The sequence below is a fragment of the Gorilla gorilla genome, chromosome 16, assembly GCF_029281585.2.
Source record: "Gorilla gorilla gorilla isolate KB3781 chromosome 16, NHGRI_mGorGor1-v2.1_pri, whole genome shotgun sequence".
Classification (NCBI taxonomy): Eukaryota; Metazoa; Chordata; class Mammalia; order Primates; family Hominidae; genus Gorilla; species Gorilla gorilla.
The window spans coordinates 5,285,733-5,357,821 of record NC_073240.2 but is presented as its reverse complement, the minus strand read 5'-3'; positions in this window follow the sequence as shown (position 1 = coordinate 5,357,821).

The window sequence follows — 72,089 nt, the reverse complement described above, 5'->3', positions numbered from 1 at the left end:
CCACTGGTCACCCAGGAGACAGGCTCTTGTCTGTGATCTGCCTAAGGCGGCAGTGTGATATCATAATGCCACACTGGTCACCCAGGTGACAGGCCCTTGTCTGTGATCTGCCTAATGGGCATTGTGACTTCATAACTCTGCACTGGTCACCCACGTGACAGGCCATTGTTTGTAATCTGCCTAATGAGGCATTGTGACATCATAATTCTGCACTGGTCACCCAGGTGACAGACCCTTTTCTGTGATCTGCCTAATGGGGCAATGTGACACCATAAATCTGTACTTGTCACCGTGGTGACAGATACTTGTCTTTGATCTGCCTAAGGGGGCATCGTGATATCATAACTCTGCACTGGGCACCGACGTGACAGGACCTTGTCTGTGATCTGCAGAAAGGGGGCATTGTGTCATCATACCTCTGCACGGGTCACCCTTGTGACAGGTCCTTGTCTGTTATCTGCCTAAGGGGGCATTGTGACATCATAACTCTGCACGGTCACCCAGGCAACAGACCCTTGTCTCTGATCTGCCTATGGGGGCATTGTGATATAATAACTATGTAATGGTCACCCAGGTGACAGACCCTTGTCTTTGATCTGCCTAAGTGGCCATTTTGACATCATAAGTCTCTACTGGTCACCCAGGTGACAGACCCTTGTCTGTGATCTGCCTACGGGAGCATTGTGACATTATAGCTCTGCTCTGGCACCCAGGTGACATGCCCTTGTCTGTGATCTGCCTAAGGAGGCATTGTGACATCATAACTCTCCACTGGGAACCGACGTGACAGGACCTTGTCTGTGATCTGCCTAAGGGGGCATTGTGACATCATAACTCTGCACGGGTCAACCAGGTGACAGGCCCTTGTCTGTGATCAGCCTAAGGGGGCATTGTGACATCATAACTGTGCACTGATCACCCAGATGGCAGACTCTTGTCTGTGATCTGCCTAAGGGGGCACTGTGACATCATAACTCTGCACGGTCACCCATGTGAAAGAGCCTTGTCTGTGATCTGCCTAAGGGGCCAATGTGACATCATAACTTTGCACTGGTCACCCAGGTGACAGACCCGTGTTTGTGATCTGCTTCATGGGGAATTGTGACATCATAATTCTGCACTGGTCACCCAGGTGACAGACCCTTGTTTGTGATCTGTCTAAGGGGGCATTGTGACATTATAGCTCTGCTCTGGTCACCCAGGTGACATGGCCTTGTCTGTGATCTGCCTAAGGAGGCATTGTGACAACATAACTCTGCACTGGGTATGCAGGTGACAGGACTTTGTCTGTGATCTGCCTAAGGGGACATTGTGACATCATAACTCTGCCCGGGTCACCCAGGTGACAGGCCCTTGTCTGTGATCTGCCTAACGAGATATTGTGACATCATAACACTGCATGGGTAAAGCAGGAGACAGACCCTTGCCTGTGATCTGCCTAAGGGGGCATTGTGACATCATAACTCTGCATGGGTCACCTAGGTGACACACCCTTGTCTGTGATCTGCCTAAGTGGGCACTGTGATAACATAACTCTGCACTGGACACCCAGGTGACAAACACTTGCCTTTATCTGCCTAAAGGGGCATTGTGACATCATAACTCTGCACGGGTCACCCAGGTGACAGACCCTTGTCTGTGATCTGACTAAGGGGCAATTGTGACATCATACCTCTGCACTGGTCACCATGGTGGCAGAACTTTGTCTGTGATCTGCCTAAAGGCCATTGTGACATCATAACTCTGCACTGGTAACACAGGTGACAGACCCTTATATGTGATCACCATAAGGGGGCATTGTGACATCATTATTCTGCACTTCTCACCAAGGTGACGGAACCTTGCCTTTGATCTGCCAAATCGGCATTGTGACATCATAACTCTGCACTGGTCACCCACGTGACAGACCCTTGCCTGTGATCTGCCTAAGGGGGCATTGTGACATCATAACTCTGCACGGTTCACACAGGTGACAGGCATGTGTCTGTGATCTGCCTACGGGGGCATTGTGACATCATAAGTCAGCATGGGTCACCCAGGTGACAGGCCCTTGTCCGTGATCTGCCTAAGGGGGCACTGTGACATCATAACACTGCAAGGGTATCCCAGGTGACAGACCCTTGTCTGAGATCTGGCTAAGGGGTCATTGTGACGTCATAACTCTGCCCTGGGCACCCAGGTGACAGGCCCTTGTCTGATCTGACTAACGGGGCATTGTGACATGATAACTCTGCACTGGGCACCCATGTGACAGGCCCTTTTCTGTGATCTCCTTAAGGGGTGATTGTGACGTCATTACTCTGCCCGGAGCACCCAGGTGACAGGCCCTTGTCTGTCATGTGCCGAAGGGAGCACTCTGACATTATAACTCTGCAGTGGGCACCCAGGTGACATGCCCTTGTCTGTCATCTGCCTAAGGAGGGATTGTGACATCATAACTCTGCACTGGACACCCAGGTGACAGGACCTTATCTGTGATCCACCCAAGGGGGCATTCTGACATCATAACGCTGCGTGTGTCACACAGGTGACAGGCCGTTGTCTGTGATGTGCCTAAGGGGGCATTGTGACATCATAACTCTGCACGGGTCACCCAGGTGACAGGCCCTTGTCTCTGATCTAGCTAAGGGGACATCGTGACATCATAACACTGCACTGGTAAACCAGGGGACATACCCTTGTCTGTGATCTGCCTAAGGGGTCATTGTGACATCATAACTCTGCATGGGACACCCAGGTGACACACCCTTGCCTGTGATCTGCCTAAGTGGGCATTGTGACATCATATCACTGCACTGGTCACACAGGAGACAGACCCTTTTCTTTGATCTGCCTAAGGGGGCATTGTGACATCATAACTCTGCACGGGTCACCCAGGTGACAGAGCCTTGTGTGTGATCTCCCTAAGGGGGCCATGTGACATCATAACTCTGCACTGGTCACGGTGGTGACAGACACTTGTCTGTGATCTGCCTAAGGGGCCATTGTGACATCATAGCTCTGCACATGTCACCCTATTTACAGACCCTTGTTTGTGATCTGTCTAAGGAGACATTGTGACACCATAAGTCTGCACTGGTCACCGTGGTGACAGACCCTTGTCTCTGATCTGCCTAAGGGTACATTGTGACATCATAAGTCTGCACGGGTCACCCAGGTGACAAACCCTTGTCTGTGATCTGACTAAGGGTGCATTGTGACATCATAACTCTGCACGGGTCACACAGGTGACAGGCATGTGTCTGTGATCTGCCTAAGGGGGCATTGTGACATCATAACTCAGCATGGGTCACCCAGGTGACAGGCCCTTGTCCGTGATCTGCCTAATGGGGCACTGTGACATCATAACACTGCAAGGGTAACCCAGGTGACAGACCCTTGTCTGAGATCTGGCAAAGGGGTCATTGTGACATCATAACTCTGCCCTGGGCACCCAGGTGACAGGCCCTTGTCTGATCTGACTAACGGGGCATTGTGACATGATAACTCTGCACTGGGCACCCATGTGACAGGCCCTTTTCTGTGATCTCCTTAAGGGGTGATTGTGATGTCATAACTCTGCCCGGAGCACCCAGGTGACAGGCCCTTGTCTGTCATGTGCCGAAGGGAGCACTCTGACATTATAACTCTGCAGTGGGCACCCAGGTGACATGCCCTTGTCTGTCATCTGCCTAAGGAGGGATTGTGACATCATAACTCTGCACTGGAAACCCAGGTGACAGGACCTTGTCTGTGATCCGCCCAAGGGGGCATTCTGACATCATAACGCTGCGTGTGTCACACAGGTGACAGGCCATTGTCTGTGATGTGCCTAAGGGGGCATTGTGACATCATAACTCTGCACGGGTCACCCAGGTGACAGGCCCTTGTCTCTGATCTAGCTAAGGGGACATCGTGACATCATAACACTGCACGGGTAAACCAGGGGACATACCCTTGTCTGTGATCTGCCTAAGGGGTCATTGTGACATCATAACTCTGCATGGGACACCCAGGTGACACACCCTTGTCTGTGATCTGCCTAAGTGGGCATTGTGACATCATAACACTGCACTGGTCACACAGGAGACAGACCCTTTTCTTTGATCTGCCTAAGGGGGCATTGTGACATCATAACTCTGCACGGGTCACCCAGGTGACAGAGCCTTGTGTGTGATCTCCCTAAGGGGGCCATGTGACATCATAACTCTGCACTGGTCACGGTGGTGACAGACACTTGTCTGTGATCTGCCTAAGGGGCCATTGTGACATCATAGCTCTGCACATGTCACCCTATTTACAGACCGTTGCTTGTGATCTGTCTAAGGAGACATTGTGACACCATAAGTCTGCACTGGTCACCGTGGTGACAGACCCTTGTCTCTGATCTGCCTTAGGGTACATTGTGACATCATAAGTCTGCACGGGTCACCCAGGTGACAAACCCTTGTCTGTGATCTGACTAAGGGTGCATTGTGACATCATAACTCTGCACGGATCACCCTGGTGACAGACTCTTGTATTTGATCTGCTTAAGTGGGCGTTGGGAAATCATAAATCTACACTGGGCACCCAGGTGACAGACCCTTGTCTGTGATCTCCCTAAGGGGGTATTGTGACATCATAACTCTGCACTGGTCACACAGTAGACAGACCCTTGTCTGTGATCTACCTAAGGGGCTTTGAATCATCATAACTGTGCGCTGGCCCCACAGGTGACGGACCACTGTCTGTGATCTGCTAAGGGGCCATTGTGACATCAGAACTCTGCTCTGGTCACCCAGGTGAAAGACCCTTGTCTGTGATCTGCCTAAGTGGAAATTGTGACATTATAACTCTGCACTGGTCACCCAGGTGGCAGAACCTTGTCTCTGATCTGCCTAAGGGGGCACTGTGACATCATAACTCTGCACTGGTCACCCAGGAGACAGACTCTTGTCTGTGATTTGCCTAAGGGGGCATTGTGACATCATAACTCTGCACCGGTCAACCAGTTGACAGGCCCTTGTCTGTGATATGCCTAAGGGCGCATTGTGATATCATAACTCTGCACGGGTCACCCAGATGACAGGCACCTGTCTGTTATCTAGATAAGGGGGCATTGTGACATCATAACACTGCATGGGTAACCCAGGTGACAGACCCTTGTCTGTGATCTGCCTAACGGGCATTGTGACATCATAACTCTGCATGGGACACCCAGGTGACACACCCTTGTCTGTGATCTGCCTAAGTGGGCATTCTGATATCATAACTCTGCACTGGTCACACAGGTGACAGACTCTTGTCTTTGATCTGCCTAAGGGGGCATTGTGACATCATAACTCTGAAAAGGTCACCCAGGTGACAGGCCCTTGTCTGTGATCTGGCTAAGGGGCATTTTGACATCATAACTCTGAACTGGTCACCCAGGTGTCAGGCCCTTGTCTGTGATGTGCCTATGGGGGCAATGTGACCTCATAACTCTGCACTGGTCACCCAGGTGACAGGCCCTTGTCTGTGATCGGCCTAAGGGCACATTGTGACATCATAACACTGCACGGGTCACCCAGATGAAAGGTCCTTGTCTGTGATCTAGATAAGGGGACATTGTGACATCATAACACTGCGCGGGTAACCCCGGTGACAGACCCTTGTCTGTGATCTGCCTAAGGGGCAGTCTGACATCATAACTCTGCACTGGTCAGACAGGTGACATACCCTTGTCTTTGATATGCCTAAGTGGGCATTGTGACATCATAACTGTGCACTGATCACCCAGGTGACAGTCACTTGCCTTTGATCTGCCTAAGGGGGCATTGTGACATCATAACTTTACGCGGCTCACCCAGGTGACAGACCCTTGTCTGTGATCTGCCTAAGGGGCCATTGTGACATCATAACTCTGCACTGGTCGCTCTGGTGACAGACCCTTGTGTGTGACCCGCCTAAGGGGCCATTGTGCCATCATAACTGTGCACTGGGCACCCAGGTGACAGACCCTTGTCTGTGATCTGCCTAAGGGGGCATTGTGACATCATAACTCTGCACTGGTCACCCAGGAGACAGACTCTTGTCTGTGATTTGTCTAAGGGAGCATTGTGACATCATAACTCTGCACCGGTCAGCCAGGTGACAGGCCCTTGTCTGTGATATGCCTAAGGGCGCTTTGTGACATCATAACTCTGCATGGGTCACCCAGATGACAGGCACTTGTCTGTTATCTAGATAAGGGGGCATTGTGACATCACAACACTGCACAGGTAACCCAGGTGACATACCCTTGTCTGTGATCTGCCTAACGGGTATTGTGACATCATAACTCTGCATGGGACACCCAGGTGACACACCCTTGTCTGTGATCTGCCTAAGTGGGCATTCTGATATCATAACTCCGCACTGGTCACACAGGTGACAGACTCTTGTCTTTGATCTGCCTAAGGGGGCATTGTGGCATCATAACTCTGCATGGGTCACCCAGGTGAAAGGCTCTTCTCTGTGATGTGCCTAAGGGGGCATTGTGACATTATAACTCTGCACTGGTCACAATGCCCCGTTAGGCAGTTCACAGACTAGGCTCTGTCACCTGGGTGAGCAGTGCAGAGTTATAATGTCACAATGCCCCCTTATGCACATCAGAGACTAGGGACTGTCACCTCAGTGCCCAGTGCAGAGTTATGATGTCACAATGCCCCCTTACGCGGATCACAGTGAAGGGTCTGTCACCTGGGAGACAAGTGCAGTGTTATGAGGTCTAAATGCCCCCTTAGGCAGATCACACACAATGGTCATTCACATGGGTGGCCAGTTCATAGTTATGATGTCACAGTGCCGCCCTAGGCAGATCACAGACCAGGGTCTCTCACCTGGGTGACGAGTGCAGAGTTATGATGACACAATGCTCAATTAGGCAGATCCCAGAGAAGGGCCTGTCACCTGGGTGCCCAGTGCAGAGTTATAATGTCACAATGCCCCCTTATGCACATCAAAGACTAGGGACTGTCACCTCCGTGCCCAGTGCAGAGTTGTGATGTCACAATGCCCCCTTAGGTGGATCACAGAGAAGGGTCTGTCACCTGGGTGACCAGTGCAGTGTTATGAGGTCTAAATGCCCCCTTAGGCAGATCACACAAAATGGTCGTTCACTTGGGTGCCCAGTGCATTGTTATGATGTTACAATGCCACCCTAGGCAGATCACAGACCAGGGACTCTCACCTGGGTGACGAGTGCAGAGTTATGATGACACAATTCTCCCTTATGGAGATGAAACACAAGGGTCTGTCACCTGGGTGAACAGCGCAGAGTTATGATGTCACAATGCCCCCTTAGGCAGATCTCAGACAAGGGCCTGTCACCTGGCTGCCCAGTGTAGGTTTATGATGTCACAATGCCCTGTTAGGCAGATCACAGGTCAGGGTCTGTTACCTGTGTGACCAGTGCAGAGTTATAATGTCACAATGCCCCCTTAGGCAGATCAGAGATAAGGGTCTGTAACCACAGTGACCAGTGCAGAGTTATGGTGTCACAATGCCCCGTTAGGCAGATCACAGACAAGGTTATATCTCCTGGGTGACTAGTGCAGAGTTATGATGTCACAATGCCACCTCAGGCAGATCACAGACAAGGGACTGTCACCTGGGAGAGCAGTGCAGAGCTATGATGCCAAAATGCCCCCTTAGGAAGATCACAGACAACCGCCTGTCACCTGGGTAACCACGGCAGAGTTATGATGTCTCAATGCCCCCTTAGGCAGACCGCAGACAAGGGTCCTTCACCCGGGTGACCAGTGTAGAGTTATGATGTCACAATGCCCCTTTAGGCAGGTTACAGACAATGGTCTCTCACCTGGGTGTCCATTGCAGGGTTATGATATCAGAATGCCCCCTTAGGCAGATCACAGACAGTGGCCTGTCACCTGGGTGACCAGTGCAGAGTTATGATGTGACAATGCCCCCTTAGGCAAATCACAGTGAAGGGTATGTCACCTGGGATACCAGTGCTCAGTTATGATGTCACAATGCCCTCTTAGGCAGATCACAGACAAGGGTCAGTCACCACGGTGACTAGTGAAGAGTTATGATGCAACCATGCCCTCTTAGGCAGATCACAGAAATGGGTCTGTCACCTGGGTGACCAGTGCAGAGTTATGATGTCACAATGCCCCCTTAGGCAGATCACAGGCAAGGGTCGGTCGCCTGGGTGACGAGTGGCGACATATGAGGTCACAATGCCCCCTTAGACAGGTCACAGACAAGGGTCTGTCACCTGGGTAACCAGTGCAGAGTTATGATGTCAAAATGCACCCTTAGGCAGATAGCGGACAAAGGTCTGTCACCAGGGTGACCAGTGCAGAGTTATGATGTCACAATACCCCATTAGGCAGATCACAGGAACGGTCCTGTCACATGGGTGACCCGAGCAGAGTTATGATGTCACAATGCCCCCTTAGGCAGATCACAGACAAGAGCCGGTCACCTGGGTACCCAGTGCAGACCTATGATGTCACAATGCTCCCTTAGGCAGATAGCGAATGGTCTGTCACGAGGGTGACCAGTGCAGAGTTATGATGTCACAATGCCCCTTAGGCAGATCACAGACAAGGGTCTGTCTCCTGGGTGACCCGTGCAGAGTTATGATGTCACAATGCCCCCTTAGGCAGTTCAGAGACAAGGGTCTGTCACCTCGGTGAAAAGTGCAGAGATATAATGTCACAATGCCCCCTAAGGCAGTTCACAGACAAGGTTCTGCCACCTGGGTGACCAGTGCAGAGTTACGATGTCACAATGACCACTTAAGAAGATCAAAGACAAGGGTCTGTCACCAGGGTGACCCGTGCAGGGTTAGGATGTCACAACGCACCCTTAGGCAGATCACAGACAAGGGTCTTTCACCTGGGTGAACAGTGCAGAGTTATGATGTCCCAATGCCCCCTTAGGCGGATCAAAGACAAGGGTAGGTCACCATGATTACTAGTGCACAGGTAAAATGTCACAATGCCCTCTTAGGCAGAACAGAGACAAGGGTGTGTCTCAACAGTGACTAGCGAAGAGGTATGATGCAACAATACCCCCTTAGGCAAATCAAACTCAAGGGTCTGTCACCTGGGTGACCAGTGCAGAGTTAAGATGTCTCAATGCCCCCTAAGCAGATCACAGACAATGGTCTGTAACCTGGGTTACCAGCGCAGAATTATGATGTCACAATTCCCCCTCAGGGAGATCACAGACATGGGCCTGACACCTGGGAGACGCATGCAGAATTTTGATGTCACAATGCCCACTTAGGCAGATCACAGACAATTGCCTGTCACCTGGGTGACCCGTGCAGAGTAATGATGTCACAATGCCCCCTTAGGCAGATCACAGATAAGGGCCGGTCACCTGGGTGACCAGTGGAGAGTTGTGATGTCACAATGCCCCGTTAGGCAGATCACAGACAAGGGTCTGTCAGCTGGGTGACCAGTGCATAGTTATGATGTCACAAAGCCCCCTTAGGCAGATCACAGACAAGCGCCTGTCACCTGGGTGACCAGTGCAGGGTTATGATGACACAACGCCCCCTGAGGCAGATCACAGTCAAGCGTCTGACTACAGGGTGACCTGTGCGGAGTTATGATGTCACAATGCCCCCTTAGGCAGATCACAGACAGCGGTCTGCCACCTTTGTGCCTCGTGCAGAGTTATGATGTCACAATGCCCCCTTAGGGAGATCAAAGACAAGGGTCTGTCACCTGGGTGACCAGTGCAGAGTTATGATGCCACAATGCCCCCTTAGGCAGTTCAGAGACAAGGGTATGTCACCTCGGTGACAAGTGCAGTGATATGAAGTCACAATGCCCCATTAGGCAGTTCACAGACAACGGTCTGTCACCTGGGTGACCAGTGTGGAGTTATGATGTCACAATGACCACTTAAGAACTTCAAAGACAAGGATCTGTCACCAGGGTGACTCGTGCAGAGTTAGGACGTCACAATGCACCCTTAGGCAGATCACAGACAAGGGTCTGTCACCTGGGTGACCCGTGCATAGTTATGATGTCACAATAACCCCATATGCAGATCACAGACAAGGGTCTGTCACCTGTGTGACCAGTGCAGAATTATGATGTTGCAATACTCCATTAGGCAGATCACAGAAATGGGTCTGTCACCTGGGTGACCAGTGCAGGGTTATGATGTCACAATGTCCCCTTAGGCAGATCACAGACAAGGGTCTGACACCACGGTGACCTGTGCAGAGATATGATGTCACAATGCCCTCTTAGGCAGATCACAGACAAGGGTCTGTGACCTGGGTGGCCAGTGCAGAGTTATGATGTCACATTGCCCCCTTAGGCAGATCACAGACAAGGTTCTGTCACCTGGGTGACCAGTGCAGAGTTATGATGTCACAATGCCCCTGTCGGCATATAACGGACAATGGTCTGTCACCAGGGTGACCAGTGCAGAGTTATGATGTCACAAAGCTCCCTTTGTCAGATCACAGACAAGGGCCTGTCACCTGGGTGACCAGTGCAGAGTTATGATGTCACAATGCCCCCTTAGGTAGATCACAGGCAAGGGCCTGTCACTGTGGTGACCATTGCAGAGTTGTGATGTCACAATGCCCACTTAGGCAGATCACACACAAGGGTCTGTCACCTCGGTGACCAGTGCAGAGTTATGATGTCACAATGCCCCCTCAAGCAGAACAAACACAGGGGACTGTCATCTGGGTGAGCAGAGCAGACTTAGGATGTCACAATGCCCCTTAGGCAGATAGCAGACAATGTACTGTCACCTGGGTGACCGTGCAGTGTTATGATACCAGTATGCCCCATTACGCAGATCACAGTCAAGGGTCTGTCACCTGGGTGACGCGTGCAGAGTTATGATGTCACAATGCCCCCTTAGGCAGAACACAGACAAGGGTCCGTCACCATGATGACCAGTGCAGAGTTATGATGTCACAATGCTCCCGTAGGATGATCAAAGACAAGGGTCTGTCACCTGGGTGACCAGTGCGGAGTTATGATGTCACAATGACCACTTAAGAACTTCAAAGACAAGGGTCTGTCACCAGGGTGACTCGTGCAGAGTTAGGATGTCACAATACACCCTTAGGCAGATCACAGACAAGGGTCTGTCACTTGGGTGACCCGTGCATAGTTATGATGTCACAATAACCCCAAATGCAGATCAAAGACAAGGGTCTGTCACCTGTGTGACCAGTGCACAGTTATGATGTCTCAATGCACCTTTAGGCAGACCACATTCAAGGTCTTGTCACATGGGTGACCCATGCAGACTTTTGATGTCACAATGCCTCCTTAGGCAGAGCACAGACAAGGTTCTGTCACCACGAAAACCAGTGCAGAGTTATGATGTCACAATGTCTCCTTATATAGATCAGAGACAAGGTTCTGTCACCTCGGTGACCAGTGCCGAGTTATGATGTCACAACGCCCCCTTAGGCAGATCACAGACTAGGGTCTGCCGCCTGGGTGACGAGTGACGAGTTATGATGTCACAATGCCTCCTTAGGCAGATCACAGACAAGGGTTTGCCACCTGGGTGCCTCGTGCAGAGTTATGATGTCACAATGCCCCCTTAGGCAGAACAAAGACAAGGGTCTGTCACCTGGGTGACCAGTGCAGAGTTATGATGTCACTATGCCCGCTTAGGCAGTTCACAGATAAGGGTCTGTCACCTGGGTGACCAGTGCAGAGTTATGATGTCACAGTGCCCCCTTAGGCAGATCACAGACAAGTGTCGGTCACCTGCGTGACTAGAGCAGAGTTATGATGTCACAATTCCCCCTTATGCAGTTTACAGACAAGGGTTTCTCACCTGGGTGAGCAGTGCAGATTTATGATATAACAATGCCCCCTTAGGCAGATCACAGACAAGGGTCTGCCGCCTGGGTTACGAGTGGCTAGTTATGAGGTCACAATGCCCCCTTAGGCAGATCAAAGACAAGGGTCTGTCACCTGGGTAACCAGTGCAGAGTTATGAAGTCACAATGAACCCTTAGGCAGATAACGAACAAGGACGTGTCACCAGGGTGACTGGTGCAGAGTTATGATGTCGCAATACCCCATTAGGCAGATCACAGAAATGGGTATGTCACCTGGGTGACCAGTGCAGGGCTATGATGTCACAATGTCCCCTTAGGCAGACCACGGACAAGGGTCTGTCACCACGGTGACCTGTGCAGAGATATGATGTCACAATGCCCTCTTAGGCAGATCACAGACAAGGGTCTGTGACCTGGGTGGCCAGTGCAGAGTTATGATGTCACATTGCCCCCTTAGGCAGATCACAGACAAGGGTCTGTAACCTGGGTGACCAGTGCAGAGTTATGATGTCACAATGCCCCCGTCGGCATATAACGGACAATGGTCTGTCACCAGGGTGACCAGTGCAGAGTTATGATGTCACAATGCCCCCTTAGGTAGATCACAGGCAAGGGCCTGTCACCTGGGTGACCATTGCAGAATTATGATGTCACAATGCCCACTTAGGCAGATCACACACAAGGGTCTGTCACCTCGGTGACCAGTGCAGAGTTATGATGTCACAATGCCCCCTCAAGCAGAACAAACACACGGGACTGTCACCTGGGTGAGCAGTGCAGACTTATGATGTCACAATGCCCCTAAGGCAGATAGCAGACAATGTACTGTCACCTGGGTGACCGTGCAGTGTTATGATACCAGTATGCCCCATTACGCATATCACAGTCAAGGTTCTGTCACCTGGGTGACGCGTGCAGAGTTATGATGTCACAATGCCCCCTTAGGCAGATCACAGACAAGGATCCGTCACCACGATGACCAGTGCAGAGTTATGATGTCACAATGCCCCCTTAGGCAGAACACAGACAAGGGTCCATCACCATGATGACCAGTGCAGAGTTATGATGTCACAATGCTCCCGTAGGCAGATCAAAGACAAGGGTCTGTCACCTGGGTGACCAGTGCGGAGTTATGATGTCACAATGACCACTTAAGAACTTCAAAGACAAGGGTCTGTCACCAGGGTGACTCGTGCAGAGTTAGGATGTCACAATACACCCTTAGGCAGATCACAGACAAGGGTCTGTCACTTGGGTGACCCGTGCATAGTTATGATGTCACAATAACCCCATATGCAGATCACAGACAAGGGTCTGTCACCTGTGTGACCAGTGCACAGTTATGATGTCTCAATGCACCTTTAGGCAGACCACATTCAAGGTCTTGTCACATGGGTGACCCATGCAGAGTTTTGATGTCACAATGCCTCCTTAGGCAGAGCACAGGCAAGGTTCTGTCACCACGAAAACCAGTGCAGAGTTATGATGTCACAATGTCTCCTTATATAGATCAGAGACAAGGTTCTGTCACCTCGGTGACCAGTGCCGAGTTATGATGTCACAACGCCCCCTTAGGCAGATCACAGACTAGGGTCTGCCGCCTGGGTGACGAGTGACGAGTTATGATGTCACAATGCCTCCTTAGGCAGATCACAGACAAGGGTTTGCCACCTGGGTGCCTCGTGCAGAGTTATGATGTCACAATGCCCCCTTAGGCAGAACAAAGACAAGGGTCTGTCACCTGGGTGACCAGTGCAGAGTTATGATGTCACTATGCCCGCTTAGGCAGTTCACAGATAAGGGTCTGTCACCTGGGTGACCAGTGCAGAGTTATGATGTCACAGTGCCCCCTTAGGCAGATCACAGACAAGTGTCGGTCACCTGCGTGACTAGAGCAGAGTTATGATGTCACAATTCCCCCTTATGCAGTTTACAGACAAGGGTTTCTCACCTGGGTGAACAGTGCAGATTTATGATATAACAATGCCCCCTTAGGCAGATCACAGACAAGGGTCTGCCGCCTGGGTGACGAGTGGCTAGTTATGAGGTCACAATGCCCCCTCAGGCAGATCAAAGACAAGGGTCTGTCACCTGGGTAACCAGTGCAGAGTTATGAAGTCACAATGAACCCTTAGGCAGATAACGAACAAGGACGTGTCACCAGGGTGACTGGTGCAGAGTTATGATGTCGCAATAACCCATTAGGCAGATCACAGAAATGGGTCTGTCACCTGGGTGACCAGTGCAGGGTTATGATGTCACAAAGCTCCCTTTGTCATATCACAGACAGGGGCCTGTCACCTGGGTGACCAGTGCAGAGTTATGATGTCACAATGCCCCCTTAGGTAGATCACAGGCAAGGGCCTGTCACCTGGGTGACCATTGCAGAATTATGATGTCACAATGCCCACTTAGGCAGATCACACACAAAGGTCTGTTACCTCGGTGACCAGTGCAGAGTTATGATGTCACAATGCCCCCTCAAGCAGAACAAACACAGGGGACTGTCACCTGGATGAGCAGTGCAGACTTATTATGTGTCAATGCCCCTTAGGCAGATAGCAGACAATGTACTGTCACCTGGGTGACCGTGCAGTGTTATGATACCAGTATGCCCCCTTACGCATATCACAGTCAAGGGTCTGTCACCTGGGTGACGCGTGCAGAGTTATGATGTCACAATGCCCCCTTAGGCAGATCACAGACAAGGATCCATCACCACGATGACCAGTGCAGAGTTATGATGTCACAATGCTCCCGTAAACAGATCAAAGACAAGGGTCTGTCACCTTGGTGACCAGTGCGGAGTTATGATGTCACAATGACCACTTAAGAATTTCAAAGACAAGGGTCTGTCACCAGGGTGACTCGTGCAGAGTTAGGATGTCACAATACACCCTTAGGCAGATCACAGACAAGGGTCTGTCACTTGGGTGACCCGTGCATAGTTATGATGTCACAATAACCCCACATGCAGATCACAGACAAGGGTCTGTCACCTGTGTGACCAGTGCACAGTTATGATGTCTCAATGCCCCTTTAGGCAGACCACATTCAAGGTCTTGTCACATGGGTGACCCATGCAGAGTTTTGATGTCACAATGCCTCCCTAGGCAGAGCACAGACAAGGGTCTGTCACCACGGAAACCGGTGCAGAGTTATGATGTCACAATGTCTCCTTATATAGATCAGAGACAAGGTTCTGTCACCTGAGTGACCAGTGCAGGGTTATGATGTCAAAATGTCCCCTTAGGCAGATCACAGACAAGGGTCTGTCACCACAGTGACCAGTGCAGAGTTATGATGTCACAATGCCCCCGTCGGAATATAACAGACAACGGTCTGTCACCGGGGTGACCAGTGCTGAGTTATGATCTCAGAATGACCCCTTAACCAGATCAGAGACCAGGGGCTGTCACTTTGGTGACCAGTGCAGGGTTATGATGTCACAATGCCCACTTAGGCAGATCATAGACAAGGGTCTCTCACCTAGATGACCAGAGCAGAGCTATGATGTCACAATAGCCACTTAAGCAGATCAAACACAAGGGTCTGTCAGCATGGTGACCATGCAGAGTTATGATGTCACAATGCCCCTTAGGCAGATCACAGACAAGGGTCTGTCACCTGGTTGACCAGTGCAGAATTATGATGTCACAACGCCCTGTTAATCAGATCACAGACAAGGGTCTGTCACCTGGGTGACTCGTGCAGTGTTATGGTGTCACAATGCCCCCTTTGGCAGATCACAGACATGGGACTGTCACCTTGGTTACCCGTGCAGTGTTCTGATGTCACAATGCCCCCTAAGAGGATCACAGACAAGGGCCTGTCACCTGGGTGCCAAGAACACAGTTATAATGTCACAATGCCCCCTTAGGCAGACGACAGACAACGGCATGTCACCTGGGTGCCCAGTGCAGATTCATAATGTCACAATGCCCCCTAATGCACATCAGAGACAAGGGCCTGTCACCTGGGTACCCAGTGATAAGTTATGATGTCACAATGCCCCTTAGGCAGATCACAGACAAGGGTCTGTCACCTGGGTGCCCAGTACAGAGTTATGATGTCACGATGCCCCCTTAGGCAGATCACAGACAATGGCATGTCACCTGGGTGCCCAGTGCAGATTCGTAATGTCACAATGCCCCCTTATGCAAAATAGAGACAAGGGCCTGTCACCTGGGTACCAAGTGCAGAGTTATGATGTAACAATGCGCCTTAGGCAGATAACAGAAAAGAGTCTGTCACCTGGATGCCCAGTGCAGACTTATGATGTCACAATGACCCCTTCGACAGATCACATTCAAGGGCCTGTCACATGGATAACCAGAGCAGAATTATGATGTCAAAATGCTCCCTTAGGCAGATCACAGACAATGGCCTCTCTCCTGGGTGCCCAGTGTAGATGTTTGATGTCACAATGCCCCGTTAGGCAGATCACAGACAAGGGTGGGTCACCTGGGTGACCAGTGCAGAGTTATGATGTCACAATGCCCTCTTAGGCACATCACAGACAAGTGTCTGTCACCTGGGAGACCAGTGCAGAGTTTAGATGTCACAATTACCCCTTAGGCAGATCAGAGACAAGAGTCTGTCACTTGGGTGACTAGTGAAGAGTTATGACTTCACAATTCCCCTTAGGCAGATGACAGAAAAGGATCTGTCACCAGGGTGACCAGTGCAGAGTTATGATGACACAATGCCCCATTAGGCAGATCACAGACAAGGTTCTGTCACCTGGGTGACCAGTGCAGTGTTATGATGTCACAATGACCCCTTAGGCAGATCACAGACAAGGGTCTTTCACCTGGGTGACCAGTGGAGAGTTATGATATCACAATGTCCCCTTAGGCAGATTACAGACAAGGGTCTGTCACCTGGGTGACCAGTGCAGAGTTATGATGTCACAATGCCACCTTAAGCAGTTCATAGACAACGGTCTGTCACCTGGGTGACAAGTGCAGAGTTATGATGCCACAATGAACCCTTAGGCAGATCAAAGACAAGGGTCTGTCACCTGGGGGCCAGTGAAGAGTTATGATACCACAATGACCCATTAGGCAGATCACAGTAAAGGCTCTGCCACCTGGGTGACCATTGCAGAGTTATGATGTCACAATGACCCCTTAAGCAGATCACAGAAAAGGGTCTGTCACCTGGGTTACCAGTGCAGAGTTATGATGTCACAATGACCCTTTAGGCAGATCATAGACAAATGGTCTATCACCTGGCAGACCAGTGCAGAGTTATGAGGTCACAATGACCCTTTAGGCATATCAAAGACAAGGGTCTGTCACCTGGGTAACCAGTGTAGAGTTATGATGTCACAATGCCCACTTAGGCAGATCACAGGAAAGGGTCTGTCACCTGGGTGACCAGTGCAGAGTTATGATGTCACAATGCCCCCTTAGGCAGATCACAGACGAGGGTCTGTCACCAGGGTGACCAGTGCAGAGTTATGATGCCACAATGCCCCCTTTGTCAGATCACAGACAAGGGTCTGTCACCTGGGTTACCAGTGCAGAAGTAAGATGCAACAATGCCCCCACAGACAGATCACAGACAAGGGTCTGTCACCTGGGTGACCAATGCAGAGTTATGATGTCACAATGCCCCCTTAGGCCGATCACAGACAAGGGTCTGTCAGCTGGGTGACCAGTGCAGAGTTTAGATGTCACAATGACCCCTTAGGCAGATCACAGACGAGGGCCTGTCACCTGGGTGACCAGTTGAAACTTATGATGTCACAATGTCCCCTAAGGCAGATCACAGACAAGGGTCTGTCACCTCGGTGCCCAGTGCAGACTTATGATGTCACAATGACCCCTTAGGCAGATCACATTCAAGGGCCTGTCACATGGGTGACCCGAGCAGAGTTATGATGTCATAATGACCCCTTACGCAGATCACAGACAAGGGCCTCTTTCCTGGGTGTCCAGTGTAGACGTTTGATGTCACAAGGCCCCCTTAAGCAGATCACAGACCAGGGTGTTTCACCTGTGTGACCACTGCAGAGTTATGATGTCACTATGCCAACTAGGCAGATCACAGACAACTGTCTGTCACCTGCGTGACCAGTACAGAATTTAGATGTCACAATTACCCCTTAGGGAGATCAGAGAAATCAGTCTGTCACCTGGGTAACCAGTGTAGGGTTATGATTTCACAATTCCCGTTTAGGCAGATGACAGAAAAGGGTCTGTCACCAGGGTGACAAGTGCAGAGTTATGATGTCACAGTGCCCCTTAAGGCATATCACAGAAAAGGGTCTGTCACATGGGTGACCAGGGCAGAGTTATGAGGTCACCATGACACCTTAGGCAGATCACAGACAAGGGTCTGTCAACTGGGTGACCAGTGGAGAGTTATGATGTCACAATGCCCCTTAGGCAGATCACAGACAAGGTTCTGTCACCTGGGAGACGAGTGCAGAGTTATGATGTCACAATGCCCCCTTAGGGAGATCAGAGACAAGGGTCTGTCACCTGCGTGACCAGTGCAGAGTTATGATGACACATTGCCCCCTTAGGCAGATCACAGACAAGGGTCTGTCACCTGGGTGACCCGTGCAGGGTTATGATGACACAATGCCCCGTTAGGCATTCCTCAGTCAAGGTTTTGTCACCTGGTTGACCAGTGGAGAGTTATGATGTCACAATTCCCCCTTAAGCAGATCACAGACAGGGGTCTGTCACCAGGGTGACCAGTGCAGATTTATGATGTCACAATACCCAGTTAGGCAGTTCGCAGAGAAGCGTCTGTCACCTCGGTGACCAGTGTAGAGTTATGATGTCACTATGCGCTCTTAAGCAGATCACAGACAAGGGTCTGTCACCTGTGGGACCAGTGCAGATTTATGATGTCACAACGACCACTTAGGCAGATCTCAGACAAGGGTATGTCACCTGCGTGACCAGTGCAGAGTTATGATGTCGCAATGCCCCCTTTGGCAGATCAAAGACAAGGGTCTGTCACCTGCAGGACCAGTGCAGAATTATGATGTCACAATGCCCCTTAGGCAGATCACAGAGGAGGGTCTGTCACCTGGGTGACCTGCGTAGAGGCATGATGTCACAATGCCCCCTTCGGCAGATCACAGACAAGGGTCTGTCACCTGGGTGACCAATGCAGAGTTGTGATGTCACAATGCCCACTTAGGCAGATCAGAGAGAAGGGTCTGTCACCTGGCTGACAAGTGCAGAATTATGATGTCACAATGACCACTTAGGCAGATCAAAGAGAAGGGTCTGTCACCTGGGTGCCCAGTGCAGAATTATGAGGTCACAATGCCCCCTTAGGCAGATCACAGACAAGGGTCTGTCAACTGGGTGACCAGTGCAGACTTATGATGTCACAATGCGCTCTTAAGCAGATCACAGACAATGGTATGTCACCTGGGTGACCAGTGCAGACTTATGATGTCACAATGCCCCCTTAGGCAGATCAAAGACAAGGGTCTTTCACCTGGGTGACCAGTGCAGAGTTATGATGTCACAATGCCCCGTTAGGCAGATCAGAGGTCAGGGTCTGTAACCACGGTGACCAGTGAAGAGTTATGGTGTCACAATGTCCCCTTAGGCAGATCACAGAGAAGCTTCTGTCTCCTGGGTGACAAGTGCAGAGTTATGATGTCACAATGCCCCCTTAGGCAGATGACAGACAAGGGTCTGTCACCTTGGTGAGCAGTGCAGAGTTATGATGCCACAATGCCCCCTTAGGCAGATCACAGACAAGGTTCTTTCACCTGGGTGACCACTGCAGTGTTATGATGTCACAATGTCCCCTTAGGCAGATCACAGAGAAGGGTCCGGCAGCTGGGTGACCAGTGCACACATATGATGTCGCAATGCCCCCTTAGGCAGATCACAAACAAGGGTCTGTCACCACAGTGACCAGTGCAGAGTTATGATGTCACAATGCCCTCTTAGGCAGATCACAGACAAGGGTCTGTGACCTGGGAGACCAGTGCAGAGTTTTGATGTCACATTGCCCCCTTAGACAGATCACAGACAAGGGTCTGTTACCTGGGTGACCAGTGCAGAGTTATGATGTCACAATGCCCCACTCGGCATATAACGGACAATGATCTGTCACCAGGGTGACCAGTGCAGAGTTATGATGTCACAATGCCCCGTTAGGCATATCACGGACAAGGGCCTGTTTCCTGGGTGACGAGTGCAGAGTTATGATGTCACAATTCGCCCACAGGCAGATCACAGAAAATTGGCCTGTCACCTGGGTGACAAGTGCAGAGTTATGATGTCAAAATATCCCCTTAGGCATGTCACAGACAAGGGCCTGTCACCCGGGTGACCAGTGCAGAGTTATGATGTCACAATGCCCCCTTAGGTAGGTCACAGGCAAGGGCCTCTCACCTTGGTGACCAGTGCAGAGTTCTGATGTCACAATGCTCACTTAGGCAGATCACACACAAGGGTCTGTCACCTCGGTGACCAGTGCAGAGTTATGATGTCACAATGCCCACTCTAGCAGAACAAACACAGGGGACTGTCACCAGGGTGAGCAGTGCAGATTTATGACGTCACAATGCCCCTTAGGCAGATAGCGGACAAGGTACTGTAACCTGGGTGACCCGTGCAGTGTTATGATGTCACTATGCCCCGTTACGCAGATCACAATGAAGGGTCTGTCACCTGGGTGACGGGTGCAGAGTTATGATGTCACAATGCCCCCTTAGGCACATGATAGAAAAGGGTCTGTCACATGGGTGACCAGTGCAGATTTATGATGTCACAATGCTCCCTTAGGCAGATCACAGACAAGGGTCCGTCACCTGAGTGACCAGTGCAGAGTTATGATGTCACAATGGCCACGTAAGCAGATCAAAGACAAGGGTCTGTCACCAGGTTGACCCGTGCAGAGTTATGATATCACAATGCTCCTATAGGCAGATCACAGACAACGGTTGGTCACCTGGGTGACCCGTGTAGAGTTAAGATGTCACAATGCCGCCTTATGCAGATCACAGAGAAGAGTCTGTCACCTGGGTGACCAGTGGAGATATATGATGTCACAATGAGCCCTTAAGAAGTTCACATACATGGGTCTGTCGCCTTGGTGACCACTGCAGAGTTATGATGTCTCAACGCCTCCTTAGGCAGGTCACAGACAAGGGCCTGTCACCCGGGTGCCCAGTGCAGAGTTATGATGTCACAATGCCCCCTTAGGCAGATCACAGACAAGGGTCACACATCTGGGTGACCAGTGCAGAGTTATGATGTCACAATGCCCCGTAAGGCATCTCACAGACAAGGGCCTGTTACCTGGGTGACCAGTGCAGAGTTATGATGTCACAATGAACTCTTAGGCAGATCACAGACAAGGGTCACTCACCTGGGTGACCAGTGCAGAGTTATGATGTCACAATGCCCCTTAAGGCATATCACAGACAAGGGCCTGTTACCTGGGTGAGCAGTGCAGAATTATGATGTCACAATTCACCCTCAGGTAGATCACAGACAAGGGTCACTCACCTGGGTGACCAGTGCAGAGTTATGATGTCACAATGCTCACTTAGGTCGATCACAGGCAAGGGCCTGACACCTGGGTGACCAGTGCAGAGTTGTGATGTCACAATGCCCCTTAGGCAGATCACACAGAAGGGTCTGTCACCTCGGTGACCAGTGCAGAGTTATGATGTCACTATGCCCCCTCAGGCAGAACAAACACAGGGGACAGTCACCTGGGTGAGCAGTGCCGACTTATGATGTCACAATGCCCCTTAGGCAGATCACAGACAAGGGAGTGTCACCTGGGTGACCCGTGCAGTGTTATGATGTCAGTATGCCCCCTTACGCAGATCACAGTCAAGCGTCTGTCACCTGGGTGACATGTGCAGAGTTATGATGTCACAATGCCCCCTTAGGCAGATCACAGACATATGTGTGTCACCTGGGTGACCCGTGCAGATTTATGATGTCACAATCCCCCTTAGGCAGATCACAGACAAGGGTCAGTCACATGGGTGTCAAGTACAGAGTTATGATGTCACAATGCCCCCTTAGGCAGTTCACAGAGTAGGGTCTGTCACCGGGGTGACCAGTGAAGCGTTATGATGTGACAATGCCCCCTTAGGCAGATCACAGACAATGGTCTGTCACCTGGGTGACCAGTGGAGAGTTATGATGTCACAATGCCACCTTAGGCAGAACACAGACAAGTGTCTGTCACCTGGGTGACGAGTGCAGAGTTATGATGTCACAATGATTCCTTAAGCAGTTCACAGACAAGGGTCTGTCCCCTGGGTCACCACTGCCGAGTTATGATGTCACAGTGACTCCTTAGGCAGATCACAGGCAATGGTCTGTCACCTTGGTGACTAGTGCAGATTTATGATGTCACAATGCCCCCTTAGGCAGATCACAGACAAGGGTCACTCATCTGGGTGACCAGTGCAGAGTTATGATGTCACAATGCCCCGTAAGGCATCTCACAGACAAGGGCCTGTTACCTGGGTGACCAGTGCAGAGTTATGATGTCACAATGAACTCTTAGGCAGATCACAGACAAGGGTCACTCACCTGGGTGACCAGTGCAGAGTTATGATGTCACAATGCCCCTTAAGGCATATCACAGACAAGGGCCTGTTACCTGGGTGAGCAGTGCAGAATTATGATGTCACAATTCACCCTCAGGTAGATCACAGAAAATGGCCTGTCACGTGGGAGACCAGTGGAGAGTTATGATGTCAAAATTCCCCCTTAGGCATATCACAGACAAGGGCCGGTCACCTGGGTGACCAGTGCAGAGTTACGATGTCACAATGCTCACTTAGGTCGATCACAGGCAAGGGCCTGACACCTGGGTGACCAGTGCAGAGTTGTGATGTCACAATGCCCCTTAGGCAGATCACACAGAAGGGTCTGTCACCTCGGTGACCAGTGCAGAGTTATGATGTCACTATGCCCCCTCAGGCAGAACAAACACAGGGGACAGTCACCTGGGTGAGCAGTGCCGACTTATGTTGTCACAATGCCCCTTAGGCAGATCACAGACAAGGGAGTGTCACCTGGGTGACCCGTGCAGTGTTATGATGTCAGTATGCCCCCTTACGCAGATCACAGTCAAGCGTCTGTCACCTGGGTGACATGTGCAGAGTTATGATGTCACAATGCCCCCTTAGGCAGATCACAGACATATGTGTGTCACCTGGGTGACCCGTGCAGATTTATGATGTCACAATCCCCCTTAGGCAGATCACAGACAAGGGTCAGTCACATGGGTGTCAAGTACAGAGTTATGATGTCACAATGCCCCCTTAGGCAGTTCACAGAGTAGGGTCTGTCACGGGGGTGACCAGTGAAGCGTTATGATGTGACAATGCCCCCTTAGGCAGATCACAGACAATGGTCTGTCACCTGGGTGACCAGTGGAGAGTTATGATGTCACAATGCCACCTTAGGCAGAACACAGACAAGTGTCTGTCACCTGGGTGACGAGTGCAGAGTTATGATGTCACAATGATTCCTTAAGCAGTTCACAGACAAGGGTCTGTCCCCTGGGTCACCACTGCCGAGTTATGATGTCACAGTGACTCCTTAGGCAGATCACAGGCAATGGTCTGTCACCTTGGTGACTAGTGCAGATTTATGATGTCACAATGCCCCCTTAGGCAGATCACAGACAAGGTTCCGTCACCTGAGTGACCAGTGCAGAGATATGATGTCACAATGCCCACTTAAGCAGATCAAAGACAAGGGTGTGTCACCAGGTTGACCCGTGCAGAGTTATGATATCACAATGCACCTTTAGGCAGATCACAGACAAGGGTTTGTCACCTGCGTGACCCGTGCAGAGTTAAGATGTCACAATGCAGCCTTATGCAGATCACAGAGAACGGTCTGTCACCTGGGTGACCAGTGCAGATATATGATGTCACAATGAGCCCTTAAGAAGTTCACATACAAGGGTCTGTCCCCTTGGCGACCACTGCAGAGTTATGATGTCACAACGCCTCCTTAGGCAGACTACAGACAAGGGCCTGTCACCCGGGTGCCCAGTGCAGGGTTATGATGTCACAATGCCCCCTTACGCAGATCACGGACAAGGGCATGTCACCTGGGTGCCCAGTGCAGAGTTATGATGTCACAATGCCAACTTAGGCAGATCACAGACAAAGGCCTGTCACCTGGATGACCAGTGAAGAGTTATGATGTCAAAATGCCCCCTTAGGCAGATCACAGACAAGCGTCTGTCACCACGGTGACCAGTGCAGAGTTATGATGTCACAATGCCCTCTTAGGCAGATCACAGACAAGGGTCTGTGACCTGGGTGGCCAGTGCAGAGTTATGATGTCACATTGCCCCCTTAGGCAGATCACAGACAAGGGTCTGTCACCTGGGTGACCAGTGCAGAGTTATGATGTCACAATGCCCCCGTCGGCATATAACGGACAATGGTCTGTCACCAGGGTGACCAGTGCAGAGTTATGATGTCACAATGCCCCGTTAGGCATATCACAGACAAGGGCCTGATACCTGTGTGACCAATGCAGAGTTAAGATGTCACAATTCGCCCTCAGGCAGATCACAGAAAATGGCCTGTCACCAGGGTGTCCAGTGCAGAGTTATGATGTCAAAATACCCCCTTAGGCATATCACAGACAAGGGCCTGATACCTGTGTGACCAATGCAGAGTTAAGATGTCACAATTCGCCCTCAGGCAGATCACAGAAAATGGCCTGTCACCAGGGTGTCCAGTGCAGAGTTATGATGTCAAAATACCCCCTTAGGCATATCACAGACAAGGGCCTGTCACCTTGGTGACCAGAGCAGAGTTATGATGTCACAAAGCTCCCTTTGTCAGATCACAGACAGGGGCCTGTCACCTGGGTGACCAGTGCAGAGTTATGATGTCACAATGCCCCCTTAGGTAGATCACAGGCAAGGGCCTGTCACCTGGGTGACCATTGCAGAATTATGATGTCACAATGCCCACTTAGGCAGATCACACACAAGGGTCTGTCACCTCGGTGACCAGTGCAGAGTTATGATGTCACAATGCCCCCTCAAGCAGAACAAACGCAGGGGACTGTCACCTGGGTGAGCAGTGCAGACTTATGATGTCACAATGCCCCTTAGGCAGATAGCAGACAATGTACTGTCACCTGGGTGACCGTGCAGTGTTATGATACCAGTATGCCCCCTTACGCATATCACAGTCAAGGGTCTGTCCCCTGGGTGACGCGTGCAGAGTTATGATGTCACAATGCCCCCTTAGGCAGATCACAGACAAGGATCCGTCACCACGATGACCAGTGCAGAGTTATGATGTCACAATGCTCCCGTAAGCAGATCAAAGACAAGGGTCTGTCACCTAGGTGACCAGTGCGGAGTTATGATGTCACAATGACCACTTAAGAATTTCAAAGACAAGGGTCTGTCACCAGGGTGACTCGTGCAGACTTAGGATGTCACAATACACCCTTAGGCAGATCACAGACAAGGGTCTGTCACTTGGGTGACCCGTGCATTGTTATGATGTCACAATAACCCCATATGCAGATCACAGACAAGGGTCTGTCACCTGTGTGACCAGTGCACAGTTATGATGTCTCAATGCCCCTTTAGGCAGACCACATTCAAGGTCTTGTCACATGGGTGACCCATGCAGAGTTTTGATGTCACAATGCCTCCCTAGGCAGAGCACAGACAAGGGTCTGTCACCACGGAAACCGGTGCAGAGTTATGATGTCACAATGTCTCCTTATATAGATCAGAGACAAGGTTCTGTCACCTCGGTGACCAGTGCCGAGTTATGATGTCACAACGCCCCCTTAGGCAGATCACAGACAAGGGTCTGCCACCTGGGTGACTCGTGCAGAGTTATGATGTCACAATGCCCCCTTAGGCAGAACAAAGACAAGGGTCTGTCACCTGGGTGACCAGTGCAGAGTTATGATGTCACTATGCCCGCTTAGGCAGGTCACAGATAAGGGTCTGTCACCTGGGTGACCAGTGCAGAGTTATGATGTCACAGTGCTCCCTTAGGCAGATCACAGACAAGGGTCGGTCACCTGCGTGACTAGAGCAGAGTTTTGATGTCACAATTCCCCCTTAGGCAGATTACAGACAAGGGTTTCTCAGCTGGGTGAACAGTGCAGATTTATGATATAATAATGCCCCCTTAGGCAGATCACAGACAAGGGTCTGCCGCCTGGGTTACGAGTGGCTAGTTATGAGGTCACAATGCCCCCTTAGGCACATGAAAGACAAGGGTCTGTCACCTGTGTAACCAGTGCCGAGTTATGATGTCACAATGAACCCTTAGGCAGATAAAGAACAAGGATCTGACACCAGGGTGACTGGTGCAGAGTTATGATGTCGCAATACCCCATTAGGCAGATCACAGAAATGGGTCTGTCACCTGAGTGACCAGTGCAGGGTTATGATGTCAAAATGTCCCCTTAGGCAGATCACAGACAAGGGTCTGTCACCACAGTGACCAGTGCAGAGTTATGATGTCACAATGCCCCCGTCGGCATATAACAGACAACGGTCTGTCACCGGGGTGACCAGTGCTGAGTTATGATCTCAGAATGACCCCTTAACCAGATCAGAGACCAGGGGCTGTCACTTTGGTGACCAGTGCAGGGTTATGATGTCACAATGCCCACTTAGGCAGATCATAGACAAGGGTCTCTCACCTAGATGACCAGAGCAGAGCTATGATGTCACAATAGCCACTTAAGCAGATCAAACACAAGGGTCTGTCAGCATGGTGACCATGCAGAGTTATGATGTCACAATGCCCCTTAGGCAGATCACAGACAAGGGTCTGTCACCTGGTTGACCAGTGCAGAATTATGATGTCACAATGCCCCGTTAATCAGATCACAGACAAGGGTCTGTCACCTGGGTGACTCGTGCAGTGTTATGGTGTCACAATGCCCCCTTTGGCAGATCACAGACATGGGACTGTCACCTTGGTTACCCGTGCAGTGTTCTGATGTCACAATGCCCCCTAAGGCAGATCACAGACAAGGGCCTGTCACCTGGGTGCCAAGAACAGAGTTATAATGTCACAATGCCCCCTTAGGCAGACGACAGACAACGGCATGTCACCTGGGTGCCCAGTGCAGATTCATAATGTCACAATGCCCCCTAATGCACATCAGAGACAAGGGCCTGTCACCTGGGTACCCAGTGATAAGTTATGATGTCACAATGCCCCTTAGGCAGATCACAGACAAGGGTCTGTCACCTGGGTGCCCAGTACAGAGTTATGATGTCACGATGCCCCCTTAGGCAGATCACAGACAACGGCATGTCACCTGGGTGCCCAGTGCAGATTCGTAATGTCACAATGCCCCCTTATGCAAAATAGAGACAAGGGCCTGTCACCTGGGTACCAAGTGCAGAGTTATGATGTAACAATGCGCCTTAGGCAGATAACAGACAAGAGTCTGTCACCTGGATGCCCAGTGCAGACTTATGATGTCACAATGACCCCTTCGACAGATCACATTCAAGGGCCTGTCACATGGATAACCAGAGCAGAATTATGATGTCAAAATGCTCCCTTAGGCAGATCACAGACAATGGCCTCTCTCCTGGGTACCCAGTGTAGATGTTTGATGTCAAAATGCCCCGTTAGGCAGATCACAGATAAGGGTGTGTCACCTGGGTGACCAGTGCAGAGTTATGATGTCACAATGCCCTCTTAGGCACATCACAGACAAGTGTCTGTCACCTGGGAGACCAGTGCAGAGTTTAGATGTCACAATTACCCCTTAGGCAGATCAGAGACAAGAGTCTGTCACTTGGGTGACTAGTGAAGAGTTATGACTTCACAATTCCCCCTTAGGCAGATGACGGAAAAGGGTCTGTCACCAGGGTGACCAGTGCAGAGTTATGATGACACAATGCCCCATTAGGCAGATCACAGACAAGGTTCTGTCACCTGGGTGACCAGTTCAGTGTTATGATGTCACAATGACCCCTTAGGCAGATCACAGACAAGGGTCTTTCACCTGGGTGACCAGTGGAGAGTTATGATGTCACAATGCCCCCTTAGGCAGATTACAGACAAGGGTCTGTCACCTGGGTGACCAGTGCAGAGTTATGATGTCACAATGCCACCTTAAGCAGTTCATAGTCAACGGTCTGTCACCTGGGTGACAAGTGCAGAGTTATGATGCCACAATTAACCCTTAGGCAGATCAAAGACAAGGGTCTGTCACCTGGGGGCCAGTGAAGAGTTATGATACCACAACGACCCATTAGGCAGATCACAGTCAAGGCTCTGCCACCTGGGTGACCATTGCAGAGTTATGATGTCACAATGACCCCTTAAGCAGATCACAGAAAAGGGTCTGTCACCTGGGTTACCAGTGCAGAGTTATGATGTCACAATGACCCCTTAGGCAGATCATAGACAAATGGTCTATCACCTGGGAGACCAGTGCAGAGTTATGAGGTCACAATGCCCCTTTAGGCATATCAAAGACAAGGGTCTGTCACCTGGGTAACCAGTGTAGAGTTACGATGTCACAATGCCCCCTTAGGCAGATCACAGGAAAGGGTCTGTCACCTGGGAGACCAGTGCAGAGTTATGATGTCACAATGCCCCCTTAGGCAGATCACAGACAAGGGTCTGTCACCTGGGTGACCAATGCAGAGTTATGATGTCACAAAGCCCCCTTAGGCCGATCACAGACAAGGGTCTGTCAGCTGAGTGACCAGTGCAGAGTTTAGATGTCATAATGACCCCTTAGGCAGATCACAGACGAGGGCCTGTCACCTGGGTGACCAGTGGAAACTTATGATGTCACAATGTCCCCTTAGGCAGATCACAGACAAGGGTCTGTCACCTCGGTGCCCAGTGCAGACTTATGATGTCACAATGACCCCTTAGGCAGATCACATTCAAGGGCCTGTCACATGGGTGACCCGAGCAGAGTTATGATGTCATAATGACCCCTTACGCAGATCACAGACAAAGGCCTGTTTCCTGGGTGCCCAGTGTAGACGTTTGATGTCACAATGCCCCCTTAAGCAGATCACACACCAGGGTGTTTCACCTGGGTGACCACTGCAGAGTTATGATGTCACTATGCCAACTAGGCAGATCACAGACAACTGTCTGTCACCTGCGTGACCAGTACAGAATTTAGATGTCACAATTACCCCTTAGGGAGATCAGACAAAACACTCTGTCACCTGGGTAACCAGTGTAGAGTTATGATTTCACAATTCCCGTTTAGGCAGATAACAGAAAAGGGTCTGTCACCAGGGTGACAAGTGCAGAGTTATGAAGTCACAGCACCCCATAAGGCAGATCACAGAAAAGGGTCTGTCACATGGGTGACCAGGGCAGAGTTATGAGGTCACCATGACACCTTAGGCAGATCACAGACAAGGGTCTGTCAACTGGGTGACCAGTGGAGAGTTATGATGTCACAATGCCCCTTAGGCAGATCACAGACAAGGTTCTGTCACCTGGGAGACGAGTGCAGAGTTATGATGTCACAATGCCACCTTAGGCAGATCAGAGACAAGGGTCTGTCACCAGCGTGACCAGTGCAGAGTTATGATGACACCTTGCCCCCTTAGGCAGATCACAGACAAGGGTCTGTCACCTGGGTGACCCGTGCAGGGTTATGATGACACAATGCCCCGTTAGGCATTCCTCAGTCAAGGTTTTGTCACCTGGGTGACCAGCGGAGAGTTATGATGTCACAATGCCCCCTTAAGCAGATCACAGACAGGGGTCTGTCACCAGGGTGACCAGTGCAGATTTATGATGTCACAATAACCAGTTAGGCAGTTCGCAGAGAAGCGTCTGTCACCTCGGTGACCAGTGTAGAGTTATGATGTCACTATGCGCTCTTAAGCAGATCACAGACAAGGGTCTGTCACCTGTGGGACCAGTGCAGATTTATGATGTCACAACGACCACTTAGGCAGATCACAGAGAAGGGTATGTCGCCTGCGTGACCAGTGCAGAGTTATGATGTCACAATGCCCCCTTTGGCAGATCACAGAAAAGGGTCTGTCACCTGCAGGACCAGTGCAGAATTATGATGTCACAATGCCCCTTAGGCAGATCACAGAGGAGGGTCTGTCACCTGGGTGACCTGCGTAGAGGCGTGATGTCACAATGCCCCCTTAGGCAGATCACAGACAAGGGTCTGTCACCTGGGTGACCAATGCAGAGTTGTGATGTCACAATGCCCACTTAGGCAGATCAGAGAGAAGGGTCTGTCACCAGGCTGACCAGAGCAGAATTATGATGTCACAATGCCCACTTAGGCAGATCAAAGAGAAGGGTCTGTCACCTGGGTGCCCAGTGCAGAATTATGAGGTCACAATGCCCCCTTAGGCAGATCACAGACAAGGGTCTGTCAACTGGGTAACCAGTGCAGACTTATGATGCCACAATGCGCTCTTAAGCAGATCACAGACAATGGTATGTCACCTGGGTGACCAGTGCAGACTTATGATGTCACAATGCCCCCTTAGGCAGATCAAAGACAAGGGTCTTTCACCTGGGAGACAAGTGCAGAGTTATGATGTCACAATGCCCCGTTAGGCAGATCAGAGGTCAGGGTCTGTAACCACGGTGACCAGTGAAGAGTTATGGTGTCACAATGTCCCCTTAGGCAGATCACAGAGAAGCTTCTGTCTCCTGGGTGACAAGTGCAGAGTTATGATGTCACAATGCCCCCTTAGGCAGATGACAGAAAAGGGTCTGTCACCTTGGTGAGCAGTGCAGAGTTATGATGCCACAATGCCCCCTTAGGCAGATCACAGACAAGGTTCTTTCACCTGGGTGACCACTGCAGAGTTATGATGTCACAATGTCCCCTTAGGCAGATCACAGAGAAGGGTCCGGCAGCTGGGTGACCAGTGCACACATATGATGTCGCAATGCCCCCTTAGGCAGATCACAAACAAGGGTCTGTCACCACAGTGACCAGTGCAGAGTTATGATGTCACAATGCCCTCTTAGGCAGATCACAGACAAGGGTCTGTGACCTGGGAGACCAGTGCAGAGTTTTGATGTCACATTGCCCCCTTAGACAGATCACAGACAAGGGTCTGTTACCTGGGTGACCAGTGCAGAGTTATGATGTCACAATGCCCCACTCGGCATACAATGGACAATGATCTGTCACCAGGGTGACCAGTGCAGAGTTATGATGTCACAATGCCCCGTTAGGCATATCACGGACAAGGGCCTGTTTCCTGGGTGACGAGTGCAGAGTTATGATGTCACAATTCGCCCACAGGCAGATCACAGAAAATTGGCCTGTCACCTGGGTGACCAGTGCAGAGTTATGATGTCAAAATATCCCCTTAGGCATGTCACAGACAAGGGCCTGTCACGTGGTGACCAGTGCAGAGTTATGATGTCACAATGCCCCCTTAGGTAGGTCACAGGCAAGGGCCTCTCACCTTGGTGACCAGTGCAGAGTTCTGATGTCACAATGCTCACTTAGGCAGATCACACACAAGGGTTTGTCACCTCGGTGACCAGTGCAGAGTTATGATGTCACAATGCCCCCTCTAGCAGAACAAACACAGGGGACTGTCACCAGGGTGAGCAGTGCAGATTTATGACGTCACAATGCCCCTTAGGCAGATAGCAGACAAGGTACTGTAACCTGGGTGACCCGTGCAGTGTTATGATGTCACTATGCCCCCTTACGCAGATCACAGTCAAGGGTCTGTCACCTGGGTGACGGGTGCAGAGTTATGATGTCACAATGCCCCCTTAGGCACATGATAGACAAGGGTCTGTCACATGGGTGACCAGTGCAGATTTATGATGTCACAATGCTCCCTTAGGCAGATCACAGACAAGGGTCCGTCACCTGAGTGACCAGTGCAGAGTTATGATGTCACAATGGCCACGTAAGCAGATCAAAGACAAGGGTCTGTCACCAGGTTGACCCGTGCAGAGTTATGATATCACAATTCTCCTATAGGAAGATCACAGACAACGGTTGGTCACCTGGGTGACCCGTGTAGAGTTAAGATGTCACAATGCCGCCTTATTCAGATCACAGAGAAGAGTCTGTCACCTGGGTGACCAGTGGAGATATATGATGTCACAATGAGCCCTTAAGAAGTTCACATACATGGGTCTGTCGCCTTGGTGACCACTGCAGAGTTATGATGTCTCAACGCCTCCTTAGGCAGGTCACAGACAAGGGCCTGTCACCCGGGTGCCCAGTGCAGAGTTATGATGTCACAATGCCCCCTTAGGCAGATCACAGACAAGGGTCACTCATCTGGGTGACCAGTGCAGAGTTATGATGTCACAATGCCCCGTAAGGCATCTCACAGACGAGGGCCTGTTACCTGGGTGACCAGTGCAGAGTTATGATGTCACAATGAACTCTTAGGCAGATCACAGACAAGGGTCACTCACCTGGGTGACCAGTGCAGAGTTATGATGTCACAATGCCCCTTAAGGCATATCACAGACAAGGGCCTGTTACCTGGGTGAGCAGTGCAGAATTATGATGTCACAATTCACCCTCAGGTAGATCACAGAAAATGGCCTGTCACGTGGGAGACCAGTGGAGAGTTATGATGTCAAAATTCCCCCTTAGGCATATCACAGACAAGGGCCGGTCACCTGGGTGACCAGTGCAGAGTTATGATGTCACAATGCTCACTTAGGTCGATCACAGGCAAGGGCCTGACACCTGGGTGACCAGTGCAGAGTTGTGATGTCACAATGCCCCTTAGGCAGATCACACAGAAGGGTCTGTCACCTCGGTGACCAGTGCAGAGTTATGATGTCACTATGCCCCCTCAGGCAGAACAAACACAGGGGACAGTCACCTGGGTGAGCAGTGCCGACTTATGATGTCACAATGCCCCTTAGGCAGATCACAGACAAGGGAGTGTCACCTGGGTGACCCGTGCAGTGTTATGATGTCAGTATGCCCCCTTACGCAGATCACAGTCAAGCGTCTGTCACCTGGGTGACATGTGCAGAGTTATGATGTCACAATGCCCCCTTAGGCAGATCACAGACATATGTGTGTCACCTGGGTGACCCGTGCAGATTTATGATGTCACAATCCCCCTTAGGCAGATCACAGACAAGGGTCAGTCACATGGGTGTCAAGTACAGAGTTATGATGTCACAATGCCCCCTTAGGCAGTTCACAGAGTAGGGTCTGTCACCGGGGTGACCAGTGAAGCGTTATGATGTGACAATGCCCCCTTAGGCAGATCACAGACAATGGTCTGTCACCTGGGTGACCAGTGGAGAGTTATGATGTCACAATGCCACCTTAGGCAGAACACAGACAAGTGTCTGTCACCTGGGTGACGAGTGCAGAGTTATGATGTCACAATGATTCCTTAAGCAGTTCACAGACAAGGGTCTGTCCCCTGGGTCACCACTGCCGAGTTATGATGTCACAGTGACTCCTTAGGCAGATCACAGGCAATGGTCTGTCACCTTGGTGACTAGTGCAGATTTATGATGTCACAATGCCCCCTTAGGCAGATCACAGACAAGGTTCCGTCACCTGAGTGACCAGTGCAGAGACATGATGTCACAATGCCCACTTAAGCAGATCAAAGACAAGGGTGTGTCACCAGGTTGACCCGTGCAGGGTTATGATATCACAATGCACCTTTAGGCAGATCACAGACAAGGGTTTGTCACCTGGGTGACCCGTGCAGAGTTAAGATGTCACAATGCAGCCTTATGCAGATCACAGAGAACGGTCTGTCACCTGGGTGACCAGTGCAGATATATGATGTCACAATGAGCCCTTAAGAAGTTCACATACAAGGGTCTGTCCCCTTGGTGACCACTGCAGAGTTATGATGTCACAACGCCTCCTTAGGCAGACCACAGACAAGGGCCTGTCACCCGGGTGCCCAGTGCAGGGTTATGATGTCACAATGCCCCCTTAGGCAGATCACGGACAAGGGCATGTCACCTGGGTGCCCGGTGCAGAGTTATGATGTCACAATGCCCCCTTAGGCATATCACAGACAATGGCCTGCCACCTCGGTGCCCAGTGCAGAGTTATGATGTCACAATGCCAACTTAGGCAGATCACAGACAAAGGCCTGTCACCTGGATGACCAGTGGAGAGTTATGATGTCAAAATGCCCCCTTAGGCAGATCACAGACAAGCGTCTGTCACCACAGTGACCAGTGCAGAGTTATGATGTCACAATGCCCCCTTAGGCAGATCACAGACAAGGGTCTGTCACCACGGTGACCAGTGCAGAGTTATGATGTCACAATGAACTCTTAGGCAGATCACAGACAAGGGTCTGTCACCTGGGTGACCAGGGCAGAGTTATGATGTCACAATCCCCCTTAAGGCATATCACAGACAAAGGCCTGTTACCTGGGTGACCAGTGCAGAATTATGATGTCACAATTCGCCCTCAGGTAGATCACAGAAAATGACCTGTCACCTGGGAGACCAGTGGAGAGTTATGATGTCAAAATTCCCCCTTAGGCATATCACAGACAAGGGCCAGTCACCTGGGTGACCAATGCAGAGTTATGATGTCACCATGCTCACTTAGGTGGATCACAGGCAAGGGCCTGACACCTGGGTGACCAGTGCAGAGTTGTGATGTCACAATGCCCCCTTAGGCAGATCACACAGAAGGGTCTGTCACCTCGGTGACCAGTGCAGAGTTATGATGTCACAATTCCCCCTCAGGCAGAACAAACACAGGGGATTGTCACCTGGGTGAGCAGTGCAGACTTATGATGTCACAATGCCCCTTAGGCAGATCACAGACAAGGGAGTGTCACCTGGGTGACCCGTGAAGTGTTATGATGTCAGTATGCCACCTTACGCAGATCACAGTCATGGGTCTGTCACCTGGGTGACGTGTGCAGAGTTATGATGTCACAATGCCCCCTTAGGCAGATCACAGACATATGTGTGTCAACTGGGTGTCCCGTGCAGAGTTATGATGTCACAATCCCCCTTAGGCAGATCACAGGCAAGGGTCAGTCACATGGGTGTCAAGCACAGAGTTATGATGTCACAATGCCCCCTTAGGCAGTTCATAGCTAAGGGTCTGTCACCGGAGTGACCAGTGAAGCGTTGTGATGTGACAATGCCCCCTTAGGCAGATCACAGACAAGGGTCTGTCACCTGGGTGACCAGTGGAGAGTTATGATGTCACAGTGCCACCTTAGGCAGAACACAGACAAGGGTCTGTCACCTGGGTGACGAGGGCAGAGTTATGATGTCACAATGAGCCCTTAAGCAGTTCACAGACAAGGGTCTGTCCCCTGGGTCACCACTGCCGAGTTATGATGTCACAATGCCTCCTTAGGCAGATCACAGGCAATGGTCTGTCACCTTGGTGACCAGTGCATTGTTATGATGTCACAATGCCCCCTTAGCCAGGTCACAGACAAGGGCCTGTCACCTGGGTGCCCAGTGTAGAGTTATGATTTCAAAATGCCCCCTTAGGCAGATCACAGAGAAGGGCCTATCACCTGGGTGCCCAGTGCAGAGTTATGATGTCACAATGCCCCCATAGGCAGATAATAGACAAGGGTCTGTCACCAGGGTGACCAGTGCAGGGTTATGATTTCACAATGCCACCTTAGGCAGATCACAGATAAGGGCCTGTCAAAAGGGTGACCAGTGCAGTGTTATGATGTCACAACGCCCCCTTAGGCAGATCACAGACAAGTGGCTGTCAACTGGGTGACCAGTGCAGGGTTATGATGACACAGTGCCCCCTAAGGCAGATCACAGACAAGGGCCTGTCACCTGGGTGCCCAGTGCATTGTTATGATGTCACAATGTCCCCTTAGGCAGATCACAGACAAAGACCTGTCACCTGGGTGCCTAGTGCAGAGTTATGATGTTACTATGCCCCCTAAGGCAGATCACACACAAGGGCCTGTCAACAAGGTGACCAGTGCAGTGTTATGATGTCACAACGCCCCCTTAGGCAGATCACAGACAAGGGCGTGTCAACGGGGTGACGAGTGCAGGGTTATTATGTCCCAATGCCCCCTAAGGCAGATCACAGACAAGGGCCTGTCACCCGTGTGCCCAGTGCAGAGTTACGATGTCACAATGTACCCTTAGGCAGATCACAGAAAAGGACCTGTCACCTGGGTGCCTACTGCAGAGTTGTCATGTCACAATGCCCCCTTAGGCAGATCACACACAAGGGCCTGTCACCTGGGTGCCCAGTATAGAGTTATGATTTCAAAATGCCCCCTTAGGCAGATCACATAGAAGGGCCTGTCACCTGTGTGCCCAGTGCAGAGTTTTGATGTCACAATGCCCCCTTAGACAGATCACAGACCAAGACCTGTCACCTGGGTGCCTAGTGCAGAGTTATGATGTCACAATGCCCTCTTAGGCAGATCACAGACAAGGGCCTGTCATCTGGGTGACAAGTGCAGAGTTAAGATGTCACAATGCCCCCTAAGGCAGATCACAGACAAGGGCCTGTCACCTGGGTGCCCAGTGCACAGCGATGATGTCACAATGCACCTTAGGCAGATCACAGACCATGGCCTGTCACCTGGGTGACCCGTGCAGTGTTATGAAGTCACAATGCCCCCTTAGGCAGATCAAAGTCAAGGGCCTGTCTCCTGGGTGAGCAGTGCAGAGGTATGATGTCACAATACCCCCTTAGGCTGATCATAGACAAGGCCTGTCGCTTGGGTGAGCAGTGCAGAGTTATGATGTCACAATGCCCCCTTAGGCAGATCACAGAGAAGGGCCTGTCACCTGGGGGACCAGTGCAGAGTTATGATTTCACAATGCCCCCTAAGGCACATCAAAGACAAGGGCCTGTCATCTGGGTGCCCAATGCTGAGATATGACGTCACAATGCCCCCTTAGGAAGATCACAGTCAAGGGACTGTCACCTGGGTGCCCAATGCGGCGTTATGATGTCACAATACCCCATTGGGGAGATCACTGTCAAGGGCCTGTCACCTGGGTGACCAGTGCAGTCTTATAATGCCACAGTGCCCCCTTAGGCAGATCACAAACAAGGGTCTGTCCCCTCGGTGACAGTGCTGGGTTGTGATGTCACAATGCCCCCTTAGGCAGATCACAGGCAACGGACTGTCACCTGGGTGACCAGTGCAGAGTTATGATGTAACAATGCCCCTTAGGCAGATCACAGACAATGGCCTGTCACCTGGGAGATCATTTCAGAGTTAAGATGTCACAATGCCCCCTTAGGCAGATCACAGACAAGGGTCTGTCACCTGGGTGAGCAGTGAATAGTTATGATGTCACAATGCCCCCTTAGGAAGATCACAGACAAGGGCCTGTCATCTGCGTGCCCAGTGCAGAATTATGATTTCACAATGCCCCCTTAGGCAGATCACAGAAAAGGGCCTGTCACCTGGATGCCCAGTGCAGTGTTATGATGTCACAATGCCCCCTTAGGCAGATCAAAGGCAATGGCCTTTCACCTCTGTGCCCAGTGTAGATTTATGATGTCACAATGCCCCCTTAGGCAGATCAAAGACGAGGGCCTGTCATCTGGGTGCCCAATGCTGAGTGGTGATGTCACAATGCCCCCTTAGGAAGTACACAGTCAAGGGACTGTCACCTGGGTGCCCAATGCGGTGTTATGATGTCACAATACCCCTTTGGGAGATCACAGACAAGGGTCTGTCATCTGGGAGACCAGGGCAGAGTTATGATGTCACAATGCCCCTTTCGGCAGATCATAGACAAGGTCCTGTCACCTGGGTGAGCAGTGCAGAGTTAGGACGTCACAATGCCCCCTTAGGCAGATCACAGTCAAGGGCCTGTCACCTGGGTGACCAGTGCAGTGTTATGATACCACAATGCCCCCTTAGGCAGATCACATTCAAGGGTCTGACCCCTGGGTGACCAGTGCAGGGTTATGATGTCACAATGCCTCCTTAGGCAGATCACAGGCAAGGGCCTGTCACCTGGGTGACCAGTGCAGAGTGATGATGTCACAATGCCCCCTTAGGCAGATCACAGACAAGGGTCTGTCCCCTGTGTGACCAGTCCAGGTTTATGATGTCACAAAGCCTCCTTAGGCAGATCACGGACAAGGACCCGTAAAATGAGTGACCAGGGCAGTGTTATGATGTCACAATGCCCCCTTAGCCAGGTCAGCAGACAAGGGCCTGTCACCTGGGTGCCCAGTGTAGAATTATGATTTCAAAATGCCCCCTTAGGCAGATCACAGGGAAGGGCCTGTCAACTGGGTGACCAGTGCAGGGTTATGATATCACAATGCCCCCTAAGGCAGATCACAGACAAGGGCCTGTCACCTGGGTGCCCAGTGCAGAGTTATGATGTTACAATGTCCCCTTAGGCAGATCACAGACAAAGACCTGTCAACTGGGTGCCTAGTGCTGAGTTATGATGTCACAATGCCCCCTTAGGCTGCTCACAGACTACGGCCTCACACCTGGGTCACCATTGCAGTGTTATCATGTCACAATGACTCCTTAGGCAGATCACAGACAATGGCCTATCACCTCGGTGCCCAGTGCAGGGTTATGATGTCACAATGCCCCCTTTGGCAGATCAAAGACATGGGCCTGTCACCTGGGTGCCCAATGCTGATTTATGATGTCACAATGCCCCCTTAGGAAGATCACAGACAAGGGACTGTCACCGGGGTGCCCAGTGCGGAGTTATGAGGTCACAATGACACCTTACGGAGATCACAGACAAGGGTCTGTCACCTGGGTGACCAGTGCAGAGTTATGATGTTACAATGCCTACTTAGGCAAATCACAGACAAGATCCTGTCACGTGGGTGCCCAGTGCAGAGTTATGATGTCAAAAAGCCCCCTTAGGCAGATCACAGGCAAGGTTTTGTCACCTGAGTGACCAGTGCGAGTTATGATGTCAAAATGCCCCCTTAGGCAGATCAAAGACAAGGGTCTGTCACCTGGGTTTCCAGTGCAGAGTTATGATGTCACAATGCCCCGTTAGTCAGTTCACAGAAAAGGGTCTGTCACCTGGGTGACCAGTGCAGATTTATGATGTCACAACGCCCCCTTAGGCTGATCACAGACAAGGGTCTGTCACCTGTGTAACCAGTGCAGGGTTATGATGTCAAAATGTCCCCTTAGGCAGGTCACAAACAAGGGTCTTCAACCACGGTAACCAGTGCGGAGTTATGATGTCACAATGCCCCCTTAAACAGTTCACAGACAAGGGTCTGTCACCTGTGTGACCACTGCAGAGTTATGATGTCACAGTGCCTTCTTAGGCAGATCACAGACAATGGTCTGTCACCTTGGTGACTGGTGCAGAGTTATGATGTCACAGTGCCCCCTTAGAGGGATCACAGACAAGGGTCTGTCACGTGGGTGCCCAGTGTAGAGTTATTATGTCACAATACCCCGTTAGGCAGATCACAGATAGGGTTCTGTCACCTGGGTGATGGTGACCGGTGCAGAGTTATCATGTCACAATGACCCCTTAGGGAGATCACAGGCAAGGGTCTGTCACCTGGGTTACCGGTGCAGAGTTATGATGTCACATTGACCCCTTAGGCAGATCACAGACATGGGTGTGTCACCAGGGTGACCAGTGCAGAGTTATGATGTCACAATGACCCCTTAGGCAGATCAGAGACAAGGGTCTGTCACCTGGGTTACCAGTGCAGAGTTATGATGTTACAATGCCCACTAAAGAATATCAAAGAGATTGGTCTGTCACCAGGGTGACCCATGCAGAGTTATGATGTCACAATGCACCCTTAGGCAGATCACAGACAAGGTTCTGTCACCTGGGTGACCCGTGCAGAGTTGTGAAGTCACAATGCCCTCTTAGGCAGATAACAGAGAAGCGTGTGTCACCTAGGTGACCAGTGCAGGGTTATGATATCACAATGCCCACCTAAGCAGTTGAAAGTCAAGTGTCTGTCACCAGGGTGACCCGCGCGGATTTATGATGTCACAATGACCCCTTAGGCAGATCACAGACAGGGGTCTTTCACCTGGGTGACCAGTGCGGAGTTATGAAGTCACAATGCCCCCTTAGGCAGATCACAGAGAACGGTCTGTCACCAGGGTGACCCGTGCGGATTTACGATGTCACAATGCCCCCTTAGGCAGGTGAAAGACAAGGGTCTGTCACCTGGGTGACCAGGGTAGAGTTATGATGTCACAATGCCCCCTTAGCAGATCACAGACAAGGGTCTGTCAGCTGGGTTCCCGTGCAGATTTATGATGTCACAATGCCCCCATAGGGAGATCACAGACAAGGGTCTGTCACCTGTGTGACTAGTGCAGAGTTATGATGTCTCAATGCCCCCTTACGCAGATCAAATACAAGGACATGTTACCAGGGTGACCAGTGCAGAGTTATGATGTCCCAATTCCCCTTTAGGCAGTTCACAGACAGGTGTCTGTCACCTGTGTGACAGTGCAGACTTAAGATGTCACAATGTCCCCTTACGCAGATCACAGACAAGGGTCTGTCACCTGGGTGACCAGTGCAGAGTTATGATGTTACAATGCCTACTTAGGCAAATCACAGACAAGGGCCTGTCACCTGGGTGCCCAGTGCAGAGTTATGATGTCAAAAAGCCCCCTTAGGCAGATCACAGACAAGGTTTTGTCACCTGAGTGACCAGTGCGAGTTATGATGTCAAAATGCCCCCTTAGGCAGATCAAAGACAAGGGTCTGTCACCTGGGTTTCCAGTGCAGAGTTATGATGTAAAACTGCCCCCTTAGGCAGATCACAGACAAGGGTCTTTCACCTGGGCGACCAGTGCAGAAGTATGAAATCACAATATCCCCTTCGGCAGATCACAGACAACTGTCCTTCACCTGGGTTACCTGTGCACACACACGATGTCACAATGAACCCTTAGGCAGATCACAGAAAAGGGACTGTCACCACGATAACCACTACAGTGTTATGATGTCACAATTCCCCCTTAGGGAGATCACAGGCAAGGGTCAGTCACCTGGGTGACCAGTGAAGAGTTATGATGTCAGAATGCCCCCTTAGGCATATCACAGACAAGGGTCTCTCACCTCGGTGACCAGTGCAGAGTTATGATGTACAATGACCCCTTAGGCAGTTCACAGGCAAGGGTTTGTCACCTGGGTGACCAGTGCAGAGTTATGAAGTCACAATGCCCCCTTAGGCAGATCACCGACAAGGTTCTGTCATCTCAGTGACCAGTGCAGATTTATGATGTCACAATGATCACTTAGGCAGATCACAGACAAGGGTCTGTCACCTGGGTGACCAGTGCAGTGTAATGATGTCACAATGACCCCTTAGGCAGATCACAGACAAGGGTCTGTCACCTGGGTGACCAGTGCAGAGTTATGATGTCACAATGCCAATTCAAGCAGATCAAAGACAAGGGTCTGTCACCTGGGTGACCAGTGCAGAGGTATGATGTCAAAATGCCCCCTTATGATGATCACCATCAAGGGTCTATCACCTGGTTGCCCTGTGAAGAGTTATGATGTCACAATGCACCCTTAGGCAGATCAAAGACACGGGTCTGTCACCTGGGTGACCAGTGAAGAGTTATGATGTCACAATGCCCCCTTAGGCAGATCAAAGACAAAGGTTTGTGACCTGGGTGTCCAGTGCAGAGTTATGATGTCACAATGCACCCTAAGGCAAATCACACACAAGGGTCTGTCACCTGGGTGACCAGTGCAGAATTATGATGTCAAAATGCCCCCTTTGGCTGATCACAGACAAGAGTCTGTCACCTGGGTGACCAGTGCAGGGTAATGATGTCAAAATGTCCCCTTAGGCAGATCACAGACAATGGTCTTCCTCCACGGTGACCAGTGCGGAGTTATGATGTCACAGTGTCCCCTTAAGCAGTTCACAGAGAAGGGTCTTTCACCTGGGTGACCACTGCAGGGTTATGATGTCACAATGCCTCCTTAGGCAGATCACAGACAATGGTCTCTCACGTTGGTGACTAGTACAGAGTTATGATGTCACAATGAACCCTTGGGCAGATCACAGACAAGGGTCTGTCACCTGGGTGCCCAGTGTAGAGTTATGATGTCACAATTCCCCATTAGGTAGTTCTCAGACAAGGGTCTGTCACCTGTGGGACAGTGCAGAGTTATGATGTCACAGTGTCCCTTAGGCAGATCACAGACAAGGGTCTGTCTCCTGGGTGACCAGTGCAGGGTTATGATGTCACTATGACCCCTTAGGCGGATCAAAGACAAGGGTCTGTCACCTGGGTTACCAGTGCAGATTTATGATGTCACAATGGCCACTTAAGAATATCAAAGACATTGGTCTGTCACCAGGGTGACCCAGGCAGAGTTATGATGTCAGAATGCACCCTTAGGCAGATCACAGAAAGGGTCTCACACCTTGGTTACAAGTGCAGAGCTTTGATGTCACAATCCCCCCTTAGGCAGATCACAGACACGGGTATGTCACCTGGGTGACTCGTGCAGAGTTATGATGTCACGTTGCCCACTTAGGCAGACCACAGATAAGGACCTGTCAGCTGGGTGACCAGTGCAGAGTTATGACGTCACATTGCACAATTAGGCAGAACACAGACAAGGGCCTGTCACCTGGGTGACTAGTGCAGAGCTATGATGTCATAATGCCCCCTTAGGCAGATGAAAGACAAGGGCCTGTTACCTGAATGCCCAGTGCAGAGATTTGATGTCACAATGCCCCCTGAGGCAGATCAAAGAAAAGGGCCTGTCACCCGGGAGACCAGTGTAGAGTTATGATGTCACAATGCCCCCTTAGGCAGATCAGAAGTTAGGGCATTACACCTGGGTGGCCAGTGCAGAGTTATGATGTCACCATGCCCCCTTAGGCAAATCACAGAGAAGGCCCTGTCACCTGGCTGCCCAGTGCATAGTTATGAAGTCACAATGCCATCTTAGGCAGATCACAGGCAAGGGCCTGTCTCCTTGGTGCCCAGCGTAGAGTTATGATGTCACAATGCCCCTTAGGCAGATCACAGACAAGGGCCTGTCAGCTGGGTGACCAGTGCAGAGTTAGGATGTCACAATGCCCCCTGAGGAAGATCACAGACAAGGGTCTGTCACCTGGGTGACCCGTGCAGAGTCATGATGTCACCATGCCCCCTTAGGCAGATCACAGACAAGGGCCTGTCACCTGGGTGCGCAGTGCAGAGTTATGGTGTCACAATGCCCGCTTAGGAACATCACAGGCATGGGCCTGTCACACGGCTGATCAGTGCATTGTTATGATGTCACAATGACACCTTAGGCAGATCACATACAAGGGCCTGTCACCTGGGTGACCAGTGCAGCATTTTGATGTCACAATGCCCCCTTAGGCAGATCACAGACAAGCGACGGTCACTTGGGTGCCCAGAGCAGAGTTCTGATGTCACAATGCCCTCTTAGGCACATCACAGACAAGGGCCTGTCAACTGGGCGACCAGTGCAGAGTTATGATGTCACAATGCTCCCTTAGGCAGAACAAAGACAAGGTCCTGTCACCTGGGTGACCAGTGCATTGTTATGATGTCCAATGCACCCTTAGGCAGATCAAAGACAAGGGCCTGTCACCTGGGTGCCCAGTGCAGAGTTATGATGTCAAAATGCCCCCTTTGAGAGATAAAAGACAAGGGCCTGTCACCTGTGTGACCAGTGCAGAGTTAGGATGTCACAGTGCCCCCTTAGGCAGACCACAGTCAAGGGCCTCACACCTGGGTGACCAGTGAAGAGATATGATGTCACAATGCTCCCTTACGCAGATCAAAGAGAAGGGCCTGTCACCTGGGTGCCCACAGCAGAATTACGATGTCACAATGCACCCTGAGGCAGAACACTGACAAGGGCCTGTCATCTGGGTGACCAGTGCAGAGTTATGATGTCACAATGCCCCCTTAGGCAGATTACAGACAAGTGCCTTTCACCTGCGTGCCAAGTGCAGTGTTATTATGTCACAATGCACCCTTAGGGAGATCACAGAGAAGGGCCTGTCACCTGGGAGACCTATGCAGAGTTATGATGTCATAATGCCCCCTTAGGGTGTTCACAGACAAGGGCCTGCCACCTGGGTGACCAGTGCAGAGTTATGATGTCACATTGCCCCCTTAGGCAGACCACAGACAAGGGTCTGTCACCTGGGTTCCAGTGCAGATTTATGATGTCACAATGACCCCATAGGGAGACCATAGACAAGGATCAGTCTCCTGTGTGACAGTGCAGAGTTATGATGTCACAATGCCCCCTTAGGCAGATCACAGACAGGGGTCAGTCACCTGGGTGACCAGTGCAGTGTTACGATGTCACAATACCCTCTTAGGCAGATCACAGAAAAGGGTCTCACACATGGGTTACCAGTGCAGAGATGTGAAGTCACAATGCCCCTTAGGCTGACCAAAAAGAAGGGTCTATCACTTCCGTGACGCGTGCAGTTTTATGATGTCACAATTCCCACTTAGGCATATCAAAGACAAGGGTATGTCACCTGGGTGACACGTGCAGATTTCTGATGTCACAGTGCCCCCTTAGGCAGAACACAGACAAGGGTCTGTCACCTGGGTGACCCGTGCTGAATTATGATGTCACAGTGCCCCCTTAGGTAGATCAAAGACACGGGCCTGTCACCTGGGTGACCCGTGCAGTGGTATGACGTCACAATGCCACCTTAGGCAGGTCACAGACAAGGGTGTGTCACCGGGGGGACCCGTGCATACTTATTATGTCACAATGCCCCCTTGCGCAGATCACAGACAAGGGTCTGTCACCTGGGTGACCCGTGCAGAGTTATGATGTCACAATGCCCCCTTAGGCAGATCACAGACAAGGGTCTGTGACCTGGGTGACCATTGCAGATTTATGATGTCACAATGCCAATTCAAGCAGATCAAAGACAAGGGTCTGTCACCTGGGTGACCAGTGCAGAGGTATGATGTCAAAATGCCCCCTTATGATGGTCACCATCAAGGGTCTATCTCCTGGTTGCCCTGTGAAGAGTTACGATGTTGCAACGCCCCCTTAGGCAGATCAAGGACACGGGTCTGTCACCTGGGTGACCCGTGCAGTGTTATGATGTCACAATGCCCCCTTGCGCAGATCACAGACATGGGTCTGTCACCTGGGTGACCCGTGCAGTGTTATGACTTCACAATGCGCCCTTAGGCAGGTCAGACACAAGGGCCTGTCACCTGGGTGAGCCGTGCTGAGTTATGATGTCACAAAGCCCCCAAAGGCAGATAAAAGACAAAGGCCTGTCATCCGGGTGGCCCGTGCTGAGTTATGATGTCACAATGCCCCTTAGACATATCACAGAAAAGGGCCTGCCACCTCGGGGCCCACTGTAGAGTTATGATGTCACAATGCCCCTGAGACATATCACAGAAAAGGGACTGTCACCTGGGTGGCCAGTGCAGAGTTATGATGTCACAAATCCCCCTTAGGCAGATCACAACATGAGTATGTCACGTGGGTGCGCAGTGCAGAGTTACAATGTCACAATGCACCCTTAGGGAAATCACAGTGAAGGGACTGTCACCTGGGTGCCCAGTGCAGAGTTATGATGTCATAACGCATCCTTAGGGATATCACAGACAAGGGCCTGTCACCTGGGTGCCCAGTGCAGAGTTAGGATGTCACTATGCACCCTAAGGCAGATCACAGACAGTGGCTTGTCAACTGCATGCCCAGTGCAGTGTTATGATGTCACAATGACCCCTTAGGCAGATGACAGACAAGGGCCTGTCACCTGGGTGATCAATGCAGAGTTATGATGTCACAATGCCCCCTTTGGCAGATCACAGACATGGGCCTGTCACCTGGGTGACCAGTGAAGAGTTATGATGTCACCATGACCCCTTAGGCAAATGACAGAGAAGGCCCTGTCACCTGGCTGCCCAGTGCAGAGTTATGAAGTCACAATGCCATCTTAGGCTGATCACTGGCAAGGGCCTGTCTCCTTGGTGCCCAGTGTAGAGTTATGGTGTCACAAGTCCCCTTAGGCAGATCACAGACAAGGGCCTGTCAGCTGGGTGAGCAGTGCAGAGTTATGATGTCACAATGCCCCCTGAGGAAGATCACAGAACAGGGGCTGTCACATGGGTGACCAGTGCAGAGTTAAGATGTCACAATGCCCCCTTAGGCAGATCACAGACAAGGGCCTCTCACCTGGGAGACAAATGCAGAGTTATGATGTCACCATGCCACCTTAGGCAGATCACAGACAAGGGCCTGTGACCTGGGTGCGCAGTGCAGAGTTATGGTGTCACAATGACCGCTTAGGAACATCACAGACAAGGGCATGACACACGGGTGATCAGTGCATTGTTATGATGTCACAATGACACCTTAGGCAGATCACATACAAGGGCCTGTCACCTGGGTGACCAGTGCAGCGTTTTGATGTCACAATGCCCCCTTAGGCAGATCACAGACAAGGGACGGTCACTTGGGTGCCCAGAGCAGAGTTCTGATGTCACAATTCCCTCTTAGGCACATCACAGACAAGGGCCTGTCAACTGGGAGACCAGTGCAGAGTTATGATGTCACAATGCTCCCTTAGGCAGAACACAGACAAGGGCCTGTCACTTAGGTGACCAGTGCAGAGTCATGATGTCACAGTGCCCCCTTAGGCAGATAACAGACAAGGGCCTGTCACCTGGGTGACCAGTGCATTCTTATGATGTCCAATGCACCCTTAGGCAGATCACAGATAATGGTCTGTCACCTGGGTGACCAATGCAGATTTATGATGTCACAATGCCCCCTTAGGAAGTTAACAGACAAGGGTCTGTCACCTGGGTGACAGTGCAGAGTTATGATGTCACAATGCCCCCTGAGGAAGATCACAGAACAGGGGCTGTCACCTGGGTGACCAATGCAGATTTATGATGTCACAATGCCCCCTTAGGAAGTTAACAGACAAGGGCCTCTCACCTGGGAGACAAATGCAGAGTTATGATGTCACCATGCCACCTTAGGCAGATCACAGACAAGGGCCTGTCACCTGGGTGCGCAGTGCAGAGTTATGGTGTCACAATGACCGCTTAGGAACATCACAGACAAGGGCATGACACACGGGTGATCAGTGCATTGTTATGATGTCACAATGACACCTTAGGCAGATCACATACAAGGGCCTGTCACCTGGGTGACCAGTGCAGCGTTTTGATGTCACAATGCCCCCTTAGGCAGATCACAGACAAGGGACGGTCACTTGGGTGCCCAGAGCAGAGTTCTGATGTCACAATTCCCTCTTAGGCACATCACAGACAAGGGCCTGTCAACTGGGAGACCAGTGCAGAGTTATGATGTCACAATGCTCCCTTAGGCAGAACACAGACAAGGGCCTGTCACTTAGGTGACCAGTGCAGAGTCATGATGTCACAGTGCCCCCTTAGGCAGATAACAGACAAGGGCCTGTCACCTGGGTGACCAGTGCATTCTTATGATGTCCAATGCACCCTTAGGCAGATCACAGATAATGGTCTGTCACCTGGGTGACCAATGCAGATTTATGATGTCACAATGCCCCCTTAGGAAGTTAACAGACAAGGGTCTGTCACCTGGGTGACAGTGCAGAGTTATGATGTCACAATGCCCCCTGAGGAAGATCACAGAACAGGGGCTGTCACCTGGGTGACCAATGCAGATTTATGATGTCACAATGCCCCCTTAGGAAGTTAACAGACAAGGGCCTCTCACCTGGGAGACAAATGCAGAGTTATGATGTCACCATGCCACCTTAGGCAGATCACAGACAAGGGCCTGTCACCTGGGTGCGCAGTGCAGAGTTATGGTGTCACAATGACCGCTTAGGAACATCACAGACAAGGGCATGACACACGGGTGATCAGTGCATTGTTATGATGTCACAACGACACCTTAGGCAGATCACATACAAGGGCCTGTCACCTGGGTGACCAGTGCAGCGTTTTGATGTCACAATGCCCCCTTAGGCAGATCACAGGCAAGGGACGGTCACTTGGGTGCCCAGAGCAGAGTTCTGATGTCACAATTCCCTCTTAGGCACATCACAGACAAGGGCCTGTCAACTGGGAGACCAGTGCAGAGTTATGATGTCACAATGCTCCCTTAGGCAGAACACAGACAAGGGCCTGACACTTAGGTGACCAGTGCAGAGTCATGATGTCACAGTGCCCCCTTAGGCAGATAACAGACAAGGGCCTGTCACCTGGGTGACCAGTGCATTCTTATGATGTCCAAAGCACCCTTAGGCAGATCACAGATAATGGTCTGTCACCTGGGTGACCAATGCAGATTTATGATGTCACAATGCCCCCTTAGGAAGTTAACAGACAAGGGTCTGTCACCTGGGTGACAGTGCAGAGTTATGATGTCACAATTCCCCCTTAGGCAGACCACAGACAAGGGTCTGTCACCTGGGTTCCAGTGCAGATTTATGATCTCACAATGCCCCCATAGGGAGATCACAGACAAGGGTCTGTCTCCTGGGTGACCAGTGCAGAGTTATGGTGTCAAAATGCCCCGTTAGGCTGATCACAGACAAGGGTCTGTCACCTGGGTAGCCAGTGCAGGGAAATGATGTCACAATGCCCTCTTAGGCATATCTCAGAGAAGGGCCTGTCACCTGTGTGACGAGTGCAGGGTTATGATGTCACAATTCCCCCTTAGGCAGATCACAGGAAAGGGCCAGTCACCTGGGTGCCCAGTGAAGATTTATGATGTCACAAGACCCCTTAGGCGGATCACAGACAAGGGCCTGTCAGCTGGGTGACCAGTGCAGAGTTATGATGTCACAATGCCACCTGAGGCAGATCACAGACAAGGGGCTGTCACCTGGCTGACCAGTGCTGAGTTATGATGTCACAATGCCCCCTTAGGCAGATGAAAGACAAGGGCCTGTTACCTTGGTGCCCAGTGCAGAGATTTGATGTCACAATGCCCCCTGAGGCAGATCAAAGACAAGGGCCTGTCACCCCGGTGACCAGTGTAGAGTTATGATGTCACAATGCCCCCTTAGGCAGATCACGGGGAAGGGCACGTCACCAGGGTGACCAGTGCAGAGTTATGATGCCACCAAGCCCCCTTATTCAAATCACAGACAAGGGCCTGTCACCTGGGTGCCCAGTGCATAGTTATGAAGTCACAATGCCACCTTAGGCAGATCACAGGCAAGGGCCTGTCACCTTTGTGCCCACTGTAGAGTTATGATGTCACAATGCCCCTGAGGCAGATCACAGACAAGGGCCTGTCAGCTGGGTGACCAGTGCAGAGTGATGATGTCACAATGCCCCCATAGGGAGATCACAGATAAGGGTCTGTCTCCTGGGTGACCTGTGCAGAGTTATGGTTTCACAATGCCCCGTTAGGCAGATCACAGACAACGGTCTGTCACCTGGATGACCAGTGCACAGTTATGATGTCACAATGCCCTCTGAGGCAGATCACAGACAAGGGTCTGTCTCCACGGTGACTAGTGAAGAGTTATGATGCAACAATGCCCCCTTAGGCAGTTCACAGACAAGGGCCTGTCCCCTGGGTGACCATTGAAGAGTTAAGATGTCACAATGCCCCCTTAGGCAGATCACAGACAAGGGCCTCTCAACTGGGAGACCAGTGCAGAATTATGATGTCACAATGCCCCCTTAGGCAGATCACAGTCACGGGTCTGTCACCTGGGTGACCAGTGCAGAGTTATGATGACACAGTGCCCCCTTAGGCAGATCACAGAAAAGGGTCTGTCATCTGGGTCAAAAGTGCAGAGTTATGATGTCACAATGACTCCTTAGGCCGATCAAAGACCAGGATCTGTCACCTGGGTGTCCAGTGCAGTGTTATGATGTCACAATGCCCCCTTAGGCAGATCACAGACAAGTGTCTGTCACCTGGGTGATCCGTGCAGAGTTATGGTGTCACAATGCCCCGTTAGGCAGATCACAGAAAAGGGTCTGTAACCTGGGTGACCCGTGCAGAGTTATGATGTCACATTGACCACTTAGGCAGATCAAAGACAAGGGTCTGTAACCTGGGTGACCCGTGCAGGGTTATGATGTCACAATGCACCCTTAGGCAGATCACAGACAAGGGCCTGTCACCTGGGTGACCCGTGCAGGGTTATGATGTCACAATGCTTCCTTAGGCTGATCAGAGACCAGGGCGTGTCACCTGGGTGACCAGTGCAGGTTTATGATGTCACAATGCCCCCTTAGGCAGATCACAGAAAAGGGCCTGGAACTTGGGTGCCCAGTGGAGAGTTATGATGTCACATTGCCCCCTTGGGCAGATCACAGACAAGGGTCTGTCACGTGGGAGACCAGTGCAGTGTTATGATGTCACGCTGCCCCCTTAGGCAGATCACAGACAAGGGTCTGTCACCTGGGTGACCGGTGCAGGGTTATGATGTCACAATGCCCCCTTAGGCAGATCACAGACAAGGGCCTGTCACCTGTGTGCCCAGTGCAGAGTTATGATGTCACGCTGCCCCCTTAGGCAGATCACAGACAAGGGTCTGTCACCTGGGTGACCGGTGCAGGGTTATTATGTCACAATGCCCCCTTAGGCAGATCACAGACAAGGACCTGTCACCTGTGTGCCTAGTGCAGATTTATGATGTCACAATGTGCTCTTAGGCAGATCACAGACAAGGGCCTGTCACCTTGGTGCCCAGTGTAGAGTCATGATGTCACAAGGCCCCTTAGGGAGATCACAGAGAAGGGCCTGTCAGCTGGGTGACCAGTGCAGAGTTATGATGTCACAATGCCCCCTTAGGCAGATCACAGACAAGGGCCTGTCACACGGGTGACCAGTGCAGAGTTAAGATGTCACAATGTCCCCTTAGGCAGATCACAGACAAGGGCCTGTCACTTGGGCGACCAGTGCAAAATTATGATGTCACAATGCCCCCTTAGGCAGATCACAGACAAGGGCCTGTCACCTGCGTGCCCAGTGCAGAGATTTGATGTCACAATGCCCCCTGAGGCAGATCAAAGACAAGGGCCTGTCACCCGGGAGACCAGTGTAGAGTTATGATGTCACAATGCCCCCTTAGGCAGATCAGAAGTTAGGGCATTACACCTGGGTGGCCAGTGCAGAGTTATGATGTCACCATGCCCCCTTAGGCAAATCACAGAGAAGGCCCTGTCACCTGGCTGCCCAGTGCATAGTTATGAAGTCACAATGCCATCTTAGGCAGATCACAGGCAAGGGCCTGTCTCCTTGGTGCCCAGCGTAGAGTTATGATGTCACAATGCCCCTTAGGCAGATCACAGACAAGGGCCTGTCAGCTGGGTGACCAGTGCAGAGTTAGGATGTCACAATGCCCCCTGAGGAAGATCACAGACAAGGGTCTGTCACCTGGGTGACCTGCGTAGAGGCATGATGTCACAATGCCCCCTTAGGCAGATCACAGACAAGGGTCTGTCACCTGGGTGACCAATGCAGAGTTGTGATGTCACAATGCCCACTTAGGCAGATCAGAGAGAAGGGTCTGTCACCTGGCTGACCAGAGCAGAATTATGATGTCACAATGCCCACTTAGGCAGATCAAAGAGAAGGGTCTGTCACCTGGGTGCCCAGTGCAGAATTATGAGGTCACAATGCCCCCTTAGGCAGATCACAGACAAGGGTCTGTCAACTGGGTAACCAGTGCAGACTTATGATGCCACAATGCGCTCTTAAGCAGATCACAGACAATGGTATGTCACCTGGGTGACCAGTGCAGACTTATGATGTCACAATGCCCCCTTAGGCAGATCACAGATGAGGGTCTGTCACCAGGGTGACCAGTGCAGAGTTATGATGCCACAATGCCCCCTTTGTCAGATCACAGACAAGGGTCTGTCACCTGGGTTTCCAGTGCAGAAGTAAGATGCAACAATGCCCCCACAGACAGATCACAGACAAGGGTCTGTCACCTGGGTGACCAATGCAGAGTTATGATGTCACAATGCCCCCTTAGGCCGATCACAGACAAGGGTCTGTCAGCTGGGTGACCAGTGCAGAGTTTAGATGTCACAATGACCCCTTAGGCAGATCACAGACGAGGGCCTGTCACCTGGGTGACCAGTGGAAACTTATGATGTCACAATGTCCCCTAAGGCAGATCACAGACAAGGGTCTGTCACCTCGGTGCCCAGTGCAGACTTATGATGTCACAATGACCCCTTAGGCAGATCACATTCAAGGGCCTGTCACATGGGTGACCCGAGCAGAGTTATGATGTCATAATGACCCCTTACGCAGATCACAGACAAGGGCCTCTTTCCTGGGTGTCCAGTGTAGACGTTTGATGTCACAAGGCCCCCTTAAGCAGATCACAGACCAGGGTGTTTCACCTGTGTGACCACTGCAGAGTTATGATGTCACTATGCCAACTAGGCAGATCACAGACAACTGTCTGTCACCTGCGTGACCAGTACAGAATTTAGATGTCACAATTACCCCTTAGGGAGATCAGAGAAATCAGTCTGTCACCTGGGTAACCAGTGTAGGGTTATGATTTCACAATTCCCGTTTAGGCAGATGACAGAAAAGGGTCTGTCACCAGGGTGACAAGTGCAGAGTTATGATGTCACAGTGCCCCTTAAGGCATATCACAGAAAAGGGTCTGTCACATGGGTGACCAGGGCAGAGTTATGAGGTCACCATGACACCTTAGGCAGATCACAGACAAGGGTCTGTCAACTGGGTGACCAGTGGAGAGTTATGATGTCACAATGCCCCTTAGGCAGATCACAGACAAGGTTCTGTCACCTGGGAGACGAGTGCAGAGTTATGATGTCACAATGCCCCCTTAGGGAGATCAGAGACAAGGGTCTGTCACCTGCGTGACCAGTGCAGAGTTATGATGACACATTGCCCCCTTAGGCAGATCACAGACAAGGGTCTGTCACCTGGGTGACCCGTGCAGGGTTATGATGTCACAATGCCCCGTTAGGCATTCCTCAGTCAAGGTTTTGTCACCTGGTTGACCAGTGGAGAGTTATGATGTCACAATTCCCCCTTAAGCAGATCACAGACAGGGGTCTGTCACCAGGGTGACCAGTGCAGATTTATGATGTCACAATACCCAGTTAGGCAGTTCGCAGAGAAGCGTCTGTCACCTCGGTGACCAGTGTAGAGTTATGATGTCACTATGCGCTCTTAAGCAGATCACAGACAAGGGTCTGTCACCTGTGGGACCAGTGCAGATTTATGATGTCACAACGACCACTTAGGCAGATCTCAGACAAGGGTATGTCACCTGCGTGACCAGTGCAGAGTTATGATGTCGCAATGCCCCCTTTGGCAAATCAAAGACAAGGGTCTGTCACCTGGGTGACCAATGCAGAGTTGTGATGTCACAATGCCCACTTAGGCAGATCAGAGAGAAGGGTCTGTCACCTGGCTGACAAGTGCAGAATTATGATGTCACAATGACCACTTAGGCAGATCAAAGAGAAGGGTCTGTCACCTGGGTGCCCAGTGCAGAATTATGAGGTCACAATGCCCCCTTAGGCAGATCACAGACAAGGGTCTGTCAACTGGGTGACCAGTGCAGACTTATGATGTCACAATGCGCTCTTAAGCAGATCACAGACAATGGTATGTCACCTGGGTGACCAGTGCAGACTTATGATGTCACAATGCCCCCTTAGGCAGATCAAAGACAAGGGTCTTTCACCTGGGTGACCAGTGCAGAGTTATGATGTCACAATGCCCCGTTAGGCAGATCAGAGGTCAGGGTCTGTAACCACGGTGACCAGTGAAGAGTTATGGTGTCACAATGTCCCCTTAGGCAGATCACAGAGAAGCTTCTGTCTCCTGGGTGACAAGTGCAGAGTTATGATGTCACAATGCCCCCTTAGGCAGATGACAGACAAGGGTCTGTCACCTTGGTGAGCAGTGCAGAGTTATGATGCCACAATGCCCCCTTAGGCAGATCACAGACAAGGTTCTTTCACCTGGGTGACCACTGCAGTGTTATGATGTCACAATGTCCCCTTAGGCAGATCACAGAGAAGGGTCCGGCAGCTGGGTGACCAGTGCACACATATGATGTCGCAATGCCCCCTTAGGCAGATCACAAACAAGGGTCTGTCACCACAGTGACCAGTGCAGAGTTATGATGTCACAATGCCCTCTTAGGCAGATCACAGACAAGGGTCTGTGACCTGGGAGACCAGTGCAGAGTTTTGATGTCACATTGCCCCCTTAGACAGATCACAGACAAGGGTCTGTTACCTGGGTGACCAGTGCAGAGTTATGATGTCACAATGCCCCACTCGGCATATAACGGACAATGATCTGTCACCAGGGTGACCAGTGCAGAGTTATGATGTCACAATGCCCCGTTAGGCATATCACGGACAAGGGCCTGTTTCCTGGGTGACGAGTGCAGAGTTATGATGTCACAATTCGCCCACAGGCAGATCACAGAAAATTGGCCTGTCACCTGGGTGACAAGTGCAGAGTTATGATGTCAAAATATCCCCTTAGGCATGTCACAGACAAGGGCCTGTCACCCGGGTGACCAGTGCAGAGTTATGATGTCACAATGCCCCCTTAGGTAGGTCACAGGCAAGGGCCTCTCACCTTGGTGACCAGTGCAGAGTTCTGATGTCACAATGCTCACTTAGGCAGATCACACACAAGGGTCTGTCACCTCGGTGACCAGTGCAGAGTTATGATGTCACAATGCCCACTCTAGCAGAACAAACACAGGGGACTGTCACCAGGGTGAGCAGTGCAGATTTATGACGTCACAATGCCCCTTAGGCAGATAGCAGACAAGGTACTGTAACCTGGGTGACCCGTGCAGTGTTATGATGTCACTATGCCCCCTTAGGCACATGATAGAAAAGGGTCTGTCACATGGGTGACCAGTGCCGATTTATGATGTCACAATGCTCCCTTAGGCAGATCACAGACAAGGGTCCGTCACCTGAGTGACCAGTGCAGAGTTATGATGTCACAATGGCCACGTAAGCAGATCAAAGACAAGGGTCTGTCACCAGGTTGACCCGTGCAGAGTTATGATATCACAATGCTCCTATAGGCAGATCACAGACAACGGTTGGTCACCTGGGTGACCCGTGTAGAGTTAAGATGTCACAATGCCGCCTTATTCAGATCACAGAGAAGAGTCTGTCACCTGGGTGACCAGTGGAGATATATGATGTCACAATGAGCCCTTAAGAAGTTCACATACATGGGTCTGTCGCCTTGGTGACCACTGCAGAGTTATGATGTCTCAACGCCTCCTTAGGCAGGTCACAGACAAGGGCCTGTCACCCGGGTGCCCAGTGCAGAGTTATGATGTCACAATGCCCCCTTAGGCAGATCACAGACGAGGGTCTGTCACCAGGGTGACCAGTGCAGAGTTATGATGCCACAATGCCCCCTTTGTCAGATCACAGACAAGGGTCTGTCACCTGGGTTACCAGTGCAGAAGTAAGATGCAACAATGCCCCCACAGACAGATCACAGACAAGGGTCTGTCACCTGGGTGACCAATGCAGAGTTATGATGTCACAATGCCCCCTTAGGCCGATCACAGACAAGGGTCTGTCAGCTGGGTGACCAGTGCAGAGTTTAGATGTCACAATGACCCCTTAGGCAGATCACAGACGAGGGCCTGTCACCTGGGTGACCAGTGGAAACTTATGATGTCACAATGTCCCCTAAGGCAGATCACAGACAAGGGTCTGTCACCTCGGTGCCCAGTGCAGACTTATGATGTCACAATGACCCCTTAGGCAGATCACATTCAAGGGCCTGTCACATGGGTGACCCGAGCAGAGTTATGATGTCATAATGACCCCTTACGCAGATCACAGACAAGGGCCTCTTTCCTGGGTGTCCAGTGTAGACGTTTGATGTCACAAGGCCCCCTTAAGCAGATCACAGACCAGGGTGTTTCACCTGTGTGACCACTGCAGAGTTATGATGTCACTATGCCAACTAGGCAGATCACAGACAACTGTCTGTCACCTGCGTGACCAGTACAGAATTTAGATGTCACAATTACCCCTTAGGGAGATCAGAGAAATCAGTCTGTCACCTGGGTAACCAGTGTAGGGTTATGATTTCACAATTCCCGTTTAGGCAGATGACAGAAAAGGGTCTGTCACCAGGGTGACAAGTGCAGAGTTATGATGTCACAGTGCCCCTTAAGGCATATCACAGAAAAGGGTCTGTCACATGGGTGACCAGGGCAGAGTTATGAGGTCACCATGACACCTTAGGCAGATCACAGACAAGGGTCTGTCAACTGGGTGACCAGTGGAGAGTTATGATGTCACAATGCCCCTTAGGCAGATCACAGACAAGGTTCTGTCACCTGGGAGACGAGTGCAGAGTTATGATGTCACAATGCCCCCTTAGGGAGATCAGAGACAAGGGTCTGTCACCTGCGTGACCAGTGCAGAGTTATGATGACACATTGCCCCCTTAGGCAGATCACAGACAAGGGTCTGTCACCTGGGTGACCCGTGCAGGGTTATGATGTCACAATGCCCCGTTAGGCATTCCTCAGTCAAGGTTTTGTCACCTGGTTGACCAGTGGAGAGTTATGATGTCACAATTCCCCCTTAAGCAGATCACAGACAGGGGTCTGTCACCAGGGTGACCAGTGCAGATTTATGATGTCACAATACCCAGTTAGGCAGTTCGCAGAGAAGCGTCTGTCACCTCGGTGACCAGTGTAGAGTTATGATGTCACTATGCGCTCTTAAGCAGATCACAGACAAGGGTCTGTCACCTGTGGGACCAGTGCAGATTTATGATGTCACAACGACCACTTAGGCAGATCTCAGACAAGGGTATGTCACCTGCGTGACCAGTGCAGAGTTATGATGTCGCAATGCCCCCTTTGGCAAATCAAAGACAAGGGTCTGTCACCTGGGTGACCAATGCAGAGTTGTGATGTCACAATGCCCACTTAGGCAGATCAGAGAGAAGGGTCTGTCACCTGGCTGACAAGTGCAGAATTATGATGTCACAATGACCACTTAGGCAGATCAAAGAGAAGGGTCTGTCACCTGGGTGCCCAGTGCAGAATTATGAGGTCACAATGCCCCCTTAGGCAGATCACAGACAAGGGTCTGTCAACTGGGTGACCAGTGCAGACTTATGATGTCACAATGCGCTCTTAAGCAGATCACAGACAATGGTATGTCACCTGGGTGACCAGTGCAGACTTATGATGTCACAATGCCCCCTTAGGCAGATCAAAGACAAGGGTCTTTCACCTGGGTGACCAGTGCAGAGTTATGATGTCACAATGCCCCGTTAGGCAGATCAGAGGTCAGGGTCTGTAACCACGGTGACCAGTGAAGAGTTATGGTGTCACAATGTCCCCTTAGGCAGATCACAGAGAAGCTTCTGTCTCCTGGGTGACAAGTGCAGAGTTATGATGTCACAATGCCCCCTTAGGCAGATGACAGACAAGGGTCTGTCACCTTGGTGAGCAGTGCAGAGTTATGATGCCACAATGCCCCCTTAGGCAGATCACAGACAAGGTTCTTTCACCTGGGTGACCACTGCAGTGTTATGATGTCACAATGTCCCCTTAGGCAGATCACAGAGAAGGGTCCGGCAGCTGGGTGACCAGTGCACACATATGATGTCGCAATGCCCCCTTAGGCAGATCACAAACAAGGGTCTGTCACCACAGTGACCAGTGCAGAGTTATGATGTCACAATGCCCTCTTAGGCAGATCACAGACAAGGGTCTGTGACCTGGGAGACCAGTGCAGAGTTTTGATGTCACATTGCCCCCTTAGACAGATCACAGACAAGGGTCTGTTACCTGGGTGACCAGTGCAGAGTTATGATGTCACAATGCCCCACTCGGCATATAACGGACAATGATCTGTCACCAGGGTGACCAGTGCAGAGTTATGATGTCACAATGCCCCGTTAGGCATATCACGGACAAGGGCCTGTTTCCTGGGTGACGAGTGCAGAGTTATGATGTCACAATTCGCCCACAGGCAGATCACAGAAAATTGGCCTGTCACCTGGGTGACAAGTGCAGAGTTATGATGTCAAAATATCCCCTTAGGCATGTCACAGACAAGGGCCTGTCACCCGGGTGACCAGTGCAGAGTTATGATGTCACAATGCCCCCTTAGGTAGGTCACAGGCAAGGGCCTCTCACCTTGGTGACCAGTGCAGAGTTCTGATGTCACAATGCTCACTTAGGCAGATCACACACAAGGGTCTGTCACCTCGGTGACCAGTGCAGAGTTATGATGTCACAATGCCCACTCTAGCAGAACAAACACAGGGGACTGTCACCAGGGTGAGCAGTGCAGATTTATGACGTCACAATGCCCCTTAGGCAGATAGCAGACAAGGTACTGTAACCTGGGTGACCCGTGCAGTGTTATGATGTCACTATGCCCCGTTACGCAGATCACAATGAAGGGTCTGTCACCTGGGTGACGGGTGCAGAGTTATGATGTCACAATGCCCCCTTAGGCACATGATAGAAAAGGGTCTGTCACATGGGTGACCAGTGCAGATTTATGATGTCACAATGCTCCCTTAGGCAGATCACAGACAAGGGTCCGTCACCTGAGTGACCAGTGCAGAGTTATGATGTCACAATGGCCACGTAAGCAGATCAAAGACAAGGGTCTGTCACCAGGTTGACCCGTGCAGAGTTATGATATCACAATGCTCCTATAGGCAGATCACAGACAACGGTTGGTCACCTGGGTGACCCGTGTAGAGTTAAGATGTCACAATGCCGCCTTATTCAGATCACAGAGAAGAGTCTGTCACCTGGGTGACCAGTGGAGATATATGATGTCACAATGAGCCCTTAAGAAGTTCACATACATGGGTCTGTCGCCTTGGTGACCACTGCAGAGTTATGATGTCTCAACGCCTCCTTAGGCAGGTCACAGACAAGGGCCTGTCACCCGGGTGCCCAGTGCAGAGTTATGATGTCACAATGCCCCCTTAGGCAGATCACAGACAAGGGTCACTCATCTGGGTGACCAGTGCAGAGTTATGATGTCACAATGCCCCGTAAGGCATCTCACAGACGAGGGCCTGTTACCTGGGTGACCAGTGCAGAGTTATGATGTCACAATGAACTCTTAGGCAGATCACAGACAAGGGTCACTCACCTGGGTGACCAGTGCAGAGTTATGATGTCACAATGCCCCTTAAGGCATATCACAGACAAGGGCCTGTTACCTGGGTGAGCAGTGCAGAATTATGATGTCACAATTCACCCTCAGGTAGATCACAGAAAATGGCCTGTCACGTGGGAGACCAGTGGAGAGTTATGATGTCAAAATTCCCCCTTAGGCATATCACAGACAAGGGCCGGTCACCTGGGTGACCAGTGCAGAGTTACGATGTCACAATGCTCACTTAGGTCGATCACAGGCAAGGGCCTGACACCTGGGTGACCAGTGCAGAGTTGTGATGTCACAATGCCCCTTAGGCAGATCACACAGAAGGGTCTGTCACCTCGGTGACCAGTGCAGAGTTATGATGTCACTATGCCCCCTCAGGCAGAACAAACACAGGGGACAGTCACCTGGGTGAGCAGTGCCGACTTATGATGTCACAATGCCCCTTAGGCAGATCACAGACAAGGGAGTGTCACCTGGGTGACCCGTGCAGTGTTATGATGTCAGTATGCCCCCTTACGCAGATCACAGTCAAGCGTCTGTCACCTGGGTGACATGTGCAGAGTTATGATGTCACAATGCCCCCTTAGGCAGATCACAGACATATGTGTGTCACCTGGGTGACCCGTGCAGATTTATGATGTCACAATCCCCCTTAGGCAGATCACAGACAAGGGTCAGTCACATGGGTGTCAAGTACAGAGTTATGATGTCACAATGCCCCCTTAGGCAGTTCACAGAGTAGGGTCTGTCACCGGGGTGACCAGTGAAGCGTTATGATGTGACAATGCCCCCTTAGGCAGATCACAGACAATGGTCTGTCACCTGGGTGACCGGTGCAGAGTTATGATGTCACAATGCCACCTTAGGCAGAACACAGACAAGTATCTGCCACCTGGGTGACGAGTGCAGAGTTATGATGTCACAATGATTCCTTAAGCAGTTCACAGACAAGGGTCTGTCCCCTGGGTCACCACTGCCGAGTTATGATGTCACAGTGACTCCTTAGGCAGATCACAGGCAATGGTCTGTCACCTTGGTGACTAGTGCAGATTTATGATGTCACAATGCCCCCTTAGGCAGATCACAGACAAGGGTCACTCATCTGGGTGACCAGTGCAGAGTTTTGATGTCACAATGCCCCGTAACGCATATCACAGACGAGGGCCTGTTACCTGGGTGACCAGTGTAGAGTTATGATGTCACAATGAACTCTTAGGCAGATCACAGACAAGGGTCACTCACCTGGGTGACCAGTGCAGAGTTATGATGTCACAATGCCCCTTAAGGCATATCACAGACAAGGGCCTGTTACCTGGGTGAGCAGTGCAGAATTATGATGTCACAATTCACCCTCAGGTAGATCACAGAAAATGGCCTGTCACGTGGGAGACCAGTGGAGAGTTATGATGTCAAAATTCCCCCTTAGGCATATCACAGACAAGGGCCGGTCACCTGGGTGACCAGTGCAGAGTTACGATGTCACAATGCTCACTTAGGTCGATCACAGGCAAGGGCCTGACACCTGGGTGACCAGTGCAGAGTTGTGATGTCACAATGCCCCTTAGGCAGATCACACAGAAGGGTCTGTCACCTCGGTGACCAGTGCAGAGTTATGATGTCACTATGCCCCCTCAGGCAGAACAAACACAGGGGACAGTCACCTGGGTGAGCAGTGCCGACTTATGTTGTCACAATGCCCCTTAGGCAGATCACAGACAAGGGAGTGTCACCTGGGTGACCCGTGCAGTGTTATGATGTCAGTATGCCCCCTTACGCAGATCACAGTCAAGCGTCTGTCACCTGGGTGACATGTGCAGAGTTATGATGTCACAATGCCCCCTTAGGCAGATCACAGACATATGTGTGTCACCTGGGTGACCCGTGCAGATTTATGATGTCACAATCCCCCTTAGGCAGATCACAGACAAGGGTCAGTCACATGGGTGTCAAGTACAGAGTTATGATGTCACAATGACCCCTTAGGCAGTTCACAGAGTAGGGTCTGTCACGGGGGTGACCAGTGAAGCGTTATGATGTGACAATGCCCCCTTAGGCAGATCACAGACAATGGTCTGTCACCTGGGTGACCAGTGGAGAGTTATGATGTCACAATGCCACCTTAGGCAGAACACAGACAAGTGTCTGTCACCTGGGTGACGAGTGCAGAGTTATGATGTCACAATGATTCCTTAAGCAGTTCACAGACAAGGGTCTGTCCCCTGGGTCACCACTGCCGAGTTATGATGTCACAGTGACTCCTTAGGCAGATCACAGGCAATGGTCTGTCACCTTGGTGACTAGTGCAGATTTATGATGTCACAAAGCCCCCTTAGGCAGATCACAGACAAGGTTTCGTCACCTGAGTGACCAGTGCAGAGATATGATGTCACAATGCTCACTTAAGCAGATCAAAGACAAGGGTGTGTCACCAGGTTGACCCGTGCAGAGTTATGATATCACAATGCACCTTTAGGCAGATCACAGACAAGGGTTTGTCACCTGCGTGACCCGTGCAGAGTTAAGATGTCACAATGCAGCCTTATGCAGATCACAGAGAACGGTCTGTCACCTGGGTGACCAGTGCAGATATATGATGTCACAATGAGCCCTTAAGAAGTTCACATACAAGGGTCTGTCCCCTTGGTGACCACTGCAGAGTTATGATGTCACAACGCCTCCTTAGGCAGACTACAGACAAGGGCCTGTCACCCGGGTGCCCAGTGCAGGGTTATGATGTCACAATGCCCCCTTAGGCAGATCACGGACAAGGGCATGTCACCTGGGTGCCCAGTGCAGAGTTATGATGTCACAATGCCAACTTAGGCAGATCACAGACAAAGGCCTGTCACCTGGATGACCAGTGCAGAGTTATGATGTCAAAATGCCCCCTTAGGCAGATCACAGACAAGCGTCTGTCACCACGGTGACCAGTGCAGAGTTATGATGTCACAATGCCCTCTTAGGCAGATCACAGACAAGGGTCTGTGACCTGGGTGGCCAGTGCAGAGTTATGATGTCACATTGCCCCCTTAGGCAGATCACAGACAAGGGTCTGTCACCTGGGTGACCAGTGCAGAGTTATGATGTCACAATGCCCCCGTCGGCATATAACGGACAATGGTCTGTCACCAGGGTGACCAGTGCAGAGTTATGATGTCACAATGCCCCGTTAGGCATATCACAGACAAGGGCCTGATACCTGTGTGACCAATGCAGAGTTAAGATGTCACAATTCGCCCTCAGGCAGATCACAGAAAATGGCCTGTCACCAGGGTGTCCAGTGCAGAGTTATGATGTCAAAATACCCCCTTAGGCATATCACAGACAAGGGCCTGTCACCTTGGTGACCAGAGCAGAGTTATGATGTCACAAAGCTCCCTTTGTCAGATCACAGACAGGGGCCTGTCACCTGGGTGACCAGTGCAGAGTTATGATGTCACAATGCCCCCTTAGGTAGATCACAGGCAAGGGCCTGTCACCTGGGTGACCATTGCAGAATTATGATGTCACAATGCCCACTTAGGCAGATCACACACAAGGGTCTGTCACCTCGGTGACCAGTGCAGAGTTATGATGTCACAATGCCCCCTCAAGCAGAACAAACACAGGGGACTGTCACCTGGGTGAGCAGTGCAGACTTATGATGTCACAATGCCCCTTAGGCAGATAGCAGACAATGTACTGTCACCTGGGTGACCGTGCAGTGTTATGATACCAGTATGCCCCCTTACGCATATCACAGTCAAGGGTCTGTCCCCTGGGTGACGCGTGCAGAGTTATGATGTCACAATGCCCCCTTAGGCAGATCACAGACAAGGATCCGTCACCACGATGACCAGTGCAGAGTTATGATGTCACAATGCTCCCGTAAGCAGACCAAAGACAAGGGTCTGTCACCTAGGTGACCAGTGCGGGGTTATGATGTCACAATGACCACTTAAGAATTTCAAAGACAAGGGTCTGTCACCAGGGTGACTCGTGCAGACTTAGGATGTCACAATACACCCTTAGGCAGATCACAGACAAGGGTCTGTCACTTGGGTGACCCGTGCATTGTTATGATGTCACAATAACCCCATATGCAGATCACAGACAAGGGTCTGTCACCTGTGTGACCAGTGCACAGTTATGATGTCTCAATGCCCCTTTAGGCAGACCACATTCAAGGTCTTGTCACATGGGTGACCCATGCAGAGTTTTGATGTCACAATGCCTCCCTAGGCAGAGCACAGACAAGGGTCTGTCACCACGGAAACCGGTGCAGAGTTATGATGTCACAATGTCTCCTTATATAGATCAGAGACAAGGTTCTGTCACCTCGGTGACCAGTGCCGAGTTATGATGTCACAACGCCCCCTTAGGCAGATCACAGACCAGGGTCTGCCACCTGGGTGACTCGTGCAGAGTTATGATGTCACAATGCCCCCTTAGGCAGAACAAAGACAAGGGTCTGTCACCTGGGTGACCAGTGCAGAGTTATGATGTCACTATGCCCGCTTAGGCAGGTCACAGATAAGGGTCTGTCACCTGGGTGACCAGTGCAGAGTTATGATGTCACAGTGCTCCCTTAGGCAGATCACAGACAAGGGTCGGTCACCTGCGTGACTAGAGCAGAGTTTTGATGTCACAATTCCCCCTTAGGCAGATTACAGACAAGGGTTTCTCAGCTGGGTGAACAGTGCAGATTTATGATATAATAATGCCCCCTTAGGCAGATCACAGACAAGGGTCTGCCGCCTGGGTTACGAGTGGCGAGTTATGAGGTCACAATGCCCCCTTAGGCACATGAAAGACAAGGGTCTGTCACCTGTGTAACCAGTGCCGAGTTATGATGTCACAATGAACCCTTAGGCAGATAAAGAACAAGGATCTGACACCAGGGTGACTGGTGCAGAGTTATGATGTCGCAATACCCCATTAGGCAGATCACAGAAATGGGTCTGTCACCTGAGTGACCAGTGCAGGGTTATGATGTCAAAATGTCCCCTTAGGCAGATCACAGACAAGGGTCTGTCACCACAGTGACCAGTGCAGAGTTATGATGTCACAATGCCCCCGTCGGCATATAACAGACAACGGTCTGTCACCGGGGTGACCAGTGCTGAGTTATGATCTCAGAATGACCCCTTAACCAGATCAGAGACCAGGGGCTGTCACTTTGGTGACCAGTGCAGGGTTATGATGTCACAATGCCCACTTAGGCAGATCATAGACAAGGGTCTCTCACCTAGATGACCAGAGCAGAGCTATGATGTCACAATAGCCACTTAAGCAGATCAAACACAAGGGTCTGTCAGCATGGTGACCATGCAGAGTTATGATGTCACAATGCCCCTTAGGCAGATCACAGACAAGGGTCTGTCACCTGGTTGACCAGTGCAGAATTATGATGTCACAATGCCCCGTTAATCAGATCACAGACAAGGGTCTGTCACCTGGGTGACTCGTGCAGTGTTATGGTGTCACAATGCCCCCTTTGGCAGATCACAGACATGGGACTGTCACCTTGGTTACCCGTGCAGTGTTCTGATGTCACAATGCCCCCTAAGGCAGATCACAGACAAGGGCCTGTCACCTGGGTGCCAAGAACAGAGTTATAATGTCACAATGCCCCCTTAGGCAGACGACAGACAACGGCATGTCACCTGGGTGCCCAGTGCAGATTCATAATGTCACAATGCCCCCTAATGCACATCAGAGACAAGGGCCTGTCACCTGGGTACCCAGTGATAAGTTATGATGTCACAATGCCCCTTAGGCAGATCACAGACAAGGGTCTGTCACCTGGGTGCCCAGTACAGAGTTATGATGTCACGATGCCCCCTTAGGCAGATCACAGACAACGGCATGTCACCTGGGTGCCCAGTGCAGATTCGTAATGTCACAATGCCCCCTTATGCAAAATAGAGACAAGGGCCTGTCACCTGGGTACCAAGTGCAGAGTTATGATGTAACAATGCGCCTTAGGCAGATAACAGACAAGAGTCTGTCACCTGGATGCCCAGTGCAGACTTATGATGTCACAATGACCCCTTCGACAGATCACATTCAAGGGCCTGTCACATGGATAACCAGAGCAGAATTATGATGTCAAAATGCTCCCTTAGGCAGATCACAGACAATGGCCTCTCTCCTGGGTACCCAGTGTAGATGTTTGATGTCACAATGCCCCGTTAGGCAGATCACAGACAAGGGTGTGTCACCTGGGTGACCAGTGCAGAGTTATGATGTCACAATGCCCTCTTAGGCACATCACAGACAAGTGTCTGTCACCTGGGAGACCAGTGCAGAGTTTAGATGTCACAATTACCCCTTAGGCAGATCAGAGACAAGAGTCTGTCACTTGGGTGACTAGTGAAGAGTTATGACTTCACAATTCCCCCTTAGGCAGATGACGGAAAAGGGTCTGTCACCAGGGTGACCAGTGCAGAGTTATGATGACACAATGCCCCATTAGGCAGATCACAGACAAGGTTCTGTCACCTGGGTGACCAGTTCAGTGTTATGATGTCACAATGACCCCTTAGGCAGATCACAGACAAGGGTCTTTCACCTGGGTGACCAGTGCAGAGTTATGATGTCACAATGCCACCTTAAGCAGTTCATAGTCAACGGTCTGTCACCTGGGTGACAAGTGCAGAGTTATGATGCCACAATTAACCCTTAGGCAGATCAAAGACAAGGGTCTGTCACCTGGGGGCCAGTGAAGAGTTATGATACCACAATGACCCATTAGGCAGATCACAGTCAAGGCTCTGCCACCTGGGTGACCATTGCAGAGTTATGATGTCACAATGACCCCTTAAGCAGATCACAGAAAAGGGTCTGTCACCTGGGTTACCAGTGCAGAGTTATGATGTCACAATGACCCTTTAGGCAGATCATAGACAAATGGTCTATCACCTGGGAGACCAGTGCAGAGTTATGAGGTCACAATGCCCCTTTAGGCATATCAAAGACAAGGGTCTGTCACCTGGGTAACCAGTGTAGAGTTACGATGTCACAATGCCCCCTTAGGCAGATCACAGGAAAGGGTCTGTCACCTGGGTGACCAGTGCAGAGTTATGATGTCACAATGCCCCCTTAGGCAGATCACAGACAAGGGTCTGTCACCTGGGTGACCAATGCAGAGTTATGATGTCACAAAGCCCCCTTAGGCCGATCACAGACAAGGGTCTGTCAGCTGAGTGACCAGTGCAGAGTTTAGATGTCACAATGACCCCTTAGGCAGATCACAGACGAGGGCCTGTCACCTGGGTGACCAGTGGAAACTTATGATGTCACAATGTCCCCTTAGGCAGATCACAGACAAGGGTCTGTCACCTCGGTGCCCAGTGCAGACTTATGATGTCACAATGACCCCTTAGGCAGATCACATTCAAGGGCCTGTCACATGGGTGACCCGAGCAGAGTTATGATGTCATAATGACCCCTTACGCAGATCACAGACAACGGCCTGTTTCCTGGGTGCCCAGTGTAGACGTTTGATGTCACAATGCCCCCTTAAGCAGATCACACACCAGGGTGTTTCACCTGGGTGACCACTGCAGAGTTATGATGTCACTATGCCAACTAGGCAGATCACAGACAACTGTCTGTCACCTGCGTGACCAGTACAGAATTTAGATGTCACAATTACCCCTTAGGGAGATCAGACAAAACAGTCTGTCACCTGGGTAACCAGTGTAGAGTTATGATTTCACAATTCCCGTTTAGGCAGATAACAGAAAAGGGTCTGTCACCAGGGTGACAAGTGCAGAGTTATGAAGTCACAGCGCCCCATAAGGCAGATCACAGAAAAGGGTCTGTCACATGGGTGACCAGGGCAGAGTTATGAGGTCACCATGACACCTTAGGCAGATCACAGACAAGGGTCTGTCAACTGGGTGACCAGTGGAGAGTTATGATGTCACAATGACCCTTAGGCAGATCACAGACAAGGTTCTGTCACCTGGGAGACGAGTGCAGAGTTATGATGTCACAATGCCACCTTAGGCAGATCAGAGACAAGGGTCTGTCACCTGCGTGACCAGTGCAGAGTTATGATGACACCTTGCCCCCTTAGGCAGATCACAGACAAGGGTCTGTCACCTGGGTGACCCGTGCAGGGTTATGATGACACAATGCCCCGTTAGGCATTCCTCAGTCAAGGTTTTGTCACCTGGGTGACCAGCGGAGAGTTATGATGTCACAATGCCCCCTTAAGCAGATCACAGACAGGGGTCTGTCACCAGGGTGACCAGTGCAGATTTATGATGTCACAACGACCACTTAGGCAGATCACAGAGAAGGGTATGTCGCCTGCGTGACCAGTGCAGAGTTATGATGTCACAATGCCCCCTTTGGCAGATCACAGAAAAGGGTCTGTCACCTGCAGGACCAGTGCAGAATTATGATGTCACAATGCCCCTTAGGCAGATCACAGAGGAGGGTCTGTCACCTGGGTGACCTGCGTAGAGGCATGATGTCACAATGCCCCCTTAGGCAGATCACAGACAAGGGTCTGTCACCTGGGTGACCAATGCAGAGTTGTGATGTCACAATGCCCACTTAGGCAGATCAGAGAGAAGGGTCTGTCACCTGGCTGACCAGAGCAGAATTATGATGTCACAATGCCCACTTAGGCAGATCAAAGAGAAGGGTCTGTCACCTGGGTTCCCAGTGCAGAATTATGAGGTCACAATGCCCCCTTAGGCAGATCACAGACAAGGGTCTGTCAACTGGGTAACCAGTGCAGACTTATGATGCCACAATGCGCTCTTAAGCAGATCACAGACAATGGTATGTCACCTGGGTGACCAGTGCAGACTTATGATGTCACAATGCCCCCTTAGGCAGATCAAAGACAAGGGTCTTTCACCTGGGTTACAAGTGCAGAGTTATGATGTCACAATGCCCCGTTAGGCAGATCAGAGGTCAGGGTCTGTAACCACGGTGACCAGTGAAGAGTTATGGTGTCACAATGTCCCCTTAGGCAGATCACAGAGAAGCTTCTGTCTCCTGGGTGACAAGTGCAGAGTTATGATGTCACAATGCCCCCTTAGGCAGATGACAGAAAAGGGTCTGTCACCTTGGTGAGCAGTGCAGAGTTATGATGCCACAATGCCCCCTTAGGCAGATCACAGACAAGGTTCTTTCACCTGGGTGACCACTGCAGAGTTATGATGTCACAATGTCCCCTTAGGCAGATCACATAGAAGGGTCCGGCAGCTGGGTGACCAGTGCACACATATGATGTCGCAATGCCCCCTTAGGCAGATCACAAACAAGGGTCTGTCACCACAGTGACCAGTGCAGAGTTATGATGTCACAATGCCCTCTTAGGCAGATCACAGACAAGGGTCTGTGACCTGGGAGACCAGTGCAGAGTTTTGATGTCACATTGCCCCCTTAGACAGATCACAGACAAGGGTCTGTTACCTGGGTGACCAGTGCAGAGTTATGATGTCACAATGCCCCACTCGGCATATAATGGACAATGATCTGTCACCAGGGTGACCAGTGCAGAGTTATGATGTCACAATGCCCCGTTAGGCATATCACGGACAAGGGCCTGTTTCCTGGGTGACGAGTGCAGAGTTATGATGTCACAATTCGCCCACAGGCAGATCACAGAAAATTGGCCTGTCACCTGGGTGACCAGTGCAGAGTTATGATGTCAAAATATCCCCTTAGGCATGTCACAGACAAGGGCCTGTCACCTGGTGACCAGTGCAGAGTTATGATGTCACAATGCCCCCTTAGGTAGGTCACAGGCAAGGGCCTCTCACCTTGGTGACCAGTGCAGAGTTCTGATGTCACAATGCTCACTTAGGCAGATCACACACAAGGGTCTGTCACCTCGGTGACCAGTGCAGAGTTATGATGTCACAATGCCCACTCTAGCAGAACAAACACAGGGGACTGTCACCAGGGTGAGCAGTGCAGATTTATGACGTCACAATGCCCCTTAGGCAGATAGCAGACAAGGTACTGTAACCTGGGTGACCCGTGCAGTGTTATGATGTCACTATGCCCCCTTAGGCACATGATAGAAAAGGGTCTGTCACATGGGTGACCAGTGCAGATTTATGATGTCACAATGCTCCCTTAGGCAGATCACAGACAAGGGTCCGTCACCTGAGTGACCAGTGCAGAGTTATGATGTCACAATGGCCACGTAAGCAGATCAAAGACAAGGGTCTGTCACCAGGTTGACCCGTGCAGAGTTATGATATCACAATGCTCCTATAGGCAGATCACAGACAACGGTTGGTCACCTGGGTGACCCGTGTAGAGTTAAGATGTCACAATGCCGCCTTATTCAGATCACAGAGAAGAGTCTGTCACCTGGGTGACCAGTGGAGATATATGATGTCACAATGAGCCCTTAAGAAGTTCACATACATGGGTCTGTCGCCTTGGTGACCACTGCAGAGTTATGATGTCTCAACGCCTCCTTAGGCAGGTCACAGACAAGGGCCTGTCACCCGGGTGCCCAGTGCAGAGTTATGATGTCACAATGCCCCCTTAGGCAGATCACAGACGAGGGTCTGTCACCAGGGTGACCAGTGCAGAGTTATGATGCCACAATGCCCCCTTTGTCAGATCACAGACAAGGGTCTGTCACCTGGGTTACCAGTGCAGAAGTAAGATGCAACAATGCCCCCACAGACAGATCACAGACAAGGGTCTGTCACCTGGGTGACCAATGCAGAGTTATGATGTCACAATGCCCCCTTAGGCCGATCACAGACAAGGGTCTGTCAGCTGGGTGACCAGTGCAGAGTTTAGATGTCACAATGACCCCTTAGGCAGATCACAGACGAGGGCCTGTCACCTGGGTGACCAGTTGAAACTTATGATGTCACAATGTCCCCTAAGGCAGATCACAGACAAGGGTCTGTCACCTCGGTGCCCAGTGCAGACTTATGATGTCACAATGACCCCTTAGGCAGATCACATTCAACGGCCTGTCACATGGGTGACCCGAGCAGAGTTATGATGTCATAATGACCCCTTACGCAGATCACAGACAAGGGCCTCTTTCCTGGGTGTCCAGTGTAGACGTTTGATGTCACAAGGCCCCCTTAAGCAGATCACAGACCAGGGTGTTTCACCTGTGTGACCACTGCAGAGTTATGATGTCACTATGCCAACTAGGCAGATCACAGACAACTGTCTGTCACCTGCGTGACCAGTACAGAATTTAGATGTCACAATTACCCCTTAGGGAGATCAGAGAAATCAGTCTGTCACCTGGGTAACCAGTGTAGGGTTATGATTTCACAATTCCCGTTTAGGCAGATGACAGAAAAGGGTCTGTCACCAGGGTGACAAGTGCAGAGTTATGATGTCACAGTGCCCCTTAAGGCATATCACAGAAAAGGGTCTGTCACATGGGTGACCAGGGCAGAGTTATGAGGTCACCATGACACCTTAGGCAGATCACAGACAAGGGTCTGTCAACTGGGTGACCAGTGGAGAGTTATGATGTCACAATGCCCCTTAGGCAGATCACAGACAAGGTTCTGTCACCTGGGAGACGAGTGCAGAGTTATGATGTCACAATGCCCCCTTAGGGAGATCAGAGACAAGGGTCTGTCACCTGCGTGACCAGTGCAGAGTTATGATGACACATTGCCCCCTTAGGCAGATCACAGACAAGGGTCTGTCACCTGGGTGACCCGTGCAGGGTTATGATGTCACAATGCCCCGTTAGGCATTCCTCAGTCAAGGTTTTGTCACCTGGTTGACCAGTGGAGAGTTATGATGTCACAATTCCCCCTTAAGCAGATCACAGACAGGGGTCTGTCACCAGGGTGACCAGTGCAGATTTATGATGTCACAATACCCAGTTAGGCAGTTCGCAGAGAAGCGTCTGTCACCTCGGTGACCAGTGTAGAGTTATGATGTCACTATGCGCTCTTAAGCAGATCACAGACAAGGGTCTGTCACCTGTGGGACCAGTGCAGATTTATGATGTCACAACGACCACTTAGGCAGATCTCAGACAAGGGTATGTCACCTGCGTGACCAGTGCAGAGTTATGATGTCGCAATGCCCCCTTTGGCAAATCAAAGACAAGGGTCTGTCACCTGGGTGACCAATGCAGAGTTGTGATGTCACAATGCCCACTTAGGCAGATCAGAGAGAAGGGTCTGTCACCTGGCTGACAAGTGCAGAATTATGATGTCACAATGACCACTTAGGCAGATCAAAGAGAAGGGTCTGTCACCTGGGTGCCCAGTGCAGAATTATGAGGTCACAATGCCCCCTTAGGCAGATCACAGACAAGGGTCTGTCAACTGGGTGACCAGTGCAGACTTATGATGTCACAATGCGCTCTTAAGCAGATCACAGACAATGGTATGTCACCTGGGTGACCAGTGCAGACTTATGATGTCACAATGCCCCCTTAGGCAGATCAAAGACAAGGGTCTTTCACCTGGGTGACCAGTGCAGAGTTATGATGTCACAATGCCCCGTTAGGCAGATCAGAGGTCAGGGTCTGTAACCACGGTGACCAGTGAAGAGTTATGGTGTCACAATGTCCCCTTAGGCAGATCACAGAGAAGCTTCTGTCTCCTGGGTGACAAGTGCAGAGTTATGATGTCACAATGCCCCCTTAGGCAGATGACAGACAAGGGTCTGTCACCTTGGTGAGCAGTGCAGAGTTATGATGCCACAATGCCCCCTTAGGCAGATCACAGACAAGGTTCTTTCACCTGGGTGACCACTGCAGTGTTATGATGTCACAATGTCCCCTTAGGCAGATCACAGAGAAGGGTCCGGCAGCTGGGTGACCAGTGCACACATATGATGTCGCAATGCCCCCTTAGGCAGATCACAAACAAGGGTCTGTCACCACAGTGACCAGTGCAGAGTTATGATGTCACAATGCCCTCTTAGGCAGATCACAGACAAGGGTCTGTGACCTGGGAGACCAGTGCAGAGTTTTGATGTCACATTGCCCCCTTAGACAGATCACAGACAAGGGTCTGTTACCTGGGTGACCAGTGCAGAGTTATGATGTCACAATGCCCCACTCGGCATATAACGGACAATGATCTGTCACCAGGGTGACCAGTGCAGAGTTATGATGTCACAATGCCCCGTTAGGCATATCACGGACAAGGGCCTGTTTCCTGGGTGACGAGTGCAGAGTTATGATGTCACAATTCGCCCACAGGCAGATCACAGAAAATTGGCCTGTCACCTGGGTGACAAGTGCAGAGTTATGATGTCAAAATATCCCCTTAG